The sequence below is a fragment of the Lycorma delicatula genome, chromosome 3, assembly GCF_047948215.1.
Source record: "Lycorma delicatula isolate Av1 chromosome 3, ASM4794821v1, whole genome shotgun sequence".
Classification (NCBI taxonomy): Eukaryota; Metazoa; Arthropoda; class Insecta; order Hemiptera; family Fulgoridae; genus Lycorma; species Lycorma delicatula.
In genome coordinates, this window is record NC_134457.1 from 32,100,712 (window position 1) to 32,166,272 (window position 65,561).

Sequence of the window (65,561 nt, forward strand, 5' to 3'; positions counted from 1 at the left end):
GGCAATTTCCAATTTATATACTGGGCAGTTCCTTGATTGGAAGTTGTGGTGCCCTTTGCAGTTAATCCAGATTGGAGGGGTCTTTACATGGATCACTCTCATGTGTTTTTATTCCACACATGCAAATTTCTTGCGCTTTACATCTGGCTCCAGTGTGTCCGAATTGTTGACACTTAAAACATCTCATAGGCTGTGGAATGAATGCACGTACACAAAGCCGATGTATGCCAGCTCATATCTTTTCAGGAAGATTAGGCCTATTGAATGTCAAAACAAGCGAGGCAGAAGGAAGAACCTCACCATTTCTTCTCATAGTTAGTCTGCGACACTGAATCACTCCCTGACTAGACATTTCCTGTACTATTTCTTCTTCTGTACAATTTAGAAGATCACAGCAAACAAAAACTCCTCTTAATGAGTTAAGGGTGCTATGCGGTAGCACAGATACTGCAAATTCACCAATCTTCTTCAATGACTGGACTTTTTGACTTTGACTGTCATTGATAGTTTTGACATGCAATCCATTAAAAGTCTTCCGGATTTCCTTCTGCCGGTGACAAAAAATAATGTCTTATTTTGTAATTTACATGTTCAGTCTTCTTGCTCCGTGACAGTATCGTAGAGTGAATCAGTGCTAGAATGTGTGCAAACTGTAAATAAGATTAGTTGCAAACAATATTTTTTTTGTTTTTCACTGGCGTAATGTGTATGCTAGCACCATTATTATAGATAGCTATATTATCTTCTATAGTAATTCTAGCCGAGAGTAAAAAGGATTTAGAAGAAACAATGAACGGCATAGATGAAGTCCTACGCTAGAACTATCGCATGAAAATAAACAAGAACAAAACAAAAGTAATGAAATGTAGTAGAAATAACAAAGATGGACCGCTGAATGTGAAAATAGGAGGAGAAAAGATTATGGAGGTAGAAGAATTTTGTTATTTGGGAAGTAAAATTACTAAAGATGGACGAAGCAGGAGCGATATAAAATGCCGAATAGCACAAGCTAAACGAGCCTTCAGTAAGAAATATAATTTGTTTACATCAAAAATTAATTTAAATGTCAGGAAAAGATTTTTGAAAGTGTATGTTTGGAGTGTCGCTTTATATGGAAGTGAAACTTGGACAATCGGAGTATCTGAGAAGAAAAGATTAGAAGCTTTTGAAATGTGGTGCTACAGGAGAATGTTAAAAATCAGATGGGTGGATAAAGTGACAAATGAAGAGGTATTGCGGCAAATAGATGAAGAAAGAAGCATTTGGAAAAATATAGTTAAAAGAAGAGACAGACTTATAGGCCACATACTAAGGCATCCTGGAATAGTCGCTTTAATATTGGAAGGACAGGTAGAAGGGAAAAATTGTGTAGGCAGGCCACGTTTGGAGTATGTAAAACAAATTGTTGGGGATGTAGGATGTAGAGGGTATACTGAAATGAAACGACTAGCACTAGATAGGGAATCTTGGAGAGCTGCATCAAACCAGTCAAATGACTGAAGACAAAAAAAAAAAAAAAATATTATCTTCAGGTTATTATTTTTTAAATTGTTTATGCATTCCTAAATAATTTTTGTAAACATTTTATTGTTATAGTCTACTACATGTATTATTTTTTTTTTGTACTTATTATTTTTATTAATGTCCATTCTAAATGCTATTAATAAATATGATTGACAAACAATTGATTGAACTAGTATGGTGACCTCCGGTAATTAATGATTTAGGAAATGAAAACTACATGGATACAAGTCATAAGCGAAATTTTTTTAATGGATAGCTAAGACATGAAAACCAATTGAAAGTACTTGCGGTGTTTTATGTATAGTAACTAATTTAAACCAATACAAATTGGTAAGATTATTTCACAAGTTTTTTTTTTCAATTGCTTATAAACAATTGATTTTTAAACACGGTGTTCTTGTTTCATTACAATCTAACTTTTGAAGTAAAGTAACTTTTAAAAATCTCTTGCACAAAAAGCACCTCATGATGAATTTTCTGGAACGGACAATTTTTGGAAGTTAGTTACTTTTTGCTTAGTATCATTGTTTTTATTAGATAATATTTCAGACTTGTCCTTAATTTCACTACAATTTTTTTTTTTACATGTTCAAAATTTTCTGGTTTTGATAGAATTTGGTGATTATAAATCCTGAATTTTTGTGTCAGTATTATGAAAAAAGTTTCAAAAATTCTTCTGATGCAGGTTAACAATAACTAAATGTGTGTTTGTCATTGCCTTACTTTAGCCCAGGTCATGATCTCTTCAACTACATCTTGAGTGAGCCATGTTGGAGCAGTCTAGTTTAATACTTCACTGTGGATACACTGATGTGTATGGATAGTTGAATAAATTACTGCAATCATGTGCTGTGTTTAAATATAACTTAAACATCATTATTTCTAATAATACTGTACCTAATTAATTACCACAGTTTGGTAACTATAGTAAGTACATGTACTGTCAGTCAGACTTCAGTCCTAGCATGTACTAGGGAGTCAGTAAATTTTCTTCCTATCCTAATTAAAGATAGCTACGAAGTAGATGGTTTTATGAAAAGGAGCTCGACCACTACAGTTGTTAAGCACAAGTTCTTTTCAAAATCATTTTAAGAGTGAAACTGAATAGTGTGATCAGGCTAATGTGGCTGCAGAAGCACCATTACTCAAGTCCCCGTTGTAACATTTGTAACCAGTATACAGGAGTTCACTAAACAAAATAGATTAATTATTATTAATTTTTATTTATAAGACACACCACAAATCTGAAACTTTTGTTAATCAGCAACTCATGGAGATACTGATCTATTAATACCAGTTATTACTCATATTGGAATGGAATAAAAGTCCCTTTATTAAGAAAGTTTTACTAATATTTTATGTGAGATTGTGGAATTAATAATTGTATAAATATTTTATGTTAATAAAAACTAATATTAAAGCAATTGTGTAACTGCCCACTTTATTAAAGAATTGAAAGATCGTATCTCACTTTCAAATGAAATGTAGCAAAACGTGTGTATCTGTAACTTAATAGGCGTACAAGAAAGTCATGTGATGTTCACATCCCGATTTTTTTTGGATGGTTAGCCCAAGATTCTAGTCAGCGCTCTATCTTGTGGGTTTTAAAATTCATACTTCGATACCATGTCAGCTTGTAATACGAGCTCGTACTACAAAGCATTTTTTTTTTTTGCCGAAACTTTATTTAATTAGATTATTTTTGTATCTATTCATCAATACGAGTCGAGGGTAATTTACAGTAATGTTTTTAAGTTAATGCTGTAAGCTTCTTATGAAAGGTCGCGACTTTTCGTTTACTGAAAAAAACATACGCTCAACATGATAACGGTAATACTGCTTTATGCATCTTTCATTGTATAAAAGCTATTTTCGGTATTAAATGTTCATTAATTGACAAGTTTACATATTTTTACTCTTTTCTTACCAAGAAAAATGAACCAGTCATTTTTATTCTTCTCAGATAGCAGGCAAACGTACGTTTCGTCCGATAATGCTAGCTATCAGAGTTCATAAAATACTCGGATATGTATGAATCAAAAGGTTATTACGAAAAACTTGATTAATAAATTAAACATAATATAATAATGAAAATTAATAATTATTAACAAAGATGATATTAAAGATAATTATATTTTTGAGTTAAGTCTTTAAAATCGAACTGAAACTTAAGGTACCAAAGCAATCAATGTCTGTAAAAAATTGTGAATAGTACAAACCACCGAAAAACACGTTATGTGTGAAGATATCCTTCAAAAAACATTTTATTTGCCCCGAATTTCAAAAACGGGGCTGTTTCAGTTACTAAATAATAAATAGCAAATAATGTTGCTCAACAATTGAATATTTTTCTAAACAGTTATATTTTGAAACATCCCAATGGCAAGTGAATTTTTGTAATTTTTTCAAGTTTTTACATGGCTTAATCTATTAAATATCATATGTATGTGTTTCAAGCAAAGAAGTTTCTTTATAAATAATTTTTTTTGGATTCTGAACAAATATTTTTTTTTAGGGACACCACACTGTAAGTGTTTTTCGGAGTTTTATGTTATGCACCATTTTTTTATATCATTTTCTTTTTGTGATAAGGAGATTCACTTTCACAATGAAATTGTGTTTTTTATCTGTAATTCAATATTAAGAAAATATTTATACTGAGATTTGCTAAAAAATTTTCATTCGTTTGCATTATTGATTCATTGCGAAAAGAAGTATATTAGCTGCAGTGCTTTTATAATCTATGTGGATGAGGTAGTAGTTGGCATCAATGATCTGTGTACGGTTTAAGTATTGGTTTGTTGTTAAAGTCGTTTCGTGTTAATGTTCGAACCAATTTTTCGGTTAGTGATTGCCGCTGCATAATTAATAGTTGTCTCAAGTATTTTGATTTATAATATTAAAAACTGTGGGTGTTTATTGGCAGTTTACATTATATGGACAAAAAGAATGACTGGGATAGTATGTTGATTTGATATCTATATTATAGTTTATTCGCTATTATTCGTAGATGTAATTATGTCTTAGAACCTTCTTTATTCGCTAGTACAAATTGAATTGAATTTATATTGTTTTTAGCTGCCTTAACAAGTTTTTTTGTAAGTATTGATTTGTTGACGAATTGAAAAATTTTTCGTCGCTTTTATATTTCACACAGTGATTTATAGGAAGGATTTTCCTTTCAACTTTAAAAAGTAGAAGAATTAACTTGTGTTACAGATTAATAAAATAAACGTACCACTAATAAAATTGAATCGATTTGAACGAGATTGTAAGTATTTCCTTATAATCAACCCTTTTCTATCTTAAGCTGTTATTACTGTTTATAAGAAACATTTTATTCTATTTTCTCTAAAGTTAAAAGTATATATTTTTTTGAACAGTTATTGTATTATTTTATTTCCCTCGAATGCTCTTTATTTAACTGATAAGGTGATGAATCTTCTGTTTATTATATTTTTATTATTCAAGCTATAATCATTTTTTAATTTGGAACAAAAGTTCCCATTTTGTTTTGTAAAAATCATCCTAAAGAGCTCTAGTTAATAGTTTTATGAAATGGGGATGTATTAGGATTAAACTTCCTCCCCTTATTGAACATTAATTATTGTTTCTGTTCAGTGAACTTAACCGGTGAAATATGAAGTAAAATGTGTTAGTTTTTTAGACATAATTACATTGCCTTACTTCAAAAGCTTTTCCTTATTGCAGTGAAATTAATTGTTTGTTCAATAATTCTAAACACTTACTTGATGAACTATAATTTTGTTCATACTTTAATATACCATAGTAGATATGCTTAAGATCAGAAAAACACAAGATTAAAGCAGGTTTGGACAGTGGGAAAATGTGCAAGGTTAAAGTCTAGTCAACTGACAATCAGTTTTATGAGTTACCAAGATCTGTTGAGATGCTAACAAAGCTTTGGAGAGAGGTTAGTGCTAAAAGTTAAGATTAGACTACTTCTACAAAGAAGTTAGGGATACATTAACAAGGTATGATATTAGTTAACATAATCTGTGCTGTCAGTCATGTGTAAGATGTATCGCCTTACAAAGAGTGCTGCCTGTGATCTTAAGCAGCGGCTAACTTCGAATCCCAACTATGACAACCGTTAAGGTTAGTTTATGGTTTATTCTTCTACTGTTTAAGTCTAACTCTAACCCCAATGTTTCTCCATAGAATGGATTATCATTGGAATAAGTCTCCATAACTCACAAAACTGATTGCTAATTGACTGGAATACTAATAACGCAGTTCAGACTTTGACCGTGCATAGGTTACCAACTATTTTAATTTGCTTTCTCTGACTTTTAGATCTTATGCTTTTTTGATCCTAGACTTCACAAATTTGTGATTAAATGCATATAAAAATTTATTTAAATAACTTATAGTTGCTTGTCTGCAGTTTTGTGTGGAAATTATGGATAGAATTGCAGACAACAATACATTTTTAAACAATTAATTTTTAGTAATTAGTTGACATTTCACATCAGTAGCAAGGTGAACACCCATAACTGCTGAATATGTGGTAGCGTAAACCCTCACTAAATTTTTGTATGCTTTTACAGTTGTGAAGTCCTTTTTGAATCACCTGATATATTTACTATTATATACTAAAATATTTTTAAAAAATTTAGTTGATCAAATAATTGCTTAGAATTACCGTCTGTTCATAATAAATCATAATTTAAAATTATTCATAACAATAATTATGGAGATATAAATATAAAGAGATTAATGTGGTATAGTCAGATTATTTCTACTTTTAAGGAAGGGAAAACTTTACATGGTGTCTAGTAAATAGCATCAGTTTTTGTTTGTAATTTTGAATTCGTTTATCTGTAATATTGTTATCTGTTAACAGCCTGTAATAGTTCAAAATTATATTTTATTGATTGTACCAGTCATTTATTATAGTTAGGGTTATGTACATTTTCAGTCCAGATGGTCATTTTTCTAACCACCTGCCATGTTAATTGTGTGAATGCTCATGTCCCAGTATTCATTATTGTTACACTTTGGTTACTTCCTTGACTTAGCGTAGTTTATTTCTTGAAAACTTATTCAGTAATGTTTGTTACTTGCACTTTTCAAATTCTATAATTTGTTGTTGAACTTTTTACTTGTTTTTCTATGATAAAAAAAAAGTCATTTTGTTGCAGTAACTGACAGTTAAGGTATTTTTTAACGGCCCCTTACCATAAAAATGATCACTGAAACTCATAATTTTATGTGGATAAGGATAAAATTTCATTCGTTGTTATAATCATAACTGCATATCTTCAGAATTTTTTATTAATGTTAAAGAGCTCAGAAATTTCATATACAAAAAGGGATGTCTCCTTGTTTGTTCTGAAAGTGTTAATAATGAGATTTTAGATATTTAAATAATTGATAATAAAATAATGAAAAACAGAAAGTATCTTAATTTTATATGAATTTTTACTTATGTATATATAGATTGGTCTTTTGAACGTTTATTTTTATAAGTAACATTTTAATTATTTGGACATTTTGAGTAAAATGACACTTTGATGACATTGTAATAACTATAATATGAAATAAGTGCAAATTAAAATTTCTTTCTATGTGACATGTAGTTGATTGAAATAAAATTAGCACAGTTAGCTACACATGAAGTCAGTCTCCTATTCTAATATAAATAGAAAAGTTATTTTCTATTTACAGTTTATCTACAAACTTAAGGTACAGTTAATTACATAAAATAATTTTTTAAATTATTATTATTTTTTTTTTAACAACTAATCCCATAAAATTCAGTAATTACTTAATTAATTTTTTTTTTTTAAATCTGAGTAGTCAAATATCTGATCCATATTTTCTCACAAGCAAAAAAATAGAGATGAGTAGTTGTCTTTGATTCCTTTTTAACAAAAAAATAAAATAAAAATTTGATAGTTTTTTCAGTTCATTAAAATTTTGTGTTCTGCAAAGTTGAAGTTGTGTGTATAATGCACTACTTCACAATAGAAATGAGTAATTTGTTTTGCTGTGTATCTGTTGCTGCAGTCTTTCTTTTTTCAGACTGATGCATTAGAGAACCTGAGGAACAGTAGACACCAGACAATATTGCTTTTTCTGAAATATTGATTTTCTATATACATCCAGTACATGTGGTGAGCAGAATGAGGGTTAGATGTCATCTTTATTTCAGTGGGCTTGCATACTGATATGAAACTGTAAGTTACACTTGGTGAAAAAAAAAAACAAAAACTATTTCACTTCATACAGTCTTTCTTTGTTTGACAGTCGAATGCTTATTTTTCTTGAAAATGGCTGTAATTCTCAGGAGTGACTTGTAATTCATGTTAGGTATCAGTCAACCTTTACAGTTACAGTACTTGCAATCTTTTGCTATTATGCGAGTAAGTTATACCGGAATTTTCTTAGTGTATTTAGGAAGTAAAAGATTTTTATTAAAAAAAAATTTAATGTAGGTAAACAAAATTCATATCTTAATGCAAAATGGAATAGGCAAGAGTATGTCAAATTTTCATAGCTATTTTCTTAATTTTATCAAATTTTAGATGAACTAATTTCAAAAAATGTTTAAATCTTTGTATATTGCTCTATAATTTTTAGTATATTATTTCTGTAATCATTAGTATATCTGACTGAACTTTTTATTATTACAGAGAATGGATGCACCAGTTGATGATTTACTTGCAAATGAACATCCATTATGCTCTGATATCAAAGTAGAGATCAAGGAGGATGAAACGGAAGAAACAGAATGTTTGTTTTTACCTAGCGTTGAATTCAAAGATGGTCTCATACCTGAACATGTAAGTTGTATTTAAATTTTTTATCATCAGACTCATGAATGTTTTGAAACAATTTCATTTTTAATCTTAACACAGTCATTTTGATTATTAACTTTCAATGGATTTTTTTTATTTTATATGATCCATTAATATAGTTTTTCTAGTATGATTTTGCTAGAAATGTGCTTTGTATGTAGACTAACTGTAAGACATTTTAACCAATAATTTTTAACAGTTATATGACACTGTATTATAGAGTCCACTATATCTAAACTGTTTGATGAGAGGTGGTGCTCATACTACATTGTTGTGGTCATTCAAAGTTCCCTGCATCTCCGTTGGGATCATGTATTAAGTGGTTAATAAGATATATTCATAATTCTGGTATTGGTAGTCGTTTTAGTCAATCAAGTATTGTGATCTGGGAAATTGATAAAAGAGAATTTTGTGTGATCAGGCATTACTTTTTGGAAGAAACTAAAGCCAAACTGGATAAATTTTATAATGAGTCAGCTCCATCCATCAGAACAGTTTATATGTTTTTTGGTTACTTTTGGAGAGTTTATATTGCACAAACTTTGATAAATGTCTCAAATAGGCTGTTGAGGTTTCAGCTCAAAAAATGCAGAAAAAATCCATGTTATGACAATGGAGGACAGAAAATTGAAAATGTATGGGATTGTTAAGATAAAAAGCATCTCAAATGATCTGATACATCATATTCTACATGAATATTTATATACGTAAAAAGTGTAAGTTGGATGTTGTAATAACTCAAATGATCAGAAGTATGAATGAGAATACATTACTAATCGTAATTTGGTAATGTTTCAATATAATTGATTGACCTTTTGTTTGATTTCATAATAGTTGATGAATCAAGAATCAAAACAGTAGGTTGCAAATTTGCTCTAAAGAAGATGAAAAGTGCTGTTCCATCAGTAGGAAGTCGATAATAGCCTCTGTCCTTGGATGCTCATAGCAAAATCTTTATTACTTTCAGGAGAATGGTAAATCAATAACTAGACCATATTATGCATCTTTGATGGATTGTTTGAACAAAATAAAGAAAAAATGACCATGCTTGATTAAAGATAAGATCCTTTAACCAAGCCAGTCCACAGCTAACTCTTCTGTGATTGCAAAATCAAAATTGTCAGAATTTTGCTACAAAACTTTTTCACATCCTCTACTCACCAGACTTAGCAACTTTGAACTGATCTGTTTCCAAATATTTGACTTGTTGGAAATATTTATATGAAATGATTAGATTATTGTCAAAACATTTGCTTATTTTGAAGAGATGCATAAATCAAACTATAAGGATGGAATCAGAAAACTTGATCATCTTCAGATTAAGTGTATGGTCTTGAAAGGAGATTATTAGGAGAGTAATATTAAAATTACAATCATATACAAAAACATATGAAGTAATTGAAGTATGACGTCATAATTAAAAATAAACTAAATAGAAATTTATACCGTATAACCTGGCCAGCCAATGTTACATTACTGAGTGGATTTGAATTAAATTATTTATATACATTATGATTAAATTGATTTTTTTGTAAAAATGTGCTACCATCTGTTGCCGCTTTTATAAGAGTATCATCATCGTATTCTGTCTGACTATTGTGGTCACACAAAATTAGTACATATACACACATGATTAATAAAGTAATTAATTACATATAGTGTCTGATTCTAAGTGTCCGGACAAATTTGGAAATCAAGAAATTTAATTTAAATAATAATAGTAAAAGTTTGGACATTTTGGAGAGATTTTATATATATATATAATTACAAAAGAATTTTAAACTTGATCAACTTTCAGACAGACATGAGGATTACACTTATAAAAGCAGCAACAGAAGGCAGCACATTTTTAGATAAAAATAGGTATAATCATAATGTATATAAATAATTTAATTCAAATTCACTCAGTTATGTAACATTGACTGGCCAGGTTACATAGTATAAATTTCTATTTTATTTTTAAATTTAATTTTAATTTTTAATTATGATGTCATATTTATATATGTAGTTATGTTTATTAACTTCATATGTTTTTGTGTATAAGATTGTAATTTTAATATTTTAATTTTTTTTTTAAATTGTGTTTAATATGTAATTTTGTATAAATATTTTACATACAACTGATGATGCCCAGATCCTGTGAAAGTGAATTGGAATAAAAAAAAAAAAATGGTAAGTATTATTTCATTTACTTTGTAATTCTGTACTTGGGTTGTTCAAGTTGGTTTTAGATTATAAAAGATCATTTTCTTGTGGACATGATAACTGCTGTAATTTTGCGCCAATCACTTTCAAACTGATACATAAAATATAATAACTCAAAATCTTGGTCAAGTTTGTTAATGGACAAAGTTGGACCATGGGGGGCTTTTTGAAAAAAACAAAATATTGCTATAACTTTCTTATTAAGTAAAATACCGAATTTGTTTAAAGTTCCTTGTATTCTTTGGATAAAAGCCTAAAACTTATCTAACTAAAGTTTTTCAATATCACCAACTATTGGCCCAGGAGGTGGAAAGAATATGGTTTCAATGACAAAAAAGAAATCATACCTCCCTTAATAGACACAGTATTGAATCTGGTTAAAGTGGTCGTCGTTAGTCCTCTAAACATTGCCTAAAACTTTTGTCTAAAACAATTTTTGATATGACCAACCCTTACGACAATGAATGAGCAAAATGTTGCTAGAATTGTAAGATGGGGCTTATCATTTGCTAAACTTGTGAAACTTTTTTCACATGCAACCATTGTCGTATTGAGTAAATTTGAAGTTTTTCTTAACTTTAAGGTGGAGATCTTGTTTATTCCCTACTTTGGCGAAATCTACCTCCACCTTCCGGTGTGCCGAAAAGGGTTTTGCTTTTGTACAGACTTGTAATTTGAAATTTTGCTTTTTTTTACCATCTTCATCATTGTAAAACAATATTTTGCTTTTTTAATCACATGAGTTTATTTTTATGTTGCAGAATGTTGATAAATTACACTCGTTTTCATCAGAAAGTGAAGATCCACTCAATTTAAGGTGTAATAATATTGCTTTAGATGCTAGCAATTTGGAAAATGCATCACTTAAATTAGAAAAATATGAAGAAATGGTAATATATGTATATATATTTTTTTTAAATTATTTTCAGTAAAAATTGAATGTGTCACCTTTAGAACCTTGAATAATTTTTTTTTAGACACTTTTTTTAAATAATAGTTTTCAAAAAATGTTTTAATTTAAAAAAAACACTTGGGGGAAAATCTGGTTTTTAGGTAACTTTTAACAGTCACAAAAGAAGCTGGATTTTCATTCTAGTCATTTTGAAATGATTCTGTGACATATGCTTTCCTCTTTAAACATTTATAAAGATTGAAATGTAAAATACACAAACTAATAAAAAACGAATACTCCATCAAACTTTTCTAAAAATAATACAATAAAAGTAACTGAAAATCTTACTTTACTTTTGAGGAGACTGAAGTTTTATCAAATTTTCAGAGTCCAACATCAGTTTGTATGGCTGTTCATATTAGTTTTGAGTATACCTAATAATTAAGTGAGTAATTGAGTAATTAAATTAATACCTCTGCTTTTCACTTAACACTTAAATTTTTAATTAATAGTAAATCAGTTTCTGCTATAAATCGATGTATTAAATGTTTTTTTCAATAAAAAAAATCAAATTTAATTTTTTTAAATACAGTTTAATTGAAATAATGTAATTTTTAATAGAAGTTTGTTTTTTATTTATATAAAATTTTTAAAAATAGATTATAAATTTTAATTCTATTTCACCATGGTTTTAACTAGTGGGCTTAAGTAAACGTCAATAAACAACTAAAAACATTACACTCCACCCCAAGAAAGAGCTATACTCCAGTACCTTCATCATCAATTTTGAAGCTTGAACTCAATTTTTTTCAGCTTCTCAAAAACCTCGGTACTTCAAAAACTTCTACAGAGCAATAACAAATTACAGATGTCTTACAATTTGTGAAATCAACCTTCTGGTAAGATAACTGTCATCAATAAAATTGGTTTAAGAAGCAGGGGATTTATTTGTTTCAACATTTATCAGTAGCTTATTTCTATATATTTACATGAATACCATTTGTAAGTATAGACATCACTGCATTTTTCACTTTATTGATCTTCAATTATTAGAAATCCCTGTTCCACTCCCCAACTACCCTCCAAATAACAAATTATTTCTCGGCAGACTCCAGCTATCTGTCATCATGCACCTACACTATATCCGTTATGTGGCACAACTTGACAGACTGAAAAAATAAAAACAATGCAAAGTGCGCTTTAACAAAAAAAATTAGAAAAGGAACTATTATTGTGAAGTGTGTCTAGAGAAACTGCTGCTTTGTGTCGTGAATTGCTTTGCTGAATACCATTAAACTCAAAATTTAAATTTAAATTTGTGATCTCATCAGCTTTTTTAATTATGAATTTTGAAATTTTAGTTTTATTTTTATTTTAGTTATATATATAGATATATATCTCAGAGTATGAGGATATATATATAGATGTAGTGGTTTCTGTGAGTCTGTTACTCTCATGCAAAAACTAATCTACCAATTAAGCTAAAATGACATAGTTTTAGCTTTTAGACATAGTTTTTATATCTAGAAAGAACAGAATTATTGCCATTATCACATTTTCACTGTTTAAGTTGGTAGCCATGTTAATGAATTGTGGTTAATGTTCCTTGCCAATATTCAACTTTATTGTGGCCTACTTTATTTTAACTGTTGATTAAATCAAATTCAGAGACAACTTGTAATATTTGTATTATTACATTTCCTATAAAGAAGAACTCTTTGACTTTTCAATATCTCTCTTGGTTATCGAGAAAAGTACCTTTAAAGGTTTAACAATTTATGGGTGGCTCAACCAACAAAGCCACTACCATTGTTACTGTATATGCAACACTTCACGCTGCACCTGCCTTTAGTTAATTGAAAAAAAAATTAGAAATCGTAGTTTTATGGTCATTTACTCGTGGTGTTTGTCAAGTAATAGTAAGAACCGTGGAAAATATTTTTTTACGTAATATTATGAAAACCACTTACTTGAGATCAGTTTTATAAACTACAACTTATCTTAGTTCATATTTATCAGTATTAATCTCACAAGCATGAGGATAATTAACAAGCAAGCAATCCCTGACTGGCTAGTAGTTAATAATCTAAAATTGTGAAACATACAAAAATAAAATTCAGACAGCATTTATACTTACTTGAATATGAATCACATGAGCAGTAATAATTTATTTTATACTCTTTTTAAAGTATGGCATTTCTTTTAAATGTATTTATTTCTTCTAATTTATCTTTTTACATTTTTTATTTTAGATTATAGACCTATAAAAAATAATTACAAACTGAAGAGTGATTACTTTGTGGATGGTGTGTGTGTGTGTGTGTGTGTGTGTGTGTGTGTGTGTGTGTGTGTAAATTATGTAGATAATAGATTTAGAAAATAAAATTTAACATAACTATAAGAATAATAATTTTATTTCATTATATATTTTTGTAGGTTTACAAATATATCTATAATGAAGTTTATTTACCTTTTTTTATTATTCATTATTAAATTAATAAATAAGTGAAAACAAATCTAATATTAATATTTTTTTTTTTATAAATTTGTCTAATTTATTTCTTTCCTAATAAAACTTTGCCTCAAAAAATCAATATAAAATTACAGAATTATATGGAGCTAAATTTTAGAATAAGTAGTTTATTTAGTTTATTTCGGAATAAGTAGTTCACTGCTGTTTAAAATTTAGCTCCACATTATTCTGTAATTTTATATTGATTTTTATATGAAAAATGAGTTTTTTTTTTGTCAAATATGTTAAGCTTTCGTTAGTGACTATTAAACCAAATCTGTAGTTGTTAAAATGGCAAAATAAGAACTTCACTAACAACAGTTATGACTTATGCTACTCTCTCCTGAAATGTGTATTAGACATTTCTATATATACAGTCAAATCTAGTTTAACAAAGAGAATATATCTTCCATGAGATTACATTGTTAAACAAAACTTCATTATCAGATAAAAATATTATGATGGGAATAGGGATAATTTTCTTGATAAATAAAATACATATTTATGTATACATATTTATAATTTTTAATGAAAGTAATTTTTGTTCAATAAATTTTTAATATGATTAAACATTAACATTAAAAATATTTACTTTAATCAAAAACAATAATTAATTTTATGTGTATATATATATATATTAAAAAAAGTTGCATCATGAATCATATACACTTACATGTTTAGGAAGAAATGTTATTTGTTGTAAAATAATCAGCTACTACAGTTTTACAATCAAAATGTTTGAAAATATTTTAATAACATCTAAAGTTGATTGTGCTCCTTTTCTCTTTCATTTAATAATTGCCTGTATGGACATATTGCGTTTAATATTAATTTTTTTACAATAACAATTCTTTCTAAATCTGGATCATTTTCACAACAACAAAATGTTAGATGTTGTCTAATTATTCAAACATCTTTTCAAATCTTTTATTGTTAATATTTTTTTCAGTAGGAACTTAGTCTACCAAATTTTGTCATTTTGTTTTTTTTTTTTTTTTTACTGTCCTCTTTCTCTTTGGTATTCAGTCTGATGATTGGTTGGCAGCAAGTCTTCTGTCCTGAGCTTTCCTTTTCAGCTCGACATCGGTTTCACAATTCACATCTCTCATAAACTGCTTGATCTACTCCTCCCAGCCTTCCTCTCCCTAATGATTCTGCCCTTCAATCATTTCCTCAACAATAACACTGGTCAACAAAATTTAATTTTTTGTTGCTAAATGAGAGTGAATGGCTGATCTTTATAGTATTTTTTATCCTGATTTCATATATGTTAATAGATTTTATCTATTCGGCTCAGTTTTTTGTAATTGAAATTTTTTTTTGAAACAAAATGTGTTTGGTGAATGTAATATGACAATACATTATATGCATTTTGTACTGACCTAAAATCTATTTCTTTTGGGTTTTCTGCTGTAATTTGCTGTAGTTAGGATCCTTCTTTACATTCCAACATAGTCAGTAACATTTTTGTGTTCCATTTTCCCTGGTATGATGTTTCCATTGTAGACATCTCCTGGTGAAAGCGTTCTCCATTTTCATCACTGGCAGCACTGAGATTGTTAGAGAGTAAATCCAAATATGAAGTAAGAAATGGATTTTGAGTGACATGTTACACCCAAGATTTTTGTAGTTTTGAAAGAGTTCACTCACAAGTTCTCTGTAGTTAATATCCATATGCCTTCCATATTTGCATCCATAATACCTTACGCCATAGCCCATAAGGCATATTCATCCATATGTCTTATGGTTTCCAAGGAAGTTATTTACCACATTTTGAAATGACTGATTAATTAAGTGGGGTTCAGTATATAAAAAAAAATTTGATATCTTTCATCGTCTGATAAGACAGCATAAAATTTGACATTTAGTTCAGTGTTTGACAGTTTTTCGCTCAGAATTCTTTAGAACAAAACTGATTGATGTGAAATTTGGACAGTAATTAGAGAATAGCTCGAGAAACAAAAGTTATAAAGTGCCGATTAGTGCTTTTACTCTGGCGGTAGATGCCACCCCTCCTCAGGGATGGAAATTTATTACATTCAAAATAACTGCAGAAATCAATGGAGGAATAAATTCTAAGAAAAAAATGTTCTATAAAACTTTTTTGTAAAGGCAGTACTTTTTGAGTTATTCATGATTGAAAGTGTTGATTTTTCATCCAACCACTTAACGATTTTTCACAAATAATTCAAAAACCTTAACTTTTATCAAAAAATTATTATTAACAAAAATGAAGCTTATAAAATAACAAGAGGTTGGTTTTTTGTATTTCTGTAAATGCAATATGAACAGAGTTATGCCTCGTTGCAGTTAACTTTTTGTTCACTGAATACTAAAGTTGAACCTTTCAATATTAAATAACGGAAAATTTTTTGAGGAAAACTTATAGGATATTTTTGAAAGTACTTGAAAGACCTTTAAAATTAGCTTTGGTAAAAGTCATTAGCATGAAAACTAACAAAAGTTATGATGAAAATAAAATGGTCATTTTGCTTTTTCGGAGAAAAAATCAGCAATGAAACAAATGACTTTTCTGTAACAATGGTAATTGAACATCCTTTTGCAATTTACTTTAAGTATTAACAATATGTTCTAGAAGTTTGACTGGTTTGGAATGCCTAGTAGATTGAAAAAAGGGTGATTCAAATTTGAAAAGTTTTAATTTCTTAAAAAATTTTCACAATAATTCAAAAACAAAAGAAAATACATAAAAAAAATGCTAGCATACAAAAATTTAGTTTTTTTTTTTTACTGAAAATTTTATTTATTTATTTTTTTTTATTTCTGTAGAATAAATATTGATTGATATAATCATTAGAAGTTTGCATTTGAATGCAAGGCTAACCTTGCACTCAAATGAAGGGCTCAAGGAATCTGAACTTTACATGCCTTGTAGCTCTTAAAATTCCCTGCAAAATGATTTTTGATTGGATAGCTTAAAAATTATCATTGAAAAACCAATCTCATTTTTTTCGCTGAAATTTTCAGAGCATTAAATTTTTATATTCTCGACCGTTTTGGAGAATTTATGAATACATGTGAACACTTAACTGTATCTACATATGTATAAATATATCCTCATACACTCATGTATGTATATATATATATTAGCAAACATAATTCTTTTCTTATTATTATTTGTCCGTATCCCCTCTTTACTAATTTCCAAAGACAAAAGTATAAAAACCGTTTACCACCAAGAGTACAGGATTCGATAATGCTTCTTATCCTTTTTTTTTTTTTTAATAGTGCTTTTTGAGGTTTTCCCTCATCAGTTAAACATTTTCTTCCAAATCACATATTAAATTCAAACCATTAAAATTATAATATATAAAAATATGTAGTCATAAATATTAAAAAATGTAAAATTAAAAAATTGATAATTTTTTTATTATGTGGCTAGCCACATATACAGTACTATACTCAACAGATTTGAGTACAGTACTGTATGTGTGGCTAGCCACATAATAAAAATATTTTTAATTTTATATTTTAAATGCAAATATGAATGTTACACACACAAGAACTCGCACTTGAATGAGAATTAAAAATATTTCTCTAGTCTGCACGACAGTTTAGAAGTAAATATAACAACAAAAATAACTAACGAGTGGATGATATATTTATAGTAAGATGAAAATAGGAAAAATGAGATCACATTATTAATTTTAATTAATGTGTAAATAATAAACATGATGACTAATGTTTAACAAATCAATGTGAAAACAGTTAAGGGATTTTTATAAATAAACAAAATCTATTTAGTTGATATATAGTATAATAAAGTACGTTCACAAAATGCTATGCTTATGGAGTTCATGCATGATACTACCTGAAAATAAGAAGAAATGGTAACTACAAAAAGCTAAGCCTGATGAAGAATTCTGATTTCATATTTGAAATCGGCATGAAAAATACTATAAGAATCAGTTATTTAGTCTCATTTAACAAAATCATTGTTGATAGTGTTTTCCTGGAATTTGCATGTACAGAGTTTGAAAGAGATTTTGTTCGTATTCATTAAAACATTTTATCATATAAGAAAGTTTTTTCCAGTAAATGTTCCTTTTCAGATCTACTTTATCTAGTTCATTCAAAATTAAATTATGGATTGATTACATTGCTAGGGATCAACCTATATTAGTTATATTCAACAGATTATAATTTTTAAAAAAGTTATTGTACTTATTCGTTACTTATATCACACATTACCGTTTCTTGTAATTTGTGACATGAGTAGAACTCATTCTTTCCCTTTTTTTCAGAAAATGTCTGTGTTTTCTCATTAGATCTCTTTGTTTATAAGGTGCTTCTAATTTTTTACAAAAGAAGTAATTTTGGGATGGTGATAGCTAAAAGTGAAAACTTTTATATATCTCTGTAGACTTTTAGGAAAAGTATTGCTGTTCCAAGGCCATATTGTACATTATTTCAAAAAACTTTTATTTTTCTAACATCTAAGTTCTTTGATTATCTGCCTGGTAGTATAAGAAATGCCTATAATCTGAATCAGTATAATTTTCTTAAAAGAGTGGATTTTCTTCTCGATAGTTGATGATGTGGAAGCATTATTTTCAGTGGTGATTTCGACTAAATGAAACAGTTTCAATTTTAAATTTAATTGGGATCTTTATATAGTTATAGTCATACCTGGTTGTGTCAATATTGTGTTTTGGGCATAGGTGTGATGCGCACGCACGCATATGTGTGTGAACTGGGTATTATAGTTATTTTATGGCCAAGCTTTTGCTTTGTAGGTAGTATATTTTCATATGCAATTACAGTATTATCTTTCTTAACAATAGGGTGCTAAATTTATTGACATAGAAATTGATTAAATATCAGTTTATGCCAAATTAAATAATTAAATGTTTTATATTTCATATAATGCATTGCATTGTATCACTTCTGTTTTTTTGTTTTTTTTTTGTATGTATTGTATATATATATATTTTTTTTGTATAAATAGAGAAAATAAATAAAGACATATTGATATTGTAATTTTTATAAAAGAATTTAGCTTTTGAATAATTTGTTCATTATTTCCATAATTAATATTTACTTTTAAATATTTTGTTTCAGAAAATTGACATAAATAACAAACAACCTCACTTTGAAGAGGCTGCATCATATGACAGCATTAAAGTAGAAACAGATGGAGAAGAATTTATGTCAGCGATAGGCAGAACAGAAAGTCTGATATCTGAGCATGTAAGTTTTGTTATTTGGATGTTTGCAGTCTGTTATTCTGTTAATAGGCATCAAACTAATTTTTTTTAAATGTTAAATGTTCTGTATCGTCTATTAATATATTCAAATAATCAATATTAACATCTAAATTATTATTATACAGATTATTTATTATTTTTAAATATTAATGTTCCCACATATAATATTCATCGAGAGATTTCAGTCCCCTTTTTTTTCCAATGTTCTTTCTTTCTTTTTCCTGCTTAGCCTATGGTACTTATTCAGATAATAGTACTCCGGAACCTCCGATACATTCAGACATGCTGTTCGTCTGCGAGGTGTGAGGCGGGATCTGGTTCCCAGATCCGGACAAGTATCCAGTACGCGATCATGCGGTAGTGGGATGGTGAGCTGTGTGCGGTACAGCGATCTATTTAGCTATGATACAGTAATATTAATACACACACATAGCCACCGTTTCTATACCATCGTTGCAGTCTCCAATACACGATTGCCTACCCTGCCCCTTCCCTCTTCATTTTCTCTCTTCTCTCTCTCGGACCGTTTTTGTATATAAATAGCGAGCGCGGTACGCAGCTTATATCACATATACATGAAACAGCTAACTATCGCAATACGTCTTACCGACAACAGGATAATATTAACAAGATCTAACTTTTTGAAAATGCAATCTGTCGACGACCTGCTGAAGGCCAGAAGGAATAAAAGCTTCAAAGCACCACGACTGGGCGATCCGGCGACCACCTACAGAGACGAAGAAAACTATATAACGACAAGGGAGGAACGAGCGCAGATACTGTCGAGTTCCGAAGAAGAGGCGGACACCCAATTGCCGGACAACGAGCTGGGAGCGGCTGCGCTGCAGGAAGGGGAATATAGATGCAGCGAGGAAGTGGAGGGGGCGTCTTTAGCGCCGTTGAAGCCGCCGATGGAGATGCTAAAGCGGATCGTGCAGCAGACAGAAGACTCCCTTACCATCACGACACCGGCGGCGGATATGGCGACGACGGAGGCGACCACCAGGCGAGGGAAGAAACGTATGAAGACGACCGGCGGCGAGATAGCGAGCTCGACCGGCTCTTTGAGGAAACCTACGGAAGAGGACCAGACGACGACGACGACTTCGAAGAGCTCCAAACGACAAAAGAAGACCACCGCTACCGACAACGCAGACGACACACTAACACTGATGACGATAATATCCCTGCTTCCCAGCATACTGGTGAGCCAGCTGCCCCACATCCGAAACGTTTACGTTGCTCGGATGAAGTCGATCCCGTACGAGATCGGCAGGATAATACATCAAATAATTACAACCTGTCAGTCGCTCACACCTGTGCCCCCTGGCACAATGTTATTGAGCGACTTGCCAGCAGAGTTTCCCGACCATTTCTCATCTCAGAGGTCGTACCCATACAAGGAGATGTTGCTTGTGAACGAGTTCTTTCTAGAATTCGAGAACAGCTCCTCCGTATTAGGAAATACAGGCCCGGCGACGACTCCTTCGTGCTCGTCTGTTGGCATGCAACCGACAACCCGCAGTGGGAGCACTTGCACATCCTCCACACGTGCAGTTTCCAACGCTCAGCCTGCAGGTGTAGCGTACGGAAACATTACGGAGAGGCAGTTAAGCATCGACACATTGTTCGCTGCTGCCAGCTCGAGAAGGAAGACTGGATCCGTATCGTCCAATATTTATATGCAGAAGAGCGGACAGTCTTACTCTTGGTCGTCGGAGACGATCACTGGGTCTCACCTCCTCAAATTCGACTTGTATCCGATGGACAAGATACAGTCAATACCACCGCGAGAATGGTGGCGCAGTGCCACGGTTCGGGGGAAAGTGGTGCTGGAGGAGGGCAGCCGGATGATGTCTCTGTTCCTGAACACGGTAATGGAAGGCATCGACCGGTTGGAAGACGAAAACCAAAACGGGTAGCTTTACCCGATCTGGTACAGTTTATTGTCAATTACAACATGTCCCCGCCCGAGCGTCTATTGTCCAGCTCCTTTTGGTTGGATTCGACCGTCACCGAGGAGTTAGACGACTCGGACAGAGTGGTAAGGCTGGCTCTTAGAAAGGTAAAGCATATTTATAACAGTTTCGATGTGCTGGACTTTATGTCACATTTTAATACCCATCCGCCTTTGTTTAATGCGTCCAGCAAGGCTGAATACGATATCATGTATTACGACGCCGTTGACAGCGTCTACGCCCTAGTAGGACTGTTGCTTTACCAGTTCGATTTTGATGTACCTAGGATGAAAATGTTTCTTAACATTCTGTATAGGATATGCAACAAGGACCTAAACAAGTGCAACACATTGTACATACTGGGTCCGCCGAATTCCGGAAAGAATTATTTTTTCGACGCTCTCGCGTCGTTCTTCCTGAATTCGGGATACATAATAAGCCCCAACCGCAACGAACGGTTTCCGTTCATGGGCGGTCTTGCACGTCGCATAAATATATGGAACGAGGCCCGGCTAGACCCCTATTATTATGAGGACATTAAACAGATAATGGCCGGCGATCAGTTAGAGGTGCAGGTTAAAAACCATCCTCCTAGAATACTGGAAAAGACCCCTCTAATTGTATTGAGCAACAGAGAGGTCTTCCCTAGCGACCGTGCATTTTTAATACGGATGCGGAAATTTGAATGGCGTACGTGCGGCTTCTTAGCCCGATGCCGAAGAAAACCCAACCCCGTATCCGTAGGATTGTTAATGTGTTGGGGAGCAGGAATAAAGACATTAAAGGACGGGACGAACGTACGCTATAGATATATAGAAAAAAGCATAGAAATATTTAATAAGGATAAAAATAAATTATTGTAAAAGTAGCACTGTAGAATCATAATGGTATTGTAAGGTATAAAGTATTTAATAAATGATAACAAATGTTTAGTTAACAGCATAAATAATTGTTTTTATTATTACAACAAAAAAACAGAAAACACAATTTATTTACAGATTATCAAATGTATACATTATGTTTAGCGGACAAATAAGATTCAAAGTTCGTAGTAATGTCACAGATATCGTTTGTCGACATTAATACAACATTGAACCCTTCCTTATCTGTCCGATAAATTTCCCGTACAATTGTTTTAACCTTTGTGGTTAAATTAAACTTATTATCTAAAATGTATTTGAGTCTATATCTGGCGTTTTGTTTGTCAATGAAATGACCCGATACGCAGCTTGCAACAGTATCCGACGTTGACGGCGACACGTGTTCACGTTCTAGTCATGTGAGCTTATAATCTTCTGTAATTACCAGTTATTACAGTTATTACCAGTATTTGTCGCCGTCCAATTTTGAACGATATCCAAAAGCGTTGGTAATATCGGCCGACGTTTTAATGAACGACTTATCGCCGAGACATTGGCCCTGAGGTCGGCCGTACGTCTCGTTATTGTACAGTAAATCAAAACTGTATTCTATTTCTATCTCCGTATCTATTTTCCAAATACATACGGACGACTGTATATGCGAGTCGTTCATAGTGTTAATATAAGAATTATTTGGCAACACGCCAACATGCATAGTAGGCGGCAAAAGACCGCCGTTATACTGATACAGACCGTGCGACATAAAGCCGCCCTGTTCTACGTACGATTCGTACGGAACCTCTATGTTACCGGCATGCGCCGGCCGTACGCTTAGCAATTTAATACCGGTTTTCACACCGGCGTCAAATAAAAGTTCAGAAATACAGAAATTTTTAATCCCGTATCCTAATTTAGTATTATAAGATTTTAGCGGAGGGTAAGGTTTCATAGGTTTAAGTACACATACCTGCGGTCTCTATTCATACAATAACGGTTCCGCTGTAGCGGAATTGGTTATCGGAAAGACCTGCATATCTTTCATAATTTCAGGTAATGTATCGGCCCCTGTTTCATTATAATAATGCTGTACATAGTACTGCTGCAGGGGTATCTGATTGCCAAAAGAGCACGGAATCGAGGAATAATCTATGGCAGAGCCGGTGGCTGTACTACCGTACCAGTTGGTAACCTCATCGCACGGATTGTGCAGATGTAGGTCTGTGGGTACCATAGGATTGTCGGAAGCGTATGTATACTTACAGTTTACGCCCTGATACTTGTTGCAAAGCCCGTATGCGGCGCCGACTAACATAAATTGTTCGCTGTTAGCGTTGCTTAACTGCGCACTGTTTGTAATGAACGGTAGATGAAAGCCTACCGGTTTAACACTGCACTGCACACGTTTCACTTCAGACGTTATAGGCAGGTTGTTGAATTCGGCCGGAGACAGGTACCACGGTATGATGTCCACAGGAATGTAGGCGAGCGGCGTGGTCACGTACCCGACGCTCTTGTAGGTAGGCGCTACGGCGGGCTGTTTACCGGACGCCACACGGGCCTCCGTCCATTGCGTCTTGCCGGACAGATGTTTAAACTGGTAGCCGCACGTCCACATGAAGCGGTGATGATTGAACCGCAGACGGCCGGTCTTGAAGTTGGAGACCGGCAGATGGATGAAGTCCGTACCTCCGGTCGCAGAGTTGCGGGCCGCGGCGGCGGCGCCGTCCTTCTTAGCTACCTTTGCAGGAGGTTCGTCAGCCATAGCTGTATCCGCTGTACGACTGCCTGACATTCGTGGATATAATACGCCGGTAACGGATTCCACTCCGTATTTGATTGAAAGACCAGCGGCGCCCACAAGGCTGTGCCAATTCCCAGTCCTAGCGAAATCGCCAGCAAAATCCCCGATCGCAGATCTATCAGCTACACGTATATGATGATGTTCTGTGGCCGATTCGTATCTACGGTCGTGCTCAAGCGCGATCTGATCATCGATGTCCACCGGGGGCCCGTTATCGATTGGGTTGCCAGGGCCGAGGTAATTATGACCGGAAATTCATACAACAGACTGGTCGACGGTCGAGAAGTGCGGTCTTATATACCGCACACAGCTCACCACCCCACTACCGCATGATCGCGTACTGGATACTTGTCCGGATCTGGGAACCAGATCCCGCCTCACACCTCGCAGACGAACAGCATGTCTGAATGTATCGGAGGTTCCGGAGCACTATTAGCATGCTATAGCATGGTACCGTTCAGATAATACTTCAGAGGATGAATGAGGATGATGTATAAGTGTAAATGAAGTTTGGTCTTGTACAGTCTCAGTTCGACTATTCCTGAGATGTGTGGTTAATTGAAACCCAACCACCAAAGAACACCAGTATCCATGATCTAGTACTCCAATCAGTGTAAAAATAACTATCTTTACTAGGACTTGAATGCTGGAACTCTCGTATTCCAAATCAGTTGATTTGGGAAAACGTGTTCACCACTAGACCAACCCGGTGGGTTCTGATCAAGGATTTTCCAACATTTCCCTTGATTCATTCAGAAAAATTGCAAGACAGTTCCCATTTTTTTTTAACAGTTAAATATTATACTTACTCATTGTTCAGGTAATCTGGATAGTGTATTGTTTATTGATTCGAATATAATGTTGAATACTTGAATTTTTTTTAATTTATTGAGGCAGTTTATCATCCTGTAAAACTATATATATATAACATTTTAATAACATAAAAGAAATATAATTTTTTTACAAAGTTTCAGTTTTGCTGCATAATTAACAAATTTCTAAAACTGTGTTTTAGAAAAATAATTGATATTATAAAGAATTTTGAAATTTTTATTATTTATTCTTACTGTGTAAGTTACTAAAGAAGTAGTTGTACAAATTTATTAATTTACACCTTAAAAAACCAACAGTTTTTAAGGTAAAGATTTATAGAAATCATAAATTTAAATAATAATTATTTATGAAGTAATAATTTAAACAATTTTTAAAACTGATGAAATATACTATTAGATATGGCATTGCCGCTAGGGTTATCTAGCTTTCACCTCTAAAATGACACCACAACTAGTAAAAATTTGTTAGAATCCATAGACTGTTAAGAGATCAAATTTTGAAATTAACCTGACTATATAAATTGCTTATTTATTTGTAGAGACAAGATGTTTTTTTGAACTTGATAAGGCAAAAAAATAGAAAAGGGGGAGCTAATAATTTCAGCATAAGTACTAGCTTCTCTTGGCATGTCTAAGGCACGCCCTCCGCAGCTAGGCTCCCCAGGCGGGTAGCCCTGATGGGTGGCATCTCAAAATGGGATTATTAGGTGTCCAAACTTAATTACCTCTTGTGTAAAAATATATATTTTTTTTAATGATGAAAATTGATCAAGGAATAGCGAAAAAATATCAACAAATCTTCCCAAATAAATTTGGTTTAGATCAGTTTTGGTATAGTTGCTGGAGGAGCTCAGAGAAAATAAAGGAAAAATAAGGATAAAGCATAAATTACAAAATGGTATTATGTAGTATAATATAAATTTATTTATAAATATATAAATATAAAAACTCAGACTAACAAAAACACAAGGAAATTTATTATTAAAGATACAAACAAAAAAACCTTGAGGCATCTCTTTTATTATATTTAAAATCGGCCCTGAAGAGGACCCCATTGGGTTCAGTTAAGCACCCTCCCTCATTAGGAAATAAGTTTTAGGATGAGTTACAATCATTATTGCACTTTCTAAAAACCAAAATAATTTCAAAACAAAATATCCGCTTACAATTTTAAACTCTTCTCTTCAATAAACAAAAATCACTGTGCTACTTATCAATCTAGACCATCCAAAATTTGTCTAAAATACAACATTTTTCACTCGCATCCATCTTGGCACAACTCTCATATATCTTGGTGATCCAACAAAACTTGAAGGCAAAATAACCATTCTTCCAACTTCAGCTACCATTCTTTCTGCTCTCGTCTATAAACAATCACTTAAACCACCATAATGTGTGCAAGCTTCAACTTTGCTGATTTAACTTGATATACTCCAGATTATTTCCTTCAATTCTCGTATAATGTTCAGTTGACCATTCTTGAAATAACATATGCAAAGCATCAAGCATGAAAAAAATCACATAAATAAAAAATACATGTTTTTTTAAAATATTATTTTTTGCATATATCGATTAAAGAAATAAATATATATTACAAGTGTAAATAATAAAAACAAATACAAGTAATAAATATATAATAAGTGTACACCTGATCACCACAAGACATGTACTAATAAATCGGGATTTTCTACTAGTGATCGGTACATTTAAGTGCATGTTATCTGAGCACATTATTACTTCTTATTGTAAGGAATGACATCACTCATACTACTGGAGTTTTTTATATGCTAAGTTAAGGGGGATGGACACAAACATACAAATGCTCTTTAGCAGGGTAGGATTTGTTTTCCAAATAAATGTTTCAGATTTTTTTAATGTAAACAAAGATTCAAATTCAACACTTCAAAAAATACAGGGTTATTACAAATGATCTTTACGATTACAAACTCACGTTTAACACCACTCAGATACATGAAAGTTCCATCAATGGAAAGGGAAACTCAAATGGTTCTGTACTACATTTGGTTCACATCACATCACATGTGCTTAATGTAAGTAAGCTCCCTGTGTTACGCATCACATGCAGAATCCTAATCCATTTCCTGCTGTACGTTTAACAGTAAATGAACATGAACAGATATGAACATGAAATTTTGGATGTTAGAGGTAAAGTGACGATATTTGTGGTGTTTGACAAAACTCCAGAGAAAAAAGTCGTAGGGTGTAAGGTCAGGGAAACATGGCGGAGGCCAACGCAAATATTCACTATCATCACAGCCAACACGCTCAATCCATCTCATTGGTATTTTCTTATTGTAAGATTCTGGTCCTGTTTGGGCACCATTATGTAAGCTTCTGGTCCTGTTTGGGCACCATTATGTAAGCTTCTGATCCCTGTTCAGGTGTCAATTTGAAGCTTCTAACCAAAAAGGTCCCTGTTCAGGCACCATTTTGTAAGATTCTATACTACACCAATTTAAATTTTTTACAAAAATAAAAATTTTTAAAGAATTTGTTTTAAAAAAAATGAATTTACTAATGTTGGGATTTGTGAAACAATGTACTAAGACAATGCTGCTAGATAAGTTTATATCCTAAGATTGCTCTCTCGAGTTTTACATAAAACCAGTTGCAGTAACTCAACACATCAAAAAATTTTACTAACAGCAATGAATAATTATACATTATTTATTCGTTATGAAAGAAACTATTTATATATATATATATATATATATATATATATATATATATACAAGGTGCGATAATAAAGTAATGAGACTGATTTTTCTTTGCAAGATGTGGCAACCATGCAGCTTGCGTAGGCACACCATCTTTGACCTTGGTCTATAAGCTACTTCTAGTCCAAGCCACACATTGATGCAACTGCTCAGTCGTGAGTTGTGCTGTAGTAAGTGAACACGTGTTTGTGTCTCTCGTCACAGAAATGAAACCGCAAAATATTGCGCAACAGTATGCCATTTCTTTTTGCATTAAATTGGGTGAAAACACGACGACAACTTATGGTAAGCTTCAGAAGGCTTTTGGAGAGGAGGTTGTGGCAAGAGCTCAAGTTTTTCGGTGGCATAAAATTTTTAGTGAAGCCAGAACGAATGTTGAAGATGAAGACCGCAGTAGACGACCATCAACCTCTCACGGACAGATGTCAACTTGACAGGGTGCATGAAATCGTACGATCTGATCGAAGAATATCCGTGAAAATGATTGCTGAAGAACTCAACATCAATAGAGAAACGGTTCGTCTAATATTAACTAAAGATCTTGGTATGAGAAAGATTTGTGCAAAAATTGTCCCCAAAAATCTCACACAACAACAGCGAGAAACACGGAAAAATGTGGCAGCCAATCTGTTATAGAAACTGAAATCAATCCAGATTTGTTGTGCCGTGTTATCACTGATGATGAAGGTTGGTTTTTTCAATACGATCCAGAGACAAAACGCCAAAGTTCGCAATGGTGCTCAAAGGGATCACCCAGACCAAAAAAAGCTTGCATGTCGAAGTCAAAAGTGAAATGCATGCTTGTGTGCTTCTTCGATTCCAAGGGAATTGTTCATAAAGAGTGGGTACCTCCTGGACAAACAGTTAACCAATATTTCTACAAAGAAATTTTAGAAAGACTTCCTAAACGAGTTCGTGTCCGTGCCAACGTTGCTGATAATTGGATTCTGCATCACGATAATGTGCCATCCCATACTGCTCTGTCAGTACAGCAATTTTTAACCTCAAAACAAATTTCAGTACTACCACAGCCACCTTATTCACCAGATATCGCTCCGTGCGACTTTTTTCTATTTCCAAGAGTCAAAATGGCGATCAAGGGACATCGTTTTCAAACAACACAAGATGTCCAAAAAGCTGTGACGAGGGTCTTGGAGGATATTACAGAAGATGAGTTCTAGAAATGTTACCATCAATGGCAGAAGCACTGGAATAAGTGTGTGCAATCAGAGGAGAACTACTTTGAAGGAGACAATACTAAACATGACTAAAATGGTAAGCAACATTATTTTTCACATCTGTCTCATTACTTTATTGTCGCACCTTGTATATATATATATATATAAAAAAAATAATAATAATAAATACAGAAAAAGAACATATAAAACAAACTCTTTTGCTTAATGGATGTTTGACTCAGAACACCCATTATTAATTTATTTAAAACTCATAGAATCCTTATTATTTAACTACTTGAACATATATCAGAATTACACAAATCATCTTATTAATACTTATACTAATATGGAATTGGCCAATCTGAAATTAATTCTAGTTTTAATTTTGAACGTAATTTATCATTATAACAAGTAACATTTTTAATAGTTCTTTATTAAATAGTCTACGGATTAGTAATATTGTAATGGATCCGTTGAAGTATTTTTCTGGGGAAGCCTTTAATAATAGTTTCTCGTACCTCTATCCAGAATAAAACATAAGTTGCAAACCTCCTGAACAGTTTTCTGAACAAAGTCACTGCACTCAAGCTCACACCGACGAATCCAAACACAAACTGCCTCTTTCTGATGGTCTCCCAATCTAACCCCACCACCATTCCTGAGAATTACTCAGTCTATATGAGTGCGTGTATGCACACTAACATAACACTTTCTGTGGGAAAAGTTTGTTCCCATTACGAGCATGATGTCATACTTTGATAAATGTTATTTTTAGCACGATTGTGCGATAAGAAAGGAATCATGCTGTGATTATCCACAATCAGTCCTCTCTAAATAAATTCATATAACCTTACATTTTAAAATCGTCTGTCGATGTAATACAAAATTTATAAAATAAAAAGTATATAGTACATATAAAGTAACAAACTTAATTAAGCCCTATGAGCCTATTTTAGTCAAAATTTATAATGGTTACATTATACAGTTCACCTCTGCCATCTTATTGGAAATTGCTTGGTGCCCCTTGTTGAAAAATGAAACCTTTTATATCCTGTTCCAGTTGAGAATTTCTGTGAACTTTGTACAAAACTCACATGTTCCACAGTTGCCTTGCTTACTGGTGGATGGCCAATTGACTTTCACTTACAGATGCATCCTCTTGCTTTAAAGTTAGTGGGCCCACTGTCGCATCTTCACCAAACTTCCTTCTAAAACAATTTTTCACAGTGATAACACACTGGCAGGTATGAAAATTCAGCAACCAAAAAGCCTTCCTGTTTTTATTGGCAGTCATTTACTCTGCTGTCACCCTAGCAAAGAAATCTGTAACTACATGACAGCTTTACCAACCACTAAAATATTTTGAGTTTTCCTTTCCATTGATGCTGCTTTCATGTATCGAGTAACTTATATTTAATAAGTTATTCAAGTTTGTAATCGGAAAAATCTTTTGTAATAGCCCTTGGTATAATTTTTATTGATAAACTATTATGTTTAGTAATTTATTATCATTATGAACTAAATTGTCTCAATTCTATCATTGCAATATACTTGGTATAAATGTATCTGTTTTATGTATGTTCTGTTTCATGGGGAAGACTAAACACATATTCTGACAGTATTTCAATACAAATGCTCAACCCACCAATTATTCTAAAATATAGTCATCACATTTGGTATCACCTTGTACAAAATCTCTGAAAAATGTCTTTCTGGAATTTAGTTGATTGTCCATTATACCTCTTTAACAACATGTCAACTTTAAAAGTGTAAATCCATGAATAGCATTTGCTATCAGGGAGATTTTCTGATTAACAATATTATCAGAAAATGTACAACTCAATAATGACTCAACGAACCTCAGAGCACATCCTCGGACATTTCCTTGGATTCTATCCTTCTATTTTCTAGAAATAACTCGATAATGAGTTATTTCTAGACCAAGTAGAGAAAAAGTAGAAAAACTTTAGTATGTGTGAAAAAAGGTACATATGCATGATGAACATCTGTATATCATACTGAGGATGTTGTGGTTAGGACTTCATGCGATCCATGAATTGTTGCATGATAGTACACAATTGTTACATTTGAAATTTGATTTGTTTTTCAGGATGTATGTGAAGAATTCAATTCACCAACATTAATTGAAAAAGATCTACTCCATATAGAAAATAGGGCCATTCCATTGCACACTGATAATGTTATACTGTCTAAATTAATTAAATCAGGAAAGAGTAATATTAAACAAGAAGAAGTGGTAAGAAAGTTTTGTTTTGTTATGTCTTTCTTATTTGTGTGATAATTGTATCAAGAGAGGGATTTCACATTCTACAATAGCTTTTCTTTTGCCAGATAACACCAATTAAATACACTAAATATAGAAATATAGAACACCTTGGAAATATTAGAATTTCCGAGGTTATTGTCGTGAGAATCAACATTGTCACTTTCACTATCTTCTTGTAAAAAAAATAATAAATGTTTTTGTAGTATAGTCAGTAATGCATTCTCATATATATTCAGCTTCTGCTTCCTTAACTTACACATTACACCTTCCAATTTTTTTCATTTATGTTGGTCACTATTTACACATAGCCTTTGAAATCTTTGATATCATAAGTTACGTTCTGATTTTCTATATATCCTTTAACATCTGACCAAACCATCTGGGTGGTATGGAGGTAGTTGGAGAACGTCATGCCTTTTTTTTCTAAAGTTCATCAAACACATAGTAAACTTTTAGCGTGTTTGCTTTTACCAATTAATACAACTGTAGTTTCAGCATTGAGGAAGAATGAGGAACAGAATGTTTCGGCAACCTCTTTATCATATCTTCATTTCTTGAATTGGAAATTGGTGGTTTTTCTAAAACGGTTGTGATAGGATGCATTATTAGAAATTACAAAAGTTATCAGGAAGGTAATCTCTTATCTCCTTTTAAGTAATTTTCCACTTACATTATTCCTCTGTAATTGCCACTTTTTAAAGATAGTAATGCATTTCCAAGATAGTAATGCATTTGGTATAAAACCCATTTCTTCTCCGGATTGCACTATTATAAGTCTGCTGCCTTTTGAAATAGGAACTTTTAGCCCGTTACTTGTATCGCTACACAACAGTTTATTTCTAGTGTGGGAAGATAATACATCAGATACTGAATATGCTTGAACCATCCTGTTATTTTTTATTTTTCTCCACTCAGTTCTTTTATATTTTGTCTCTTTTACTGAATAACCAATGACATCTTTAAGCACTAACATTATCTTTTTCACTGTTTACAGTTATTTATGAATTTTGTGAAATTCATTTTTAGTCCATCTTACCACACACTAGTGGTGATCATCTAGTCCCATTGCAGACATTTCATGGGGTTTGTATTTTATTGGAGTAGGGAAAGAAGTCTCCATTGGAGTGTTGACTATTTTTTTAGCAACAGTTTTTTCTTTTTTTTCACTCTTTGGACTTCTGATTTTTTTTAATTTTACGACACTTTTTTAATATGAATCGGGCGTTTATCTTCTTTTTGTAAATTGATCGCTTTCTTGTTTAATAAAGTCATACATATTATTTATTATTTCCCAAATCTGTCGTCTTAGTTTTTTGTTTTTTATGGTAGACTTAAGTTCACTCATAATTATAAAACTAAAAATACACAATCAGTTATAAATTGTTTACTTTTCTCAAACAAAACTTGAACTAAAAAGAAATGGAATTTGCATGTTCTCCCAGTATCAACAAATAAGGACAACTAATTAATTGGTTTATAATCAAGCATTCAATAACGTAGGCTATGGGTAATTATTTATTTTTACATTGGCTTGGCTGTGTTTGTAAACTATGAGCACATAGCAAACAATATATAGCTATATTGTTAGTTGATATGATTCTAAGAAAGGTGACTCTCCTAAGTTATAATAATTGGCAAGTTTTACTTACAAGAAAGCAATTTGGTTCTGCACGTGAAATAATTTGGTTATTTTCAGTTTAGATAACAGTCATCATACTAACTATTATAGTCCAAGCTTCATGATCCATTGTGGGAGCTATAGATGTATAAAGAGTCTAAATTTAATTTATGAAAGTGGTGTAGTTTTTATTAATGGAGATCTTTATTCTATTAAACAGATGTTAGACGTTTTTTTTGATAATATATTATCCAGTTGTAAATGCAGTGCTCAATCACTTTATCGTTTTTTTATTTACAGATATTGTAATTTATTGTATAATGATATTAATTTTATACCACGTGACATTAAATTGGAGGTGGGCATAGTTTTAGATAGTAATTATTTAAGATTTTTTTGCATCTTTTGACTATATGCCTTAGTTATATTGCAGATTGACTACATGCATTTCTTTGTATGTTAAGTTTATAAATTAGTATTGCTAGGGCATCACAACAGACAAATTTAAAAACTGTTTTGAACAATAGATAAAAACTGGACAAAGGTATTATCTGAGATGGAGAGTATTTTTTTTTTAAGGGAATTGAAGATTTTTTGTAAAAAAAAAATAAAATACAAAAATTAAAAAAAAAAAGAATTTGATTACTTTTGGGTACATCCCTCATATATTACAATTACCTGATAGGTTGGTGCACCATATTCTTCATATTCTGTTCTGCTACACTTTTCATCTGTTAGTTAATACTTCCTTGCTTTCCTGTTAGATACATTAATTTGAAGAAGGTTGGGATTCATTATAATGGTGTGAGAAGAGAACACCCCAATTATTATTATATCATCAACCTCTTTTGAAAAAAAAATGTCTTTCATCTTCCAGTAGCTTTTAACAGAGTGTAAAATTATAACTTTCATCCTTAATGATGAAAACTTTCCTTCTTTCAAAAACTTTTGTATTTTAAAAATGAAATTCTTTTCATTTGCGCTCATTCTTTCCTATTATTTGATGTTGTCATCCAAGTAAACATTCTACATCATTTAAGATTTCTTTCCCCCTCTTTGTGTGACAACCACGTGTGACTAGTTTGGTGATTTATTTATTATTAATTTCTTTGATTTATTTTTTTCTAGTTTGATGAAATTTAATAACTGCTGCTTTAATTGCACTACCTGACATATTTATTACACATTCAATAATTCCACATCCAACTTTATATTTCTCTATACCTAGCTACTTAAATACAAGTGTCAATTTCAACTATGTCCTTGCCATGTAGGAAGTGCAGGTAGTAAAAAACTGATAACCAACTAGGCTTTTTTAAGCATGACATGGCGTTACAAAAGTCAATAATATATAAAAAAGAATTTCTTTGCATAAACTGCACATATGGTGTTATGATTGTGTGGGCATGCATAAGGTTTGTCTATTCTTGTATACAGTTATGCACACCTATGCCACCACTCTACAAGTCCCTTACAGGATAAGTATGCAAAGTACCTAATGCCATTGTGCAATGTGTAGTTATTAATTTTTTAATAAACAAAAGTGTTCAACCAAATGCCCTTAATTTGTACTAAAACTTTATCAAACAAATTTGTTTATATGATAAATCATTCTGTGGTGTTCATGACAAAAAACCTGCATAACACCCAAAAAATTCATGAAGTTAGACACTGTATAAGCCATAGCACTGTGCACTTACAGTTTCTAAAAATTTCTGCTTGATAGGTTCTCCACATTTTAAGTAGATTCCAAAAAGGGCCAAGCAAGTTGAAATTTATCAGGGATTTTTGGCTTATTATGAAGTAGTTGAGGATATTCATTTACAAAGCTCATTCTAACCTGTAGTGAGATGTGAAGTACTTCACTACACCATTGAAATGAAATGGTAAAGTATGCAATGGCAATCAAAAAATAAAGCCATTCGTATATAATGCCAGGTTTTTTGGCATTATAGATGAATTGTGCATGTCAATTTTGAACATTATTAAAGAATATTTAATGTAGCATATAACTGAAAACTGTTGGGAAAGATCAAAGCAAGTTATAGTTTCAAAAGATTTGATGTACCGATCAACAGCTGTAACATCTTCATGAACACACTACATCCCATACTGCTGACATAACTCAAGAAAAATCACTTTAATATCACCAATCCATTGTTAAACATCTTCCTTACAGCCCTGATTTATCACCAAATGATTACCATTTGTGTGGACTCCTAATGGAACTTTTTGTGTAGGGATAATAATTTTCCAATGAAAAAGAAATGGAAGAATTTGTGCCTAATTACCTTTGGATATCTGCTTCAATACGTCTCTGAAAATGAATCAGAAAATTAACATCTGGAAAAATGGTTTTCAGTTTTAGTCAACATAGCTCAACATAGAAATTCATCTTAATTTATACTTTTGGTAGAGTTTAGTCAACATATCTCTTCTTTTTAAAACAACTAGAAAACTTGCATATGATATTTTCAGTTTTTTCTGCCTTTATTGCTGCAATAACAACCATATCTTCATTTTTTCTCAATTCAAATTATAATATTCATTCATTCAAGACAAGATTATACACTTTGTACAATATTTTTCTTCACTTCAATGAAATATAACAGTTTTTTCTGCATTTGTTACAGGAACTCTGTGCAGGAACAACTGGTGATTCAGTCATTGAAAATAAAATTAATTCATCAGCCATACGAGTATCACTCATTTGTAGAAATAATGAAGAAAATTGTTATGAAAAAAAAAATAGTGATAACGAAAGTGAATTTGTGCTGCAAAATACTAGAGACATTAAAGAATTTAAATGTGAATATTGTGAAAAAATATGTAAGACTAAATGGAATTTAACGGCACATATTAGTATTCATACCAATAAAATGAGTTTCCCTTGTAGTTTTTGTGGAAAGGTGTTTAACAAAAAAGGTATTTTAAGGAAACATATTAACATTCACACTAGAGAGAAAACTTTTATTTGTAATGTTTGTCAAATGTCATTAAGTGATAGAGGTACCTTGATGAGACATCTGAATATTCACACAAAAGAGAAAATATTCACTTGCGATTTTTGTCACAGTTCATTTCATCGAAGAAGCAATTTAATTGAACACCTTAATACTCATTCAAATGATAAGAAATTTGTATGTGATTTTTGTCAAAAGTCTTTTAGTCGTAAAGATAATTTAAAGACACATCTTAACATTCATACCAATGAAAAAAGTTTTGTTTGTAGTTATTGCAAAAAGTCATTTCATTTTAGCAATAGTTTGAGAACTCATATTAAAACTCACATTCATTAAAATAACTTGGAGAACACTTAAAAAATATTTACAAAAAGTAAAAAGATAGAACAAGATATGTCTTAACTGTTATATAATCATCACCAGACGTTTATAAAGGAATTGATAAAGATTTACAAAAATTGAAAAAAATAATATAAAACAGAACTAATGAATCGATGCAAACAACAACAACCTTTTACTGTAAATAATTCAAGCAAAAGTCTTTCAATAAATGTTTCAGAATTGAAATTTGTTTCCACAGAATTTCTTACATTGGTTTGTAATTCTTGTAAAGAGTTTAGGAGAGTTTTTTAATAATTTCTATTTTCCTGTTTAGGCAGAAAATGTTACTTTATATTGTTATTACAAATTATCAATAAGGTCAAAACCAGTAACATATAAACACATTAGTAGTACGGAAATGGTGGTACTGTCGCCATTTGTGACATCATCCAAGACGGCGGCCGTCTGCCATCTTGGATAAACTTATACAAGAAAGCACATCTATGTGAAACAAAAAAATCCCAAGATAACTCTCTAATTTATGTATGCGAAACCTGCCTTCTTGAGTAAGTTTATCACTACTCATCATCTGCGTTTGTCGTTTATAACATCACGCTCTTGTAAAGAAGTAAAGAAATAATATTTCGCATACATAAACGTAATATTGCAAGCATATGTCTCTCGCACCACTTTCTTCTATTTTGAAAATACTTAAAAAATTTGTTAAACACTCTCCTCACCATTTGTAACACAATTGATAGTGGATAAATCCAATATCATATCATGTCACGGGCCTTGGAACCATTGCATACAGTAAACGTAAATAAATATCGTTTTTTTTTAAAAAACAATAGTTAGTTACGATTTATTGTATGGGGGTTTAAAGTGTTTTTTGTTTTGTGTATGTGTGTAATTTTGTGTTGATTGTGTAATGTGTTGTAGTCCTTAAAAGGACTTATTTAAACATCGTAGAAATTAAAAAATTCGTTGACGGTTTTCTTTATCCTCTTCTTTGCGTTTCGTATTCTTGTATAAAATAAAATAAAGAGAAGCGATGTGACGTCCTTTCATATATCGATTGGTTTTAACGTAATCGAATTTTTTCATTTAAGTCGTACGCCACCAACAGAGGTTGGGTATCATCGTCACAACCATCGGCAGAACAATCTACCTCATCACGACCTCTGAAGAAAAGTCCTCCGTCCGTCGCTACATTAGCTGTTACTCTTCTTCTTTCGTTTGCAGCAAACACGTTTACAGCGAGTACGTTATTTTTTGGATGCGACGTATTGAGATTTTTTAACACGGACGCATTCAACTTCATATTCGACGAACGATTTAATTTGAACGCCTTTAAGTTACCGTCGTCACCGTAGAATCCAAAAAACAGTACTTCTTTGCTGTGAATAAGTGCGATAGCTTGTTTACCGCATTCAAATTCGCAATAATATTTTCGCCCATATCCAAAATCATCATCATTGAAAACCACTCTTACGGTCAAGTTATCACCGTTTTTATCAAAATCATGTTCAGATAAATCGACAATATATACGTAACTGTGTTTTAATTTAAAACACATAATCGTCAGTTGTTGGTCACCGACGCGCACGCGTACATCTTCTTCACTAAACTGAATCATGTTTACACCTCGAACGTTTCCCAACGAATAAACTGCTTCACTCAGTTACACTGTATTTATAAGCTCCTCCCAACCACCACAACTACCACACCCTGCTATCAACGAATCAGAATGTCACAACCTCCCCTCCACAATTCAAAAACATTCATCTGATAGGTATGGTGATATCCTGACAAGTGCATTTTGTATGATTTGAAGCTACAATTTTTCTATGATACATTTTCAAAGTGTTATTAATAAACTGTTCCGTCATGTTAATTTCGACTATCGCCTTTTCGATACCATTAACATCTGGTTGGCATACGAATTCAGGACTCTGACAACAACTCGAACCTATATCACAACGATGTAGAACGACATAAACCGGTCTGAAAATAAATCTTTGAGAATTTAAATCTTTCGAAAGACTCATTACCGGTACGGATCTTTGTTGCGGTATTTTACACCGAAAAGCTATCGTTTGCATATACGTTTCGTAGAATAACGAATGGTGACACTCTACAGTAGTTATAATGTAACACAAAATCTGTACACACAATAAAATATTCATTTTCCCGATGTTCAACCGTTCACACCAAATGCAGAAGCACGAATAAATTTATTGTCGTTAGCAGACGACTAAGACGCCCCTCGCGAGAAATTTTAAAAACAAAGAACTAAGATCGTTTTTGTTTAAACACTCCTCACCATTTGCAACATAATCTGATAGTAGATAAATCTATTACCACATCATGTCGCGAACCACTACATTCAATAAATGTAAAAAAACATCGTTTTTTTTTGTTTAAAAAAACAATAATTAGTTACAAATTTATTGATGGGGGTTTAAAGTGTTTTTTGTTTTGTGTATGTATGTGTAATTTTGTGTTGTTTGTTTAATGTGTTGTTGTCCTGAAAATGACAGTTTGAATAGCTACCTGGTATTATTCGAATACCACATCGAAGGCTTTTCCGATGCGTCCTTTGAAGACGAGTTTAAGTTTCATTTCCATTATCGTGTCAAATTCGTCCTCTTTCAGTGTTTCCGCAAACCTTCTCGGCAAGTACACATTGAACGTCGTTTCCTCACCATCGCGTAAACGACACACGATACTTTTCCATACCGCGTTGCAATTTTTCTCAACCATACAACCTCGTACGGTTTCCCAATTGTTAGATCACCAACGCTCTTCGTCTCTAGGTTGGTTGCAACCAGACGCTTATTCAATTTGTGAATAAAATCGTTTCTACCGTCAGTCATTATGGTGTTGTTATTTCTTCAAAAGTTAGCTCTAGAATGAGACTAGGACGGTTACGAATGGCTATTTATACCCACAAATCTGCTTATCAACATCCGCATTCGGTATTCCAAGAATCGACGAATAATATTAATTTTAATTTTTTATCAAAGCGATAAATAATTCCACGAATTGTATTTATTTTAATTCCTTATCTACTAACCACATCCGGTCGAGCCAATTATTTTTTTTCCTTATCAACGCGATAAATAATTTTTTCTTTTCAAACCACAAGCCAATTATTTTTTGTTCTTATCGACACGATAAATGATTCCACGAATAGTATTTATTTTAATTTCTTATCTACTATCCACATCCAGTTGAGCCAATTATTTTTTTTTCCAATTAACCGCATACGAACAAGTTTGAAATTGCTTATCTATAACTTGCGTTCAGTCGTATCAATTAAAAATTATTTTTATCACGTTCACTGAGAGACGGTCCACTGAACGCTATTCACAATGGATCTTGCTACCGACAAGCAATTTATATTGTACGACATAGAGTGCGATAATAAAGAAAATGTCGATCCAACTATTGGTGAGATTTTTCAGTATTTACAAACTTTAACAATAATAATAATCAATACCGAAGACCTATAAAGAAATAAAAGAATAAAGCAAAAAAGTCTGTTACACAAAATTATAATTATGTACATTTAAGAATTAAATTGATTTAAAGCCTCTCGGGTAAAGGTACATTCGCGTTGTGAGAGGATGAGAGAAATTTTATAAGTCTCTTAAAAACCTTTACCACCACCACAAAAAATACATTTGTTCGAGTTGCGTTTCCAAACCACCCAAGAGGTAGCAACTGCAGCGCGTTGAGATTTTTTTTACGCGAGTGATATCTCTCCCCAATAGGCCTACAAACACTCATGCAAAATTTTACAAACTTATTTTTATATCCTCGTTGAACTCGTCAACGTCACCGTTGGCGAGTTTTTTCTTTCCATAATAAGTTAATTTCATCGAATGATTTTTTACAACGTTCAACTCATCGTCGGTAAATCTGTTTGTATACGTCTTTGGTAATAAGGTTTGAAAGCTGTCCGGTTCATCCGATTCGCTGTCGAACAATATTACGCAAATACGGAGTTCGCCGTATTGAGTAAATATTTTTCTCATTTCCAACAGTACGTAGCTCACACCGATATCAAGATCGGTCAACCTCTTGAACGGTATCTTCTTTAGAAAACAGTATTCATCGTTGAAAACGTTAATAAATGCTACGGTGTCGATCTTAACATTCGCAGTCCTCACACTCGAATGGCAATTGCAATTGTGATTTACCTTCTTACTCCCTATTTCCACGACAATTTTGCAAAACAACCGATAGAGTTCGTTACTATCGATAACTGTACAGGCGAACGGACTTTCCCATAACACTTCGTATTTATTTGCACGTACCATAGCGTGCATTCTTTTCACGTTTTCAATAATCAATTCGCACGAACATAAGTATTCTGGTAGACCACGACCGCAATAGTCGAATTTCTTACAATCGAAAGCATGTATTTCATCATTAACATCGTAGTGAACAGAGTGGGTGGTAAGCATCATAAAACAATATCTGCAAATATACGATGCAATAAACCTCAATTCGCTTACCGAATCGCTAAACGTTTTCATCGCTACTATATCGGGTCGTCACTATAGTGAATATAATGTCTACACAAGCCGTCTACAGTATCTATTTTTAAACTGTCTAAATATTCTTGTAAACCGTCGTGAAGTTCAGCGTAAGTGGCGTCGTAATTGAAAACCACTCTAACCGTATTGAAACGGTGTATGTCTGCGGTAATACTTGTTGCGTGAGGAAACGCAGCAATTGTAAGTTTCATAAGATGACGCAACGTTCTTACGCGGCGATTCGGCAAAAATCTAATCGTCCACACCGATGCGGCTATGTCAACGTCCATCGTTAAACTGCGGATGGAATTACACATCAGAAGGACTTTTAAGGAGAAAAAAAATGCAATAGGTTTACTATAAAACACTCTCCTCACCATTTGTAACACAATTGATAGTGGATAAATCCAATATCATATCGTGTCACGGGCCTTGGAACCACTACATTCAATAAATGTAAATAAATATCGTTTTTTTTTAATTAAAAAAATATAATTAGTTACAATTTATTGTATGAGGGTTTAAAGTGTTTTTTGTTTTGTCTACGCGTGTAATTTTGTGTTTGTGTAATGTGTTGTTGTCCTGAAAAGGACAGTTTGGGAAAGACGGAGAGGTGACTAGTTGAAATAGATTTTTATATAGCCAGTCACCGCTTGTCTACACATTCCACATGGAAGGTTGTGTTGTATTAAATACTGTACACAATCTATGCAGAATGTGTGACCGCACGGTAGTATCGTTGCTCCTACACGTGCAATCAGACATATTTTATATCGCAGTGTACTGGTCAAATCTTCATCCCGTATAACACCTCGTTCTACTGCACATTTCACATTTCTTAATGCCTCACTAAGTGATTCTAAAAAGGGTACATCTGCACCCTTCACACTAGAGATACTGCGCACCAAGTTTCTAATACTGGTAACCACTCTTGCTTAAGCAAGTTCGAATGATGTCGATGTTCTCTCACGCATGTTCGTCTGATGTGCAGCTGTGTTGTGAAATGAATGTTGTAGTGAGCAGAGCGACAAATATATATACCTTATCAGTGCGACTGTTATGGACTGTACTTCCTGTTATTTCCCGCTTGTTATTTTAAATTTAAAAAAACGGTTACGTTTCCACACCACCCACGAGGTAGCAACCGTGGCGCGTTGAGATTTTTTTTTACATGAGTGAAATCTCTTCCCAATGTACTGTAAAACACTCGAATCTTTTTTTTTATTTTTATTTATTTATTTTTTTTGTAAATGTTTGCAAGTGATTCAGTGCAAGCATAAATAATATTCCTGGCATAAAACCAAGATGGAAGGCAATAACTATAATTGAGATCTCTAACCAAAGATGTTGATTCATCAACATCTTGCAGCAGACTGAGCTCTACAGTGGTACACGACGTGGAACAACATGTTCAAACGAAAGCGGTACGTTTTCCTTGATGCAGTTTTGACAACGAGTTGAGTGGTGATGCACATCCATCCTTTCGTTACACCAACATTTTACACTCAATTCAAGTTGAAGGAATAGTAATAACCGTTTTTTGCCAATTCCTCTTTGTTTTCCGCGTTTGCGTTCGCAAACGATCGCAATCGATCGGCTTCTCTCGCCAGATCCAACGGCTTTTTACACATCTTCAACCACTCCATGTAGAAACAACCGGTTTGTAACGCACATTTTCCACTCTCCTTGTGCGTGTCGTACGGACAATTTACGATATAATTTGAATTCGGTTTCGGTGCGCCGTCCGGTATCTGACGAACATTGTTATGAAACCGTCGCAAAAATTCCACTTTCTCCAGCCCTTTGGTGTGTATTGTGGCAAACTGCGAACATAACGCCTTCATGATATCGTCGTTGTATACGACTTCGCCGTAATTCCAATCGATTTTGTGAAAATTCCTCTCCAACCATCCGGCCATCCGTTTGTATTTAGATGTCAACTCAGACTTTGGGTACGGTGATCGAAAGTGAAGAATCATATAGTTTCCATCACCAACAACAGCAACTTCTTTAACTATAAACTCACCTCGTTTGCAAAGAAAGCCGTGATACTCGATAACTCCTTCCATGACGATCGCTCATCCGTGTATGAGGATGGCGATATGTAACCACCGACGATGTCTATGAAATCACAATGTTGGTGGGGGATATCCCTTCGTTCTTCTCCCCCTTACCCGCCTTCTTTTTGTCCTTCTTCTTCTGCTTCTTATTGGTCTTTGTCTTTGTGATCGTGTGTTCAACTGAAGAAGGTTTATCATAAGATTTTTTACGCGGATTTCTCCTTTTGCGGATCTTCGTTGGTTTCGATTTAACCTCCTTCTCAGTCGGTTTCGTAACTTCAGGATGGTGATCGATGTTATGCAAAGAATCGTTCATGAATAGAAACGATTGAACGTCGTCTGGCGAATAAACACCACTTCCTTCCATGACGGATGCTCAACAACTACTGATTTGTGTACGCAGTCGGATTAAGCCTTTTTATACTTTCAAAGTAGAAGTGGTGGGGGTTACTCCTCCACCTCTTCTTCCTCGTTTAGAGGACCATCATAGTCAGCATCATCATGTGCATGTAACGGTATGTTAGGTAATGAGATATTGGTAGCGTTTACCTTTGGTAACACTGTTGCTTTTTCTGAAGGTGACGATGTAGTGTTGTTGCTAACTACACCAGCAGACACGTTTTTTGAAGATGATGGTGATACTGTAGCGTTGTAAAAAATATACAAAACCTCCACAGACGATGAATTACACCATACTAACGGTATGTTAACCGGCGATTGTGCAGAAAAAGTCACTCTACACCGTATCGGTTTCATCGTTGTACAAGATTCATGCGAAAAGTCGCCCAGTAACAGTGTTACGATTATTCCAACTGCAATACCCGTTTTAAATACACTAAATGTTATCAGCCATTTCGTAAACTGTCGCCACGTTGACAATATTTGCTTTTTACGTTCCTCTCCCCCTCCACCACCTAATTGATCGATCTCAAATACCTCCCGCATTACATAAGTTTTTTCACTATTCCAGTGAGCGGAGTGTATGTGACGATGCTATCATGTATAATGAGACAGTAGGCAGTCGTGTTGGCCGGTATATTGTTTTTGGTATCGAAATCGATACGTACATCTACTGTTCCTGTTTTAAACGATTCGTTCTGACGGGAACAGTCGATAACTATTAACGGCACACTGGTCTTGAAATCCGCCAAACTGTAAGCGGGACATTCGTCCTCTGGTTTGTTATAATAACCGGACCGAAAGCTGGCGAACATTTCATACATCATATTCACATCTCCCTGTAGATTGTCGTACGGATAGTACTGCGAATTCAAATACAGACGAACGTTTACCAATTCGCACATATCGAAGAGCGTCAATGATTTTGTAGCTTTATCCTTTCTGTCTGTCTGTAAACCGAATATCACGTATCTCGGTTTCTCCGTTTGCGCACATGTTTTTACCGTCCATGAATGTATGTTTGTTTGTGGTAGAGCCGGATATTCGTGGATCAGCCATGTACGAAAAGCAATCGCTAACGGTCTATCTCGTTCTACTACCTTCAACAATTGCAATCGCATCGTATCTGCAACATGAACATACGGAATTTTCCACGCTATCTTAGTCACTTTCAACTTGGAATCAGGCGCCTCTTTGGAAGACACTAATGCGTTCACGTCGCTGGAAGATCTAAGCAAAACCAATTCTTGTTTGACGTTCAATATAATGTGTTTGTAGTCTTCGGCGATACCCATCAGCATACGCAGCGGTACGTAGAAACAAAATCTTCCAGTGGTTTCATCCAAATCGAACTTATCCGAAGCTTTGAACTTCCACCCGAAATTTTCCAAAATATTTTCTTCGCTTTTACGCAACGAAAGAATATTCTTTATCGTTGTCGTTATTCCTAACCTTTGTACGCGACACATTTCCGCACCGTTTATCTCGTATCGTATCTCCTCGAAGAGAAACGGTATCGCGTTGTTTGTTAAACACAATTCCGTTGCCTTTTTATCGCCTGCTTTAGTAGTTAACGCACCTTCGACCATCAAATAGCTTTTATGCGGTAACGTATACACATCTTGTTGGTGTATCGGAATCCGGATTTCATCGTTGTTGTAAGTCGACGAAGCGTACGGTAGATGGGTATGATATTCGTACTGTGTGATCGTGTTGTCGAACGAAACACTTTCACCGACGTCCAACATATTCGCTCCTATCGCTGCCATTACGATTCACCAAAACTGTAAAACCAAGTTTTCGAAGAAACAACACGTTACGCGATGTTAACGCTTTGGTGTTTGCACGTAGACTGATCGGTTTGCGCGACGTTTCGCTACTAGTACCAGCGCTATTGTATATTAACCCCATTTATTGGCTTTCCTTTTACTTCGTTTTCCTTTGTAAGTGCAATCTCACAGTAACGGTTTCACCGAGAAAGTTTATCGGTTTTCTGTCTTGATCGGTAAACTTTATGGTGATCTCGTCTAAGCTCTTCGTATTCACCGGTAGATAGATTATATTCTTCGGCGATTCGATTATTTTGAAACCAGGCGCTTAGCGTGAATTCGTGCAACACGTGTCCCTCTGATCCGTTCGTATAGGAGCCTCGTATAAGGTTGCATTCGACCCGTACGGTGTTCACGTTGTTAATGGTGACTGGCTTCGATGACTCGTGCCATATATTCGCCGTCAGATTAGTTTTCTCGAATCCCAACAACGGTGCAAAACTATCCGTTGATGTCAAATCGATCGCGGCACTGCATTTAAGTTCGCATTTTAACGTGTTGTTATTCGGACGCTAAGTAAATCTATTTTGCTTTTGTCTTTAAGTTCATCGCTCAAGCGTTTGGCGATATCATCCACTTCGTACGATCGGGTCGCTAGTGTCAGCTTAATCGGTTTTTGAGGTTTCTTTGCTACAACAGTAAGTGTGTTGTTGATTCCCTCTTCGACATTTGGAATCGAGTTGTATGTGGTTAAGTTTATCAACGCCAATTCCCATTCGCCATCAGACAAATCCAATGACGGAAAGAATGTAGCGTGTAAGAATGACGTATTTCCACTTATGCAGAACATGTTTACCTGTAGGCTGACGAATCACGACTGAGAAATTCAAGACATAAATGACCGCAGATAACCGTGTTTATACTCTGTCTGGCGTTAAAATTGAAATTTATAATCGAATCGAGTGGAAAATAACGCATCAATTCGTTAGGTGGACGCAGATTACCGAAACTATCGAAATAGTCCACCATCCGTCCACGTTTTCTCTAACATACCCAGTGTGTTCCATGACCGGTACTGCGGTCAAGATTAACAATCGCAGTTTCGTTAGTCTTCGGTTGTGTGTGTAATGCGACCAACATGAAGACCCCTCGAAAATCTGCTATATTTAGTCTTCTAGCGTACCACATTAATTCTATGTTCGATAGCGGTGGCACTGGTATTCCCTTTATTGGAGACGACGACGACGACGACGGTTTTTTTACCGCCCATCCCCGATCCGGTCAAAGGGTAGGGCTTAACCGCCTCGTTTAAGACTGGCTATTCGTTTAGATCTTCTCACCTTACCCTTTCGAACAGGAGAAGAACGTTTTGACCTCCTCACTCTTGCCATGTCGGACTGACAATGAGCTTGTTAACTACATTCCACCATCTTGCATTGGATCTGTGTTCGGCAATCGTACCATATTTTTATTCACATCATCCGAGACCGGGGGACGTATCATATTTTTATTAACATCCTCATTCTTCAATGTCTTATCAGTGATCGGTGGACGCACCATATTTTTTGTCACATCCTCGTTTTCCATTGTATCTTTACTACTTAGATCTGTTTGCAGAATCGCTTAGGTGATGATTGTCAGCGGTTAGTACACTCATAAGCGCTTGTTGATTTAAGTTTCTGTTAGCGTTGTCGTTAATGTTTAATAGAAATTTGTAGAACCTAAATAGTGTGTCATCGATATATCCCTTAGTCGCAGTAAGCAATTTTTGTATATGTAATTCCATATCGTTCACGTAGGACTTTGTTGCGACGTCCGTCTTTTCGACAGGATCACCGACTCTACATAATCGCTTATTTTGATAATGAATTGCGTTGTCATCATCTTTAAAACTTCGCTAAGAATACACGATTTAGATCGCTATGCATTACGTACTCTTCCACCAACGTTTTCTTCAATTGACTCCTCATTATATCGACATATCCTTTAGTCGCGAGGTCAGTCAACTGAACAGGTGCCTTGGCGTTTGTGATGACACTTTTTTGGATATCCACAACACCATCTTTACTCGTTAAAATCCCATTTGTCACTTTGTCTACGTATGACTTTGTACTGAGATCCGTGCTATTATTTGGTGCACCAGCATTTGCGGTAACGCACCCTCTCGCGTTAATTATCTTATTTTTACCGAAAAGGTTTTTCCGTAAATAGTCGACAGTTACGGCGTCTGTTTTTACAATTGGATCGGCGATATCGCACAATCGTCTCTTTGAAAAGGAGAGTGCGTTGTTTCCATCGGTGAAACCGTCGGTAAGTATTTATTATTCAATTCGCTTTGCTTTACGAACATTTTTTTTACGTGACCGATTGTTGCACCATCATCATCTTCAACAGGCGGTCCGACGTTGCACAAACGTCTTTTTTGATATCGAAATCTCCATCGGCGGTTTTGTCAAACGTTTCGATAATCCAAGTTGGTGGTGGTTGGGTGGTTGCACTCCCAACGCGAGAACGTCCGAACTTGTCGATACTCATCTTCAGACTGTTTAAAATAAAAAGTTCCCTGTATTACCCTCCTTTATGTATCCGCCTTCTTGTAGTTCTTCTATGATCGAAACTATTTCGTTATTATGACCGGTATGACCCGCACGTTTCGAAGCCAATAAAAGTCGCAGTCTATCGCACAGTTCATTCGGATCGTCCCAGTAAACGTGATCCAATCTAACCGTTTTCTTCGCTCTCATCAACAGACCCGATCCGGTTATTGGACTTTCGTCGTCATGACCGCTTTCCGACGAAAGGTGCGTACAAGGAAACAGACTTTTGATAATATTCTTGTACTTTAACGATCGACTGGAAATTATGCGACCGGTATTTTGACTTTTATGCGCCTCAGTAGTTTCTAATATTTTCTTATAGTTATTTAAATCTTTGGTTGTATAATCTACACGCTCATTCAAAAAAAATCAATTGATATAAACCTTTGGAACCGCTGTACGTCTTGTTGTCGATAACTATTTTATTTCCTTTGAACTGGAGTGGTTTTGTTCCGATCATCCATTGATCGTCAATGTTTTTAACTCCGTAGACGTTGTCTATTTTTTTACCTTTGTCCGTTACTGTAAGGTCCAAGAAATGTTTTGCACGAAAACCCATCGTTTTCGGTGTCGACGGGTCTACAGGTTTGACGAACTGTTTTTCCGACGTTGGTGTTTTAAAGAGTCTTCTCATAACTGTCGGCGTCTCTTCCACCACCTCATCCTTTTCACCCACTCCATTTGCATTCTCTTTTTGTTCTTTTTTAACATCGTACTTTTGTTTAAACGATTGATTAAGTTCTCGGAGCGGTTCGACAATAGGCTTAAATAGCTTTTCAATAACTTGTTCCGATTCCGTTATTCCTTGCGTAATAGCGCGATGTTTTCGTTTAATCGAATCTCGTATTCTATCGATTTCCATTACCAACTTCGCAGACGACAACGACGACGACGACGACGAGAATGGCATATCGACCTCGTTCTTGTTCGACATCGTGGTTACGAATGATCGGAAAACAGTCGATCACATCACCATCCTAGTTCCACCGATCTAAAGAACACTGCATGTTTTTTGGTTCTGCGTAGGAAACGTATAACATCAATTAACGAAACATTCATTCTCACCGGACGACGATTCGTATTGCACAATTCGCGGTAATATTGTGTCACACCCTGATCGATAGACGGTATCATGAGTTTCGTGCTTGTGTCTTTAAAGACAACAGCCCTTTTTACATTTCCAACCCACAGCGGAATATCCACAACCGTTGAGTGATCGCGTTGTGGTACCTTTGTCGAGTACCGTGTGGAAAGTCGTCTGATCGGATGACGGTCAACTTCCGAATGTAAATGCAACAGATAGCTATTCAACAACCAAAATTCGTCCGGTTTCGCTCCTGATTATCCGCACCATTTTCGCAGCAGATCTTCGTTTTGGATTTCAAACAGTTCGCGTCGTTCGTTGTACCTCAATCCGAACGAATCGGCGTATAATCGTAACGTTGGTAGCGCTTCGTTTAGAAACTCGCCAGAAAAGAGCGCCTGCGGCCTGTTGTTCACGATGTCGAACGGTAATCCTCGTCTTATCGGTAATGTTTCCGCTACGTCGTCGGTAAATTGTACACCGTAAGCCGTGTCCACAAAACATTTTCTACTGTATGATAACGCTAACCGGTACAAAGTTTTTGGCGACCTGATCGGAATAGTTCGATCGGTGATCACTATACAGCATCTCGCTCCTTCTAGACGACTACCGTATTCCAACATGTGCATGTAAACGTTTGTGTAGTCCATAGATGCATGACGGTTTCGAAGTTCTAATAAAGGCTTTTTGTACACGAGCGGAGAGGGTCTAAATCTTGAAATAAAGTTCCATCCGTGTCGAATTGTGGTGTTGAACATGTTCTAGAAACATGTTGACTTGTTCTAGAAACTTATATTTCGGTTGGTACAGTGATTTAGAAAACACGTAAATATTTCTGAATCGTAAACCGTCGGCAGCAAGTTGAATAGGACATTTGTTTTTCCGCAATTAGACGGTCCGCAGATAATAAATCTGATTGAATTCGGTAGAAGAGGTCCATGACGAGTCCTTTTTCTCTCTCCACACCCGGCTCCTATATATTCGTCAAAGTTTTTTAGCGTAATATTACCGACCTGTTGACGTTCCAACTTCATGTTTATAACTGATCGATTCACTACACCAAATCCGCCTTATGTATCCAACTGTTGTGTTTTCCATCGAACCCTTGCCACTTTACAAATAGCCTATCGCCTTTTCTTCGTAAGACTTTCTCGACTAAATACACATTATTTGTAACGTTAGTTTTAATGAGCTCTTCAGCGTAAAATTTACCGCTCACCACCTCACCGTGAACATCGATCAACGTGTAAGTACACGGACCCGTATTATCATGAACCTTATGTACGATAAATATTTCATTCGTCCAATTCGGTAGATATCCTTTGGCGAATGTCTTTTTAAATTTGCTTATACGCACTCGATCGCCGTCATTGTATTTCGGTAAAGTAGGTTTTCGATAGAGTACCGTATTTAACCGCTGTAAAACAGCGGCTTGGTTTCGCTTATTTACATCTTTCGGTTTCATTCCGATAGTGCGGTGACTGGTGTTGTTGTATTTTGCGATCAATTTCGGTAGTAATTCTGACCACCTGTAGGTTCCTTGTTCGGTAAATTTACTCCACATCATCGTTTTCAGTGTTCGATTAAATCGTTCGACTATCGACGCTTTTTTATCCGAATGTGTGGAATAGTGATTTATATTGTACAGCTGTAATAGTCGTTTAACCGACGGATTGTAGAACTCTTTACCCAAATCGGTTTAAAAATGTCGCATCTTGTGTTTATCCAATATGGGTTTGAGGGCTTTAGCGATCTCCGTACCGGTTTTGGTTTTAATCGGTACGGCAAATGCTAGTTTAGAAAAACAATTTATCATCGTCAGTATGTAACGATAACCTTTGTTCGATTTAGCATACGGTATCATCTCAACAAGGTCAGCTTGATATAGGTCTGAAATACCTTTAAGTTCAACGCGTCTTGTGGGGTAGTTTCGACGCGCCTGTCGATGGAGCTCTTTAGCTATTGACGCCTTGACGTTCATTGTTGTACTGACCGTATTTCGTGTGTGTGTGTTGATATGAATAGGAAGAAAAAAAGTATCTTTATTTCTTTATTTTTTTTTTACCCGCCTCACCACTCTTATATCCCGGCCTTGACACCGGCCGTATCGATAACAATGATAAATCATTAATCGTTCTGCACATGTGCAGATCGGTTAAAGATTTAATGTGTGATCCATTCGGAGGGTTTAGGGTGGTCCTGAAAAGAACCGTTTTACATAAAGGGTTGTTTTACATTTTAAACGGTTACCAAAAAAACGGACAAGATGGCATACGCTGTGTATGTTCCACATACGGATTGTGTGTCTCTTCCCATTTAAACAAACGTATACGACAATAGTCACATCTGACCATATCGTCGATACCTTCGTACCTGAATCCATGCATAGCTAGGATCAGGGGGGAAAGTAACGGATTTTCCATATGTAGCCATAACGGCGTATAAATCTTTTTGTTGCCGTTTCTAGTAACCCTGTAAAATGTATGGACTCTATCATAAAAAGAACGTTCCATTATGATTGAGTGTTAACGCAAGAATGAATAAAGTTTCGAATAATATTTTTTATCTCTTAAAAAATTAACTTGTTTTATTTTCCAGTTAATTTTTATCTGAATGCAAGTTCCGAAAATAAAATTTATACAAAGAGATGACTTTATAACCGCGATTAAATTATCGTATGCAATTTTTTTATTTTCCAATTATTTTTTATCTGAATGCAACTTCCGCTGATAAGTTATATAAAATTTAATTTATTTAATAATTATTTCTTTAAATTTAGTTTATTTTTATAGTTTTATTTGTTGTTATGTGCAATAATTATTTCTTTATTATGAAATGCATTAAGTCTCTCTCTCTTGATAATAATTATATTTATTTGTTATAAGAAGTTTTATCAAAACCGCATAGTTGTTATCGCCCACACTGCAGTTAAAATTGTATATTAATAAAATTAATTGGTAACCGCATACTTGTTATCGCTGACACTGCAATTAAAAACAGTACATAAACTAAATTGATAAGATTGCAGTTTACTTAATATTTCTTTTTGTATATATATATAAGTATCAACGTTTGAAATGTCATCATTACGTATTGAGCAAGTATTCACAATGGCATATTATACGGTACAGCACGAAATTGATGAGTTGATGAGCGCCTTTCACGACTTACTTGTGATTAAAGACCGCATATTGAGAAATATGTATGACCACAATGAAGTCGAACACGCGTCGAATGACTTGTCGAATGGGATATTGAGGGCGAGACGACGGGCAATGAAATTAGTTGTTCGTTTCAACCACGATGCTCCACCGCCACCATCGTCACCGTCACCATCTAACCATCCAAAGGAAGAGGCAGAATCCGATGGGTCCACAACAGATTTCAATCCGATCACCATGACGACAACAACAGCAATAACAATGACAATCAGCCACCACAATCGCCATTACCAGATAATGAACTGCAAATAATACACGAAATTATCGATGGTGATAGTGGTCAGAGTAGCATTAGTATCAATCATCGTGTTCGTCGTGGACATCAATGTCGACGTCGGCGTGTTCGGGTGTGTCGTCAACCGGAGATCACAGACGTGGATGTTAATTCGACACCCCGTCGACCTCATTGTAGAACTAAGTAGAATTCTACAACAGGCTGACGCTAATAATTCAAGCCAGTCTTTTGAGGTCGATGATGGTAACCCGACAACCAAAGATGTCCGATCTGTTTAACAGAATCGGTTACTGTTGAGTTGTCGGGTTGCGGTCATTGATACTGCGAGGACTGTGTAAGAAAATTAGGATGATATAGCAGGAATTGTCCCGTCTGTCGACGAGATATGTTGGGATACCATCGGATTAGAGAGGGAGACGACGACAGTAATTGATGTAAGTAATTATAATTTTTTTTAAAGAAAAGTCATTTATATTATTATATATATACTTTATTTCATATTTTTTTACATTAATTTTTTTTGAAAAAAGTGATTTATGTAATTAGATATATATTTTGTCATATTTTTTTTACAAATAATTTTTTTCACATAAAATAAAAGAAAGGCAATATATAGCCGCATGATAAAAGAATATTAAAAATAGTCATGATCGTGGTCTATGTGGTCTTCGGTTCTCTGGCTTCTTTGTATGTAGTCATAACCATGGGCTATGAGGACATCGTTTTCGATTTTCGGTCTCTTTCGGGAAGTGTTGTCATTGGCGGGTACTTTTCTTTTTTTTATGCTATAATGACCGTAAGGAATAGTGTCGATTTTGTTTTCTAATATGTAACGTTTGTCGTCATACGGTGAAAGCGATTTCTTAGACTTGTTAATAGAAAATATATTGTGCAAAGTGCTTATGATTCCGTACGCGCTTGTATACGTTACGGAATCATTAAAAAGACTTTTTTTGTACAGATCGTGTCTAAGATCCTTAGCAATTGATACTCTAGGAATACCCTTTGCAACGTTCTTCTTTTTCTTGTCGAAATCGAGAATGCTATACATCTTAGAACGAAGTCCGACAAATTCACGAATAGCTTTTCCATTCATCTCGTCTTTGAATTTACCAAGTCGTTTCTTATTAGTATTACTAAAAGATGTGTGATCGCGAGGGTAATCTGAAGTATCGAACCGATCGATATCGTGAAGAATATCGTTGTAAACGTTATCGGTCACGATATGATACATCAGACTGTCCGTATCGGTCATTAGAAGATTTATATTATGACCGTACTTTTCTACCATGTAGTCATAGTGGAATTCGTACATGATCATTTTGCTAACGTCCAATACGGTAAATCCGATGTAGATCGGACGATTGAGAAATACCTCAGTTTTCTTCACACTTACCCCGACGACATCCTTGTTATAGATGTACCAAGCGTTAACTCTCGGTTTTGCAATCACCTTATCCAATTTACGTTCGTCAGTAACCAGTTAGAAGTCTATTCTGTTTCGTACGTTTTCCAAGGACTTGCCGTACACCGCGTTGTTCATCAACTTAAAAAAGTCCTTTTCAAAACTGTTTCGTGCTTGTGCACGCTTTTCAGTATTGAAGTCGATGTACGGTTTCAACCAAGGCGATTGGGAGAATTCCTGAACTCTGTGAACGTTTTTCACTTTCAGTCCTAGTCGAGTATACAACTTTAGGTTTCTGTAATGTAAAACGTATTTTTGTTTGTCGTACAATGTTGTCATTAATTTCTTTACGGGACATCTCTTTATGTCCTTCAAATAGGGGGACAACATATCGGTTGGTACTAACCAACCGATACGAGAGGTGCGAGAGGGTAATCCTTGTGACGATCGTGAAATTCTTGTGGATACTCAAGATCCACTTCCAAGATGTAGCCCTTTTCATCACGATTGTCAACGCTGTTAATATCGAGATTGTCAATCTCTTCAGTACTCAACCGCCTAAAATTAGCGTGTGGTAAGGGCTCAACCATGGCTGTTCCGTAAAGGTTGTTGCAATCGTAATATTGAACCCAGGATGTGGGTTCGGATGGGTCATACTGATCTGGAATGTTTGGATTGTTCGCCTTGGCGTGTCTGGTTGAAATCATGGCTACACCGTCTCGTGTACCTTTTTCGACAAACACATGCATATCTATGTCGGTCAACAGTTCCAATTTTTGTTGGGTAAATTTTAACATGGCATTCCACGTGAAATGGGCGGTGGAGTAAAAGTGACAGGGGTCCAAACCGTAATATTGCATAGACGTACTTCGGAAATTTTCAAAGACGTCTGCCAACAATAATACGTCGCTAAGAAGATAAAGATTGTGGTAATCGCCTAACGTATTGCAGTCAAACGTTTCCCACACGTTTTGAGCGTGGACGTAATCATCGTCCGTTATGTTCTCTCCTTAGCGTACTGTAAAATGCCATCTGCGGTGGAAGTTGGGTTTCGAAAAACTTGTTTATATGGGTCATGTACTCGTACGGGTAAACGCCTTTACGGATTAAACAATCTCTTTTCTCGGGTAGCGGGTAACAGTTTGTGAGACGTTTAAATACGGTGTTTTTGTCCTGACAATCTTTTACTAGATTTTCAACAAGTTTTTCGAGCGACGACGAAAGAAATTGTAAAGAGTCCAACAACCTCAACGGACCGACGGACAGTGACTGTAATCGCTCGGACGTGTTGGCGATACAGTTTATTTTTGCATCGTCCTTATATTTTCCCAAAGCTTGAACTATTGATGGCTATCGTAACCGCGGAGGTTATGAGAAAAACCGGAATATGCTCTGTGCGCTTACAATTTAAATTGCACTCGTTATGACATGCACCGAGAAACCGTCCTGTGGTATGCGAGTGATGACGTACACGGTCATCGGTCAACTCAGAATGACAAAGAAAACACTCGGTAGCCCTTTGAAATGTTTCAGTATCTTCGGGAGTCATCACCATCGGTTTTTCGGTAATCATAATTTTGTGCAATCTATCGGCGTGACCGAGCAATTCATCCAGCATCTTTTCAACGATATTTTCACCATCGGTTCTCGCTCGGTAGACTACAGGACCTTCACAAATCTCCCCTTCCTCGTCGACGATTACATAGGCGTAACCGGGCGGAAGATGATGGGCTACCTTATTGGTAAAACTAGTTTTTGGTTTAGGGGTGGCAGTGTCCATCGGATGTACAAATGATTCAAAGTCTGCATACACCGTATACGGAACGAGTAGTGTGGACGAGTAGTCCTTATACTTCATCACGCATTCCTTTTCTTTAGCGGGATCGGGTACTCTTATCCTTTGTGCACCGTGTCTCTTACACTCGATCAAATGTTGGTTTAGGTTTTGTGTAGCGATATGTGGGTCTGATGAACTGAAACGGTGCAGACAATACGGACAATATTGGCTGCTACTGCCATGTTTCGTAAGACCTGAAAGGAGGCGAGATAGCCCGTTCATACCAGGTTTGGTATTTATAAGGCAATAATGGAGTTTATCTCTTGTCTCCCCTACAAGTAGCAATAGGTGTATGCAGTGAATACGATCGCGGTTTTCGGTAACACGCACCAGATACACGCGATCGTTATCTTCCTCATAGCCGTAGACATTGATGCTTATTGTGGGGTTCAACACCTCGAAGCGATCAATGTCTTTTACCTTTACTGGATATGATATCCCGTTCATGTTAATTTCATGTTCGTACCTTGCATACCAAACCGTTCTTTGGTGTTTACCAGGTTGATTGTAGAGGTATGCTAGTACGGACCATAGGAAACATTTTTCATCATGCGGATTTTTTACATTAACTATTGCCTTTCTTTTTACAAGTTTTTTGGGTGTTTTCATAAATGAACTAGAGGCGCCGTATAACGGACGGTAACGGATAATGTTTAAATCAATATAAATTATTTTACTCATTACCCACCCGCTGCCGTTGTTGATGAATTTGGTTAGTGTCTCTATAATCTTCTCCACAGATTCTATCCACGATTCTTCAACAACGTCGGTGTTATCGTCCAAATTTATCACCGTTCTAGTTTTTCCATGCAAGTTCAAATTGATGAATGTTGTTTCTACTCCGTCTTCGAGATGTGTCTGTTTCATCAACTCAACATTTACAGCAACGTACCTGTAGAAACAGAATAATTTTAGTACATATTGACTACTTTTTTAAAGATAAAAACAGTACATTTACAAAAAAATTAACGTTTTTTAATTACCATTTTATGTTGCCATCAAAGCGTCTGCCTTCTTCCTTCAAACGATTCAGGATGTTGGTCTGATACCGCAAAAGGGTTGAATGAAGGTATAATTCCTCAAAGTCAGACAGGTCTCATCGAAGACGGATGACGTTGTTATTTATTGCATGGATAACTACCGGTGATACCATTTTTTTGTAATATCTGAAACAAATTAAAATAACATATATCGTAACATTGTTTTTTTGTGTGTTTCAGTGAATAACAGAAGAAGAAGACGACATTTTTTTTCATTATATATATTATTTATTTTAATTGTTTAAAAGTATTTATTTTAATTGTTTAAAAGTATTTTTTTTAATTTATAAAGTATTTTTTTATCGTATTTATTTTTTTAAATTTAATTAAATAATTTATTTGATTTGATTTGATTGAAAGTTATTTGATAATACCATACTGTCCCATTAGTATTTATTTTTTTAAATTAATTAAAGTAAAACTAACCTTGTTAATAAAGATGAAAATATAATGATCTCTCTCCGATCGATGTATTCACTTTCAATAACAGATTGCGAATGATGAAATCACACAAATTTTTTCACTTATATACAAACAACATCGATTACAACAACTCAAGACAATTTGTGTTAGTGACCCGATAATTATAAAAAAAACATTTTCCTTTTACAGATCCAGACACAACCGGATTTAACCGGTTACAACTCAAGTCACTTTTGTATTAGTGACTCGATAATTATCAAAAAATTTCTTTATCTCATCCGCCCTTGTTAGAGACGACGGTCCAGTTCGCACGTACGCACTAACGGCTAGTGCGCATGCGCCGATTCGAATTCGAACGCTGCGATTGGTCAATCGGACAACTTTAGACCACGTCGGTCCCACAATTCTTCTGTCGAGCGCCGCATCTCGCACGGTAAACACATCTGCGCACGCACGCAAACACACGCGCATCAGACACCGTCGCCACCGCCTCCCGGTGCACGATCTACGACGAGAACCTCTCTCCTTCGCGGTAACGCCTCCCGACGCCATCGCCTGGACGACCAGGATCATCCTCGAGGTACGTCTAATTTTTTTTTTATTCACTCGTGTATATATATATATATTTGTGTGTGTATGCGCGCGCGCGCGCGCGTGTGTGTGTGTGCAGACTGAAGTGACGTTAAAATTCACAGCTTACGTAGAACATTTTTCACTCATCACATCCGGGAGTCACCGCAGCCGATTGGTTTAAGGCGTCAGTCGGTCGCGTCCCGTCATGACCGGGTTCGAATCCTCTAGCCGACCGAATTTTTTTTCAATTTAAATATTATTTATTTAATTCAAACCAACCGCCACACAACAGTGCTACCAACCTTTGAAATATTACTGCAATAAAAATAAATCAAGTTGGCAACACTGACGGGCTGTCGACACAAAATAAGTCAAGTTGGCAACACTGACAGTCTACTGTCGCCAATGACGTCACAATCCAAGATGGCTGACCACCGCCATCTTGAATTAATGACGTCAGTAGTGACGTTTCCAAGATGGTGGCCGTCCGCCATCTTGGATGACGTCACAAATGGCGACAGTACCACCATTTCCGTACTACTCACATTGGTTAATATGAAAACTCTGCACTGAAGTTAGTGGAAGTGAATTACTATAAATAAAATAATACATTAGTTTTTATAAATCCTTTATAAGTTTTTAGTAATTTTTTAATGTTAAAATTTGATATAAATCCCTGACTTCTGTATTTGTCCATTGTTGAATTTCTTCCCAAAATCAGTTGCCCCCATCTCCCTGTACTTATGTATCAGTAAGTAGGATATTCATTAATTGTGTAATTGGTGAATAACATTTTACTGAGGTAAAAACTGTTTAGAATTTTCATTTGTCTTAACTAAATAGTAAAAATCTGAATAGTTTTTTCTGATACAGAAAAAAAATTTGGAAAGGTGAAAGGATTACTGACAGCAAGACGAATCTCAATTAAACTGAGGAGGAGATTGGCCAATTGTTTTGTATAGTGTATATTTGAAACCAAATCATAGAATATCAGAACAAAAGAAGAGAAGTACTTAGTTTTGAAAAATCAAATCATACTAGAAAGTGAGTAATCAAACAGACAAAAAATAGAGAAACAGAATGTGATGGAAAGTGTTAAAGAAAAGGAAAACATCATGATAAAGCGCACCATACCTTACATTGAAATTGTCTTGAGATATTCAGTGAACTTGTTTTGCACTTTCTTCTCAAAAATAGATTGTCAAAAAAAGTGTTGAAAACTTAATGTTTTACATTTAACACTGTGCACTTTATTCATGTAGCTGTTTTTTCCTTCACTGTTGTGTAAGGAGAGAGTAAAAATGGACCAGGTCAACTTTAAAACAGCTTTTCAATTAGCATCTCCAATTGAATCTTTCATATACATTGAAGCGCAGTGTATTTTGGACAAAAATATTATGACAAACTAACAAGTAGTAACATTATAAATAAAACCGTATTTTGATTTTTACAACACTTTTAATGTTAGTGCAGTATTACTTTGAAATAGACTGAACTGTATGAAAGAATTTTGGAAAAAATTTTATATGAAAAAAACAGATTCTAAACTATAGATTTAGAAAATTAGGGTACAAAAGCCTAGATGGATGGTACAAAACAGTGAAATAATAATGGAGATTAGACAACAAATGTATTACAATAGCCATTCACTCATCCAAGTTATCAATATAAACATTTAATATGGATGCACAGTGAAGTAAGTTAAATGATATTTAATTTTCCAAAACATTGGAAAATCATGACATTTTAGTCTTAAGGGCAATGAATTTGTGATCCTTCATATTAGAATGTGACTAAATAAATAAATGTTTACTGTCATAAGAAAATTAAAAAAATAAACTATGTGTACAATACAACATTTTTTCTAACATTGTGTAAATTAATTAATGATATTTTTTGGGTTTATTAATATAGTTTATTTGTATGTAATTGCAAAGCATACATTCATTTAACACAAAATTTCCTATCAAAAAAATTTTAATTTAAAATAATCAAATGTTTTTGGTGTCATAAAAGTACCAAAAAAAATGTTCTTCAAAATAAACTAAAAAATGATATTGCCGGGATGAATAAGTTTGGTACTTAGAACCTTCCTGAATGAAAAAGGTGAATGATTAAACTAAGTTTTTTGAATAGATTAAATATGACTAGTCTGAATATTGTTTCTTAATATGTATTATGAACATCGGTCAGTTCACGGTGTGCAGTGCGCACACAGTTTGACATTGACCAAGTACTATTCCACTTATTTTATTGTTAGGCTCTCAGTTAATCATATTTCAGGATGAAACTAATATAGCTTTGTACAAGGAATTCCAAAATCGGAAGCACTGACCTGTAGCATTAAACAAATTTGCAGATGAGGAAAAATCACTTTTAGGATCTATTAGAATTTTCACACTCCATAAATACAAATTCTATGTCCAACAGCAGTTTTCAAATAATTTTGTCTGGCATTAGATGCATCAACATCTCTAAGTTTACAACATAAAGTTGCAAGTTTTTAAATTTCAAATATCCTAATTCAAAATTTAGAGTTCAGTATTTTTCTTCACTAAACATTGTAATTCTATGTATTGTGAGATATTACTATAATTATACATTATAATTTTTTAGTTTATTTAAAGGCGCCTATTGTTTACCATGTCTTAGGCAGGCATAATGAAACCCCAGACAGTGATAATAGGACCCCTGACACATTTTATTACAAAGGCTAGTAGGGGAATATTTAAATTATGTCGAGGGAATTACTAATCATGCTTCACAGACATCCCCAAAAAAATCATTCTTGACTACCTGGTTTGAATAATTATAGATCATAAATGGCTGAGAATTTTTTTTTGGAGATTGGACATGGGAATATCTTATCATGACATGTTGTCATCTCCGGATAGCATTTTTGGTGGAAAGAACCAGACAGAATTTTTTAATTTAATAATGTAATTCATAATTTAGATATTCCCTTATTAGCCTTTGTAATTAAATATAGTGTCAGGAGTTCTATTATCACAACTGTTATTGTGCCTGCCTAAGACAAGGAAAACAACAGGTGCCTTTAATAAACTAAAAACTTGAAATTATCTGTAATTTTATAAAGGAGCTTTACAACATTTCTTTTTTTATGTCTTTGTTTCAAGTGAAAATTAGCATTTATTTACATGGAATTTTCTTGATTTTTGAAATTCAGAAAATGAAGGATATTTTTTAAATAGTTATATTTATTACAAGCAGTTCCAGTTTTTATGTACTAGTGGCTAGCTCAATTACATATATCATATTTGGATAAAATCGGTTATTTAGTTTAAAAAAAAAAACACTCCTGCATAAAGATACTTTAATTTTTTGTTCTATTCAACTATTAACTAACTTGAACAAATTAATCTTTGTTTATTTAAATTTTGAACTGAAAGAACAAAAAGTTAGTTTGGTTTTGAAACCCAGCATTGAAATAACTTCTTTAAAAAAACAAGAATTGCTTTTTCATTGCTATAATTTTTTGTTTGCATCCAAAATAAATAAAATTTTCATTGAAAAACAAACTCTTCATCATATTGATATCAGTTCAGTGCTACTACCTACATAGTAAAAATAGAACCTGACTATTATTAAAACATTATTTAACATTTGAAAAAGAATGAAGACCATTTATTAATGTAATAAAATCTAAATTTAAAATGCTAAAAATAACATCTTTAGAAAAAAAATTTAATTCTCCTTAGTTCTAATGTAATTTGTAGTAAATAATAATGGTCTGTTTGAATGAAGTCGTGCATATAAGTCCTTATTGTCAAAGCCTAAAGACTGCATGAAAATAGCATATAATAATTATATTATGTCTGTGTTTAATAATAATTAAAACTTTTTCTTAAACTGCCATAATCTTTCAGTAATAGTGATAAGAATTTTTTGTGATTTCACAAAAAAAAAGTTAGAAATTTAGTTCAGCAAAAATAAAATGGACATTATAATTTGCTGAATTATGAGCAAATTTACTCATTATTGACAAACCATATTTTTTTTTACTAATATTTATTAGAGATGTAATTTTCATCTTCAAAATTATTGCCACATGAGAGGAATTCACACCTACGTACTGGTAGAAATTCAGCGTGTTCCATTCGAGAGGAAAAGGAAATATCATCTTATCAGAGGTAGTTTTAGATTTTTATAACGTTGATTGGTTGCTGTATGAGCAGTGGTTGTAAGAAAGACTCATTATTCTGACCAATCATCTGCAGGGGTCGTCATGCAACCAGTAAGAATTGAGATCAATTCAAACACATCTTCACAGTGCAGTGAAATTCTGCAAGTGACAAAAAATAATGTCTTATTTTGTAATCTACATGTTCAGTCTTCTTGGTCTGTGACAGTATTGTAGAGTGAATCAGTGTTAGAACATGTGCAAACTGGAAATAAGATTAGTTGCAAAGAATATTTTTCATTTTTCACTGGTGTAATTTGTATGCTAGCGCCATTATTATAGGTAGCTATACTGTCTTCAGGTTATTATTTTTAAATTGTACATACTTTCCTAAATAATTTTTATAAACATTTTATTATTATAGTCTACTGGTTGATGTTCTGCCTGTCTTTGGGTTTAGCGCACTCTATTGCGAGCGGCTGGCTAGTTAAACACTCGGTAAGATGAGGTCGAAGTGTACACATCATATAGTGTTTGTGGTGTAGACTTACAAGGACGTCGGCTCAACGCCTTTCCCTTTAACAGGTCATATCAAATTTGTCATTAATTCATTCTTATAATTAATTCGTTTTGTTATCATCAGTATGTTTTAATGTTTAATAGCGTATTGCTGTTGTAAATAAAATATCAGTTGATTCACGCATCCAGTGATCATTTACCACTACCTATACAGTCCACTTAAGACATTTAAGTTATGATCGTTCATATTGGTCCTTTTCGCGTTCTGGATGCATGAATTCATTGTGTTTTTACAATATACAATGTGCGTGAGACGTTTCTAGGTACAGTTCTTTTTTGATGAAATAATATTTTCTTTTAGTTTCGTTCGTTTAATATATGTGCATTCTCAAATTACGTACAGTTGTCTTGTTACAATTCAATACAGTATTATTGATAACGGCAGGCGGCCTATTTGGCGAGCATGACATCATCGTCTGGGAATGGTTATCACCGATGACATCATTCATCTACAAAGCAAGATAAGTAGTAAACAATTAATTTAATTTGGTATTTAGTCTATTAGCTGCTATTGCTCTGTTTCGTTATTTACTTACCTAGATTATTCCTTACAATTCCTCATGTTATTAAGATTTTTCCTTATTATTTGTTATTCTTTGTTCCATATTATTCACATGTCATTTATACATTGTTATTTGTGTTTTCCATAATTATCTCTTTATACTTCATCGTCCTATGTTGTTATTTTGTCATGTATATTATTCATACTTCTTTCTATTTTGTAATTACATATCCATTATCAGTTGTTACCTTGTTCCTTATTTGCCATATCACGTATTCGATCGATGTCATTACCTATTCTTATAATGGCCGGTGAGGATGATAGTGATAACTCTGAACTAAAAACCCTCATCTGTCAAAGGGACATTTTAAAGTCAAGGATAACCAAACTTACTACAAGTGTAGATGCGTTAGAGGCTGGCGCACAAAAGGTAGAGTTACTTTCTACAAACTAGGTTGCTTATAATCTCCCAAGAATTTGGTGAAATTCAAAACAAAATTGAATTACTTTCAGAGTTATTGAAAACGAGCTCGATTACCATGAAGATTTTGAAAACAAGTTCGATCAATTATCTGTGAAACTTTTGGATTGGATTGATCAAAAAAAGGTTTCCCTTCTCTAATTCTGGTAGTTCCAAATCCAGCTCAGATGGGAAAATCAAACTGATAAAATTACCTACAATAAATATTCCATCATTCCAAGGTGACTTTAAGGACTGGTATCATTTTTGAGACACCTTCGAATCATTAATAGTAAAAAATGAGGGATTATCTGACATTCAAAAATTTCACTATTTGTTGGCCGCACTTCGTGGGGAAGCGCATGGGTTAATAAAACACATTCCTATTACTTATGCAAATTTTTAAAATGCCTATCGGGTCATTTGTGAGAGATAGAATAACAAAAGAATTATAATCACAAGTCACATTAAATCTCTATTGAATTTTCCTTCAGCTTACAAGAGTAATCCTAATCAATTGCATAAATTAATTAATGAAGTTCTAACGAATTGTGATGCTATTAAGGCGCTTAATTTAGAGGTAAACTTAGACGAATTACTATTCGTTTAATTAATATTAAGCAAGATTGATATTTCAACGCAAACTAAATTTGAATCATCCCTTAAAATAGAGCAGATCGCTACATTAAATTCTCTCATAACCTTTTTAGAACATAAATGCCAAACAGAGCAGGTACTTCATAATGAAACATATCAGTAAACCAATTCAGTTCAAAAAACTCTTATAACAAATCAAATAAGACAAATTCAATGGTAGCTACTAGTTCATCCCTTTGTAATTTATGTAAGGGTACTCATAAATTACACAAATGCCATAAGTATACCTCACTCAGCCCGTCAGAGAGACTGAATCGAGGCAAAGAGTTCCGTTTATGTTTGAATTGTCTCAATACAGGTCATATGTCTAAAGATTGTCCGTCGTCCACCTTATGTTTCAAATTAACAAGGGTCATCCCTTGATGCATCCCTTCATTGGGAAAGGGTTGACAACTCGAAAGTACATCAGGCTTCTGGCTGTAGTAAACAAACCCCTGAAAATAAATCACCTAATCAATCGGATCAGTCAATAAAAAGTTGTTATGCTAGTCCTTGTAATCAAACAAAAGTGTTGCTTGCAACTGCCTTGATTAATGTGAAAGATGAAAATGGCAATTACGTTACGTGTTGCGCTATTTTGGATAATGTGTCACAGGTAAACTTCATAAATATATAGTACAGAAGTTGCAACTTAGACGATCCAAGACGATCCTTTCCCAATAGAATCATTCAATAACTTGGCATATGAGTCCAAATATAATGTTAATGTACAAATCCATTCTCTAAAATCAAATTTTTCTATGAAGATCAACTGCAATGTACTTCCAAAGGTTACCACGGATCTCCCTTCCAGTAAAATTAAATACGATTCTTGGAACATCCTTCCTGACATGGAACTTGTGGACCTAGGATTTAATGTGCCACAGCATATCGACTTGCTGCTTGGGGCACAAGTTTTTATGAAAATATTGTTAGTGGAACAACAAGCACGTCCGGGTTTATACCCTGTTTTACAAAAAACACAACTTGGCTGGATTGTGAGTGGTGAATTACGTAATCAAGATGAGAAGGCAACTTCATTTCCACAGCATGGTTTTTCACTTGACAGTGCAACTCAATCAATGATCAGCTCCAAAAGTTTTGGAACTTGAGGAAATCAATACTCCAGCTTGGTCAACTGAAGAAAGGGAATGTGAAGAATATTTCATTGCTAATACGTCAAGAGACAACCAAGAGCATTTTGTGGTCAAATTTACCCAGCGGCATGTACACTTGGATCATGATTGTGTCTTAACATAACTAACATCAGTCTCACATTTCATTTATCTTTTTAGGGTTTTATCTTCATTTATCCTTTAGAAACGTTTTTGAAAAATAAGATTTAAAAAAAAAAAAAATTATAAAAAATTGTGGACTTTGTTATCAGAGATAACATTAAACAAGGTATGACTGTAAAGAAATTATGTGTTTTTTATAAAATATGTTTGTTGTTATATAGACAAGTACACAAACTTTGTGTACTGTTTGTTGGTACGCAAGCACAACCTACAAAAACTGAAGATGCATAAAAAATACTGAGATTGCAGTTAGATGATGAAGATCTTAATATGCTGATTATTTCACAATTAAGGTCTCCATGCTACTTAATTAGAGGACTTCCTTGACTTCTTGTTAGTAACAGAAAAAGAATCTAACTTTTTGAGATTAGGTGTAGCCAGATATCTCCTTAGCAAATGTTTCAGAAAATACAAATAAGGAATGCTTATTTGGTAAAGAGTCAAAGTTCATTTTACAGAAACTGATGAAGAAATCTCCAGCACTTGCTAAAACAGTAGAAACATCTGACTGATAGATGGCCCAAACAAAGAAATTATGTAAGGAAAAGTTAATGATAAAAATTAGAAGTTATTCCAGACCTTTCGTTTTAAGTTGAGTAAGCTACTGTCAAAGATTAAAGATTACAGCATTTGTAAAACCCAGAACAAGTTATTGAAGGCATCAAAGCAAGTAAAATACCCTTCAATCAAAGATTCCTACCCAGTACTCTAAGGAAGTATGTACTAATAGCCATGATAGTTTATTCAGTTATTGGAGGGAAAATGAAATAATTGGATTATCATCAATTCTGTGACTTGATAATAATATACTTTGTTTTATCAGTAATTTGTGACTTTTAAAGGTGTAATTCTATGACTTTCAAAGTATATACACCTGAATCAAAAAACGTAAACTATCATTATGGAATGTTAACAAAATAATTCTGTGCTTGCTGGAGACAAATATTCAGGGACAAGATAAGATTGTCATTAAATATTTATCAGCTTTTATTATTTAATTATTTTTCATTGGA

At 34.0% G+C, this 65,561-nt stretch overlaps 1 protein-coding gene across 5 annotated transcripts; it reads left to right on the top strand.

Annotated features, from left to right (window-relative positions):
• Positions 1–4,290: 4,290 nt before the first annotated feature.
• LOC142320866 (uncharacterized) lies at positions 4,291–35,988 on the top strand. 5 transcript variants are annotated; one of them, XM_075358844.1, is made up of 7 exons: positions 4,291–4,795; positions 7,573–7,727; positions 8,184–8,333; positions 11,315–11,443; positions 19,040–19,168; positions 30,664–30,810; positions 35,092–35,988. In XM_075358844.1, the coding sequence occupies exons 3-7, from the start codon at positions 8,187–8,189 to the stop codon at positions 35,755–35,757; spliced, it is 1,218 nt and encodes a 405-aa protein (XP_075214959.1). In that variant the 5' UTR covers positions 4,291–4,795; positions 7,573–7,727; positions 8,184–8,186; the 3' UTR covers positions 35,758–35,988. The 5 variants fall into 5 exon arrangements, with proteins under 5 accessions (XP_075214959.1, XP_075214961.1, XP_075214960.1 ...); XM_075358846.1 differs by having other exon boundaries at positions 4,291–4,485; XM_075358845.1 differs by lacking the exon at positions 7,573–7,727.
• The last annotated feature ends 29,573 nt before the right edge of the window (positions 35,989–65,561 follow it).

What these genes read in the sequence shown, in the direction of transcription:
- LOC142320866 (XM_075358843.1), top strand. An exon ending in ATGGTCTCATACCTGAACAT is followed by an intron (nt 8,334 to 11,314) that starts GTAAGTTGTATT and finishes TTTATGTTGCAG; the next exon opens with AATGTTGATAAATTACACTC. An exon ending in ATATTAAACAAGAAGAAGTG is followed by an intron (nt 30,811 to 35,091) that starts GTAAGAAAGTTT and finishes CATTTGTTACAG; the next exon opens with GAACTCTGTGCAGGAACAAC.